This window comes from Maylandia zebra, linkage group LG2 (genome assembly GCF_041146795.1).
Source record: "Maylandia zebra isolate NMK-2024a linkage group LG2, Mzebra_GT3a, whole genome shotgun sequence".
Classification (NCBI taxonomy): domain Eukaryota; kingdom Metazoa; phylum Chordata; class Actinopteri; order Cichliformes; family Cichlidae; genus Maylandia; species Maylandia zebra.
This window is the reverse complement of record NC_135168.1, coordinates 2370142-2431089: the sequence shown is the minus strand read 5'-3', so window position 1 is coordinate 2431089 and position 60948 is coordinate 2370142. Positions and strand designations below refer to the sequence as shown.

Here is a 60948-nt window from a genome sequence, read left to right as displayed (position 1 = left end):
AACAGAATATGGGAGAAACCTGCTCTCTCGTTCTAGTCCCTGTCAGTACTCTCACATTTTTGTATCAACTGACTATCAAGGAGTTTTTCAGTCCAATGTTAGATCATTATAATAGTCCAGCCCAGAAGTATTAAATGCAAAAACCAGTTTTTCAGCATCAGTCTGAGACAGGAAGCTTTTCAGTTTTAATTAGAGATATTACACAAATCCAAGAAAGCAGTCCTACATAACTCTTCAACATGCACATTCAAGAAGCTCAAAAATGACTGAAAAGGTTCCTCACAGTGTTACTGGAAGCCAAAGTAATGCCATCCACATTAAGTATGTGGTTGGATACCATGTTTCTAAGGTTTTTAAGGCTAAGTACAATAACCTCAGTGTTATCTGAATTTAGAAGCAGGAAATTCAATGTCATCCACATGTTTATCTTTAAGACATCCCTGCAGCCTAACTAATATGGTGTGTGTCATCTGGCTTTAATAGTTAAAGCTGGGTAGCTGCATAGCAATGAATATGCTGTGCCTTCCAGTGATACTGCCTAAGGAAAGCATGCGTAATGGACAGAATTGGTACTAGCACAGAACTGAAGACCACTCCATTTACATGACCAAATTGGAGTAAATCTGTTTGCACCTACAGCATGCTCAACAGTGTTAAATATTGCACTGAGGTCTAGGAGGACAAGCAGAGATGAGCTCACTGTCAAAGGCCATACGATCATTTGTCACCTTCACTAAAGCCCACTAAACATCCATAATTAGCAAAGACAGCTGGGATCTACTTTCACGATGAGCCTCTTGAGGTTGTGGTGATCAAGTTTATCTTTCTGAAATACATAGAGCGTCACAATATTTTCGTATTTTGAGATGCACTGCTGCAGGATTAGCACACGAGTGCCCAGAGGAAACGCATCCCAAGTACTGAGCTGACCACGAGGTTCAAAACCATCAGTGTGCCCATTGCACAGCGTCAGGTGTCAATGCAGCTGCATAGCAATGAAATGCTGTGCCTTCTAATGATGCTGCTTAAGGACAACCCCAGCACATTATCAGCCGAGTAATTCTATTGGACTTTTTTAAGCCCTTTAAAAGACACATGTAAAGTTGGCAGCTTGGTGTTTGGTGGTGGGAGCATCGTCTTCATCCAAGAGGACCTTCACATTCTCACAGATGTGGAAACCAGAAGCTTTTCCCAGGTTTGAGCAAAATGTAAGCTTTTTATTTGAGACACTGGGCAGTACAGGATATTTTATACAGACAGGAGCATTCTTAGAACTTTAACTGCAGTAAATCATGACGTGATTCATGTAGAAAACAAATGTGTAACATTTTCTCAGTCTTGGTCTTAAACACTACAGCTATCCTCCTATGTATTTTTTTTAAATAGTGCACTGACTGTTTTGGTGTGATTTACATCTACCATCTCTTCACCAGAGACCCTACTGAACAATGTGAACAATGACAACGAGTGAGGCATCTTTTACACACCTGAAAGCACATTACAAGCAACATCATTCATTTAAACATGTTCCCTGTTAGCTTCCTGCTGTGCTCATGAGCACCACATGCTGTGTAACACCAGTCCACGTGGCTGCTGTGTCTTTGCTCTGTAGTGGACCAGGGAAGGAATTCTGTACACAGTTCTGAAGAGCCCATGAGATAACGTGGCTGGTTTATGGCTAAACAAGCAGGAAGCGGCTAAGCCTCAGTTCTCCTCTTGATCTCACTGATAAGATCTGCTCTGGATATATCGACCTGTGCACAAACAGCAGAGGGGGGGGGGCAGCAAGATAACGTGACGTGTGTGTGAGCATTTCTTTATGTGTGTAATTACAATGACTTGGTGTGCGTGCATCATACCTCCTCTCTGGTTGCCACTACACGCAGCTTCACCACTCCATCCTTCAGCTCCTGTTCTCCCAGTATAGCCACGAGGGGGATTCCTGCTTCCTCACAGTACTGCAGCTGACTCAGCAGTTTGGGGTTCTTTTTGTACATCACCTCAGCCTGCACACACACACACACACACACACACACACACACACACACACACACACACACGCTCTTTACTGTTCCGATGTCATCTCACCAGTACACATACAGTGGTGTGTTTGCCTCCTTCATGATTTTGATTTTTTCCTGTTTGTCACACTTAAATGTTTCAGATCATCAAACGAATTTAAATATTAGACAAAGATGATATAAGTAAACACAAAATGCAGTTTGTAATATTTTTGTCTAGGGCTGCTCAATTAATCGAATTTTAATCACGATTACGATCTGGGCTTTCAACGATCATTAAAAATGACTGAGCCGATTATTAGCACCTCCCTCATGCTTTACTCTCGCGCTGCTCCGTGTGGTAAGTCAAGCGCACCGCTCTCCATTTCGAACACGCGTCACAACAATTAAGAGGACCCGAGGGAAGCTCGGAAAGCTAAGCAGAAGTTATTTGGAGAGGAGTGGACTGCCGTTGGTTGAAAAGAGAGGTAAAAAAAACAAAACTTCAGTGGTGTGGAAACATTATGGGTTTGCGGAGTCAGACGTGGATCAAGTAGACACAGTGTGTAAACTTTGCTACGGTGTCGTAGCTGCACCACAGAGCAACACTGCAAAGTTCACTAAACATAGATGTTTACATTTTTCATTTATTTCTTATATTGCAAACATTTGCACTGTTATCAGTATTTGCACACTATTTTATATTATTTTTTAAAGTCATTATTCAACACATTGTTATTGTTAACCCTTTAAAGCCGGTCAGAGCAGCACGCTCCGTTTTGCCTAACCATTTTTAACTCCCTGTAGAACCTGAACCGTGTAAGCTAGCGCAATAATTTGTTTTGCATATGAAACCGGAGGAGTTGTACTTACATCTGATGCCATCAGCTTGTCCTCGGTCATGGTTTCCTTCCACATAAAGCTTTGCAAAAATTGCATAAAAAGCACTTGCAGCAACAAAAACATAATATTCCAGAAACAGGCTTTGCCGATCCATCAGCTGTTCTTAACACTTCCCACTTTGAAAAAGACGTCAACGTGAACTGTCGCATTTCCTGCCCGAAACCAGAAGTGACGTCATTTTCGCAGAAAATCTAGTTTTTTACTTGTAGGCCTTAAAAGCCTATACTGGTGTTTTTATAAGTCATGTTTGACTTTTCTGAATAGTTGCTGGGATGCTTGGAACTCATATTGCACTGCTGGAAATAGTTTATTTTGATGCACCTGCTGTTTTCTTTGCAAATTTGCATCATAGGATTGTTTTTTGTTTTTCCTGCAGTATATAAAAATTGCTGTATCTCCAAAATAAAACTATGAAGACACTCAAAATAAATTTTCTGTTGTTGTAAACTATTTTTTGCAACTTTTTTTGTATTTAAAGTTTTGAGGGATAAACCTCTTAAATTTCTCCAAGTAGAAATATATGTAAAAAACAAAAAACGATTTTCAATTTTTTTGTAGTTTATTGCACTTGTTTGCAATTAATGTAGTTACTATGGACTTAATGCATACATATTATTAAAATATGGGCTATAACAGTTGTATTGATGTATAGCAACTTGAAATGCTCCCACAAATGGCACTACAGCATGTAAAAAAAATAATATAAGCTCTGGCGGACTTGGTTCTATGGCAGGTCTTAAAGGGTTAAATAAATATCGTCAAATAATCGTGATCTCAATTTCAGTGAAAATAATCGTGATTATCATTTTTGCCATAATCGAGCAGCCCTATTTTTGTCTAACATTAAATTTGTTAGATGATCTGAAACATTCACGTGTGACAAACATACAGTAAATCAGGTAGGGGGCTAACACTTTTTCACACCACCGTAGTCGATCGCTGGTCAATAGACAACACGGACATGTGCTGTAATGCTAATGACCGGGCTGTCTTACCTGTCTGTGAAAGCTGCCCTTAAAATTGTTGATTTATGTGTTGTGTTTATTTATTCATTGTCACTCTTAAAAAGCTTCCACCAGTTGTTAATAATTTCTTGATTGCATAGTTTAAAAAATATTAGTCTGTGGGGATGGAGAGCAGCTGGCCTGCTCATTAAGACAGGCTTGAACATAATGACTCCATCATAATTATGACTGCAGTATCTGGTCTTTAAGTGATGACATATCAACCCTGCTTCAGTCTTTGTTAAGGCTGTGGTGTTTTTAACATGTTTTCATGTTTTGTATCTTTCAGTGGTTCCCAAACTTTTTTTGCTGGGCCCCCTTTGTTTTACAAGAAAAATGTTCGCGCCCCCCCTCCCCACGTGCACACACGCACTAACACATCCTCCAACCACACACGCCCATATTTTGCTCCATTGTGGTTTATTTCACACCTCAAACATTCAGTAAACAATTAAGCAAATACAAGTAATCTGCAGGTAGTAATAAAATAAACTACTAACTCTGTCACACTGCGTCCGCACCTACACGGGTATTTTTGAAAGCGCAGCTGTTTCGCCCACACTTAAACGCCGTTTCGAGTCACCGAAAACGGAGATTTTTTAAAACCCCTTTTTTGTGTTTACGTGTGGACGAGGAATACAGAGTTCGTCACGCAACGCCAAAGGTATGTGTTTTGTTCCACGTCACGCTGTGGCCACGTTATTGTTTACATGAGATGAACTGCAGAATGATAGAGACGAAATACTGTTAATCTGACTGTCTGCAGGTTTTACAGGCTTACATACAGTTACTGTCCCTCCATTTACAAAGGCAGAGGCGTCACCGTGTGATTATTTTACGTGTAGTTGTTTCCTGTGTAATAATATTCAACATCAATACATTTTTCAAAAAATGCCTCTCTGTGCAAAATGGGTTTAAAAACATAAACAGCTGTGGGATCCTGTTTGTTTGAACCGAGGGAACAAATCGTGGCAGGATCAGCCTGATGTTATTTGTATCCTGCTGTAACTTTACTGTATAAAGAGCAAACATCTCCAACATGTCAGGAGTAGTTAGTCATTACAACAAGTGTTTGTGAACTAAAGATCAAGAATGTGGGATCCTGTTTGTCCGTGATTTGAAGAGCCCAGCGCTGCTCCCGACGCAGGGAAAACCAATCCTGGTGAAGCCAAAGGGAAGATTTGCTTCACCATATTTTCTAGTCTTTGGTTTGGAAACATATTCAGCGATGCTTCATCTCCTGCTTTGCGTTTCTGTAGGCGCCCCATCAAACACTTGTCCATGATGCTAGCAGTGTCCAAGTGTTCTTTTTTTCTTTTCATACCGCGCCCCCCCTGCAATGGCTCTGCCCCCCCACACACACACACACTTTGGGAACCTGTGGTTTATGTTACGCTAACATAGCTGTGTAGCTAGCGATCACGTAGCACATCATTATATACCAGCTAGCCAAACTTCAGTAACCCTACAAACTGCTGTTTAGTTTTCTGTCTTCATTTATGTTGGAAGTGATAACAGAGCTGTACATTTTAATTGTTTCAGAAATCTCTCAGTAAGAACATGCTACGTCATGTCTAGGTGCAAACTAGTGAGCTAACTTCCTGCTAACTTTATTTTATTTTAACTTATTTTGTGTATCATTTCTGGCATGTCAAGTGTACACTACTTGGTGTTCAGCTGGGAGTTGTTCTGAAAGTGCTATATAAATAAATTGTTTGCTTGCTAACTTCTAACTCCGTTAAATGTAATAACTTCTGTGTTCATGGATGCCCGGATGTTAAACTTAATTGTTACACCTGGTAAAGCAGCAACACTGATGATTAAAGATGAATTTAAACAGTGTTTAACTCTCAGTGATGCCACAGTGTTCGTTTGACTTTGGGAGCTGAAGCAGAGTTTGGACACAGAAACAGCTGATGAAGTCAGACTTAAAGACCGGATAAAGCAGCCACACTGCTCCCCCTGGTGGATACACAAGGTACCCAAACTCTTAGGGTGGGGTTGTTGACAGTATCTCCCCCCTGATCTGTCCTGACACCCCCTGCCACACACCTACCTTGATGCCAGCATTCCAGAGCTCAGAGATGAGTTGCAGTCTCTCCTCCAGCAGGTTCTTCTGAGCAGATGCCACCATGATCTGAACTTCTGTGGTGCGCACCTTCTCCGGTGAGGCCTGAACAATAAAACCATGTCACTGTTGAACTTGTGCATCATTCACAGAACAGTAAAGCTGCTCCAGCTTAAATTTTATTTCACAGATATCAGGCGAGACATTACCTCAGCCTTCTGCTCCATGATGGAGAAGATCCTTTCGATACCTATGCTGACACCCACACAGGGGACTCTCCTCCCCTTGGGGTCGAACATGCCCACCAGGCCATCGTATCGGCCCCCTCCTGCCACGCTGCCCACGCTCACACTCTCTTCTGCATTGGCGCCGTTTTGAGCTTCATTAGTGGCTGAGACTGCGCTTGCCTGAGTCAGCACGGCTTCATAGATCACTCCAGTGTAATAGTCCAGACCCCGGGCCAGACTAAGGTCAAACACCACCTAGAGAAGGCAGAATTTCAAAGTCCGTATCCAGGCAGGGAAGAATGAAGAACGGAAAAACAAACAAAAACAACAGAGAGACGAAACAAAAGCCCCTTTTCCATTTACCTGCTCGGATTCACTTGCCAAGGTTCACTCAACTCGGATCGACTGGTTTTCACTTACAATCGAGTACCACCTAAAGTGCGTGATTGTTGCTATAGCAACATGGCCGAGCGTCCCGTGACATAATTAGTATGCTAATGGTACCAGGTACCATGACCTAATGGAAAACCCTGAAAACCAGTAAGGGTGTGCTAGTTTTTCACAGGGTTGCATGACCAGTATAAAACCTTTTTTGTCCACATGGAAACCAGATCATTGCTATAGAGCACTCATACTGGAATCCTATACCAGAGAAATCCAAGATCAGTTTCTCACCTTGTCTGTGACATGGAAGAGCTGTAGGTACTTGAAGAGCAGTTTGATGTCTGAGAGGCCAGCGCAGGCCTGCTTACTCTGAGACATTTTATGGTCCTGAAGGAGGCGCTCAGCCAGGTCCATTCCACCTGCATTACATCCAGCACAGTCAGTCTGTGTGTTGCACAAGCGATTCCCTTGGCATGCTCTATTTCATCATTGTGGTGGTACAAGATAAAATGTTTAATGTTGTGTTTCTGAGTCTGTGGGAGTGCAGCATAAGCTTGGACCACATTTTATTTGATGCTGAAGAAAAAGAGCTAAAAAATGCCTCCGCTGAACAGCTGACAGTTCAGGTCACGCTGATTGTTCTACAGACATCAGCTGTGTGGATGTTGGGCACAGTCTCACCCTGCATGCTGACGTACTCCCCAATCTGGTCGGCAGCCTCCTCTGACAGGCCCTTCTCATTCACCATCTCTTTCTTCACGTCCTCCCAGGACATCTAGAGGAGGACACGGGTAAGGATTTCAATTCAACTTTATTTATATAGCGCCAAACCACAACAACACGGTGCTTTATAGTGTAACATAAAGACCCAACAATAATGCAGAAAAAAACCAACATGAAGATGACCCTGTGTGAGCACTTGGTGACAGAAGAAGGAAAAACTCCCTTTTAACCAGGCTCAGGTAGTCCATCTCTCGGGTAGTCCATCTCTCGGGTAGTCCATCTCTCGGGTAGTCCACCTCTCGGGTAGTCCATCTCTCGGGTAGTCCACCTCTCGGGTAGTCCATCTCCTGTGACCGGTTGTGTGTTTGACTAATGACTAATGTCAGAGTGGTGCATAAACACACGGTGAGTAAAAAGAGGTGAGAGATGGAGAAACGCTCAGCAGCCTTGTAACGAATGACCGTGAGCAGCAGGGCTGCAATCATTGCAGGCATAGACGGGACTACAGCACAGTCCACGTTTGTTATATTTACCAACATAACATGGCAGCTCTGTGGAGCACTAGTTATACCCATCTGCTGATAAGCCACACCCTCATCATAACCTGCCAAGCACCGAAGCACTGAGCCTTGTATTTAAAGACGGTTCAACACAGAGCTCTTTGGTGACACCTGGTGCCAAAAATATGACGAGCAGCTTGAATCTACAACTTGAAGTGAAGTGCTGCATTACGATTGGCCACTCAGAGCTGAAATGACAGCTTCTGTTTAACATGATAATGTGACAGTTCAGTCTGACATCGGGCTGATGTGGTGCTTTTTACCTTCCTCATGTAACCATGCACCATGGTGTGTTCTCCCTCTGCTTGGGACTTCTTGATGTTTTGTATTAATATATAGTGTTTGTTTTTTTTAATTAAGTACAACACGATGTTACAATAGGTTGGGAGTATGCTTGTGCAGTGAAGTCCCTGCCTCCATGTGATACGTTTAGATATACTGCAGCTGTGTTTTCTTACAAATTATAACTCTCATTATGTCGCACACTAGTTCGCTATCTGTCGCAAAAAAAATCACCAATGATTCAATTCGTTATGTCTGTGAAGGTTCTCAGTCATCCAGGTCATCGTAGTCAAAGGAGCTTGCAAAGAAAAGCGTCTGGACTTCTTTAAGTTGCTTGAAGACGTTTCACCTCTCATCCGAGAAGCTTCTTCAGTTCTAAGGTCAAATGGTGGAGAGTCCCAGATATAAACCTAGTGGGAGTTTCCCCCCACAGAGGGACAAAAGGACCCCTGATGATCCTCTAATCGCCTGAGCCAAGGTGTAAACTGGGTGTGGGTCCCAATCAGCCAGAGTTTCGGGTGTGTTCATTGTGAAACCTGGCCCCACCTTATCATGCAAATTCCTGAGGTCAGATGACCCAGGATGTGAGTGGGCGTTAAGGCGTCTGGGAAGGGATCTCAAAACTGGATTATAGATGGCAGAGAGTTGGTGTCGTAAACCCCGCCTCTGTTCAAAGATGGTCGCTCACAGTGGACATAGATGCTTCTTTCACTCCTCTTTCAAACCATCTGTCCTCTCTGTCCAAAATGTGAACATTGGCATCCTCAAAGAGTGACCTTTATCCTTAAGATGCAGATGGACTACTGAGTCTTGTCCTGTGGAGGTGGCTCTTCTGTGTTGTGCCATGCGCTTGTGAAGTGGCTGTTTGGTCTCTCCAATGTAGAGGTCTGAGCATTCCTCGCTGCACTGTACAGTATACACCACATTGTTAAGTCTGTGTTTTGGCGTTTTGTCTTTCGGGTGAACCAGTTTCTGTCTGAGCGTGTTGCTGGGTCTGAAATGCACCGGGATGTCATGCTTGGAGAAAACTCTCCTGAGTGTCTCTGATACACCGGCTACATAGGGGATGACAATGTTGTTGCGTCTGTCCTTCTTATCCTCCCTTCAATTCGTCATTAACCACTGAATCGGGGGTTTGACAAATGAAGCTTCAGATGTCATCAATCACGTGACTCTTTTCAGACGACCCTCGCCTCGGAACAGGGCTTCTGAAGCAGTGTGTTCGTTTTTTGGGTACGCGCTGGAGCTTCAGCTTCAGACGGGACATCACTGCTACTTGTACTTAAAATCAGCACCCACAGTTCAAAATAATTGCACAAATGCAAACACACTTCTCTAAACCGTGATAATCAATGACATTTGTGTGAATGGGTGGATGACTGTAAAGCGCTATAGAAATACAGGCTATTTACCATTTGTGGCTAATATCTCTTCATCTTACAGCATCTATTTCATCATACACTGAGGAGCTGCTCAAGTGCATGGAAGACAGGATTATAAATCATTAAAATGCTCTAATCAGTAAATATTTGAGTTCTTGGTAAATAAATGGTAAATGGACCGGTTCTTATATAGCACTATTCTACTGACCGAGCACTCAAAGGGCTTTAAAGTGGCTGAAGAAGAATCTTTCTTGATGTGCAAATGTTTTCCTAAGTGAAGTTAGATGGTTGCAAAGACATCTGTCAAGAACATCCTAAGAATATAATCCACCCACTGTTATCATCTTCAGTGCCCTGTACCAACACATAGCAGAGCAGCTATCTGAACGCTGCTCCAGAGGTCGATCATCTTGTTAATAATTTCACCTCCTCACTACGTACGACTCTGGATACTGTAGCTCCTGTGAAAACTAAGGTCTCTAATCAGAAGTACCTGACTCCGTGGTATAATTCTCAAACACGTAGCCTAAAGCAGATGACTCGTAATCTGGAGAGGAAATGGCGTGTCACAAATTTAGAGGATCATTATTTAGCCTGGAGAAATAGTTTGCTGCTTTATAAGAAAGCCCTCCGCAAAGCCAGAACATCTTACTATTCATCACTGATTGAAGAAAATAAGAACAACCCCAGGTTTCTCTTCAGCACTGTAGCCAGGCTGACAAACAGTCAGAGCTCTGTTGAGCCAACCATCCCTTTAATGTTAACTAGTAATGACTTCATGAACTTCTTCACAAATAAAATTCTTATCATTAGAGAAAAAATTACCAATAATCATCCCACAGATGTAATATTATCTACAGTTACTCTTAGTACCATTGATGTTAAGTTAGACTCTTTTTCTCTAATTGATCTTTCTGAGTTAACTTCAATAATTACTTCCTCCAAACCATCAACGTGTCTTTTAGACCCCATTCCTACAAAACTGCTCAAAGAAGTCCTGCCATTAATTAATTCTTCGATCTTAAATATGATCAACCTATCTCTAATGATCAGCTATGTACCACAGGCCTTCAAGCTGGCTGTAGTTAAACCTTTACTCAAAAAGCATCTCTAGACCCAGCAGTCTTAGCTAATTATAGGCCAATCTCCAACCTTCCTTTCATATCAAACATCCTTGAAAGAGTAGCTGTCAAACAGCTAACAGATCATCTGCAGAGGTTTATTTGAAGAGTTTCAGTCAGGTTTCAGAGCTCATCACAGCACAGAAACAGCTTTAGTGAAGGTTACAAATGATCTTCTTATGGCCTCTGACAGTGGACTCATCTCTGTGCTTGTCCTGCTAGACCTCAGTGCAGCGTTCGATACTGTCGACCATAATATCCTATTAGAGCGATTAGAACATGCTGTAGGTATTACAGGTACTGCACTGCAGTGGTTTGTATCATATCTATCTAATAGACTCCAGTTTGTGCATGTAAATGGAGAGTCCTCTTCACACACTGAGGTTCATCCATCCTGATCCAGTCCAATCCTGTTTTGTAAGTGATTTCCGATCTGGACCTACTCTTCTGAGCCTGTGGTACATCTGAGGCGGATCTGATCCAGAGTCACATCTGATTAATCTCACTTCTTATTTCTTGTTGAGCAGCTGCACATAACATTTTCATGCAAATGGCATCAACATAGCAGCTCTCCAAGGAGACGCTTACAGTGCTGTTAGATTACATCAGAGGTGTCACAAATAAAAATGCCATTCCTTTTTACCTCCACAATACTGGTTTCTGAATATTGACAACTGACAACATTCTCATAAGTACGAGGGTCAGGAGAACTGAGTATAGTGATTAGAAGAGTTGGATGTTCACTGCAGTAAGCCTCAGTACCTTGTCCAGTTTATCCACCGTTGAACAGATGGTTCGGAACTTGTCATCTGGAACGCCACACACCGCAAACATTCCATCAAGGATGCGTCGGTCGTTCACCTGCATGTAGAAGATGTGGTTAGAGAGACTCACTCACCACGGCAGCACTCAGCTCAACTAAGTGACAAACCTTAATACGAAAGTCTCCGAGGTCCAGCTCGTTGAGGATCTCATGTACAATCTTTAGACACTCAGCATCTGGGATCATGGCGTCGTATTGCCCTGCTATGTCAAAATCCTGAAACGCAAACACAAACACACATGTTAACCTTGTCACTTCTAAGTCAGTCATCAGTGGTGACGAGCAGCAGATGTCAGTGTAAACTGAAATAGTCAATAGATAAAATACATAAAAATGTATTGTGCAAAGTGTTGCATCATCTACAAAGACTGTACGACAGCTTTGATGCTCTGGCGTCATATGTCAGCAGGGTGACCTGGAAGGTGAGATTTAATACAGAGATCTGGAAGGAGCCAGTGCTGAGGATGATGCAGGAGGAAGAGATGTTGTGGATTTTGCTGGTTAAGAAGTCCAGGACCAAATTGTAGAGGAGGAAGCTCAGGTTGAGACTTTTTGCACCCGAGTCTGAGCCAGGAACAATCTGCAAAAACGTTTTTTCCTGTAGCCCACAGTGACACTGATGGAATCCTTTATGTGGGCCTCGACGACCCTTCTGAAGCACTCCATGGCGATCAGGGAAAGGAGTGTGGACAGCATTTAACAGTCACATTTTTTTATTGCATCAGAGCAGTGACCGTTTACCAAAGTACACCAACCACCTGCTACTCCTCAACAATAGTTTTCCACATCTGTAGCCTCGGGTAGCTAGCTGTCACTACCCGATCCATACCGGAAACCCGATCGGTACCCCGCATGCACGAAAGGTGTCTACTTCCGGTTGAAGCGTTTTACGATAGTTACGGGTCAGAGTATCTGTTAAGATGTTAAGAATAATAAGTATCTCTTAAAATGTTTCCCATAATGAAACATTTCAATATAATGTAGACGAAAACGAAAAATAAAAAGATAGTTACGGATCAGGACTCTCCGATCCGTACCGCGCATGTGCAGGGGTTTTCGTCTTCTTCTCTTCGTTTAATGGCAGTTTACTCCCCAGTGTACGAGGATACTGCCACCTGCTGACTGAGCGAATAAACCCTATTGTAAACTGAATTAGCATCATTACAAACGTGTGTTAAATTTGATTTAGTGACAGTCGAGTGTGTTTATGCTCGTCTGTGTGGAGAGGATTGTTGGAATAATGATGATGATGTGCGCTATCACTGTCAGTTGTCAGTAAACACTTCATCTGGCTGCTGAATCTTCACGTGACACATTACAAAGTCTGTATTATTAACTCTGTAATTAGGCGCCATTCTTCTTATTTTACGGCGCTGTTGTTCAATCGGGGGACGCTCTCTGTTGAGGAGAAAAGCATGAATTTGTTTGCATACGGATTATCCATTGTTTAAATGTCCCGGTAGTCGAAAAGGAGGCAGAGCTGCTGAGAAATGCTAGGAGCTAACTGGGCGCTAACCGTGTCATTCAAATATATTGAATGTCGCAATGTTGGCAAAGAGAGGAAGTGACGTAAGATTTGCGCATGCGGGGTACGGATCGGGTTTCCGGTACGGATCGGGTAGTGACACTAGCTGTAGCCTCGGGTAGCTAGCTGTAGCTTCGGGTAGCTAGCTGTAGCCTCGGGTAGCTAGCTGTAGCTTCGGGTAGCTAGCTGTAGCTTCGGGTAGCTAGCTGTAGCCTCGGGTAGCTAGCTGTAGCTTCGGGTAGCTAGCTGTAGCCTCGGGTAGCTAGCTGTAGCCTCGGGTAGCTAGCTGTAGCTTCGGGTAGCTAGCTGTAGCCTCGGGTAGCTAGTGGACTTTGAATCCTAGCAGTGAAAGGTAGTGCTACTTTTCTGGAGGTTTTGCTGCATATTGGGCAGTTTCTACATTAAGCGCTGTTGCTAATGAGTGTTGAACGCGTGAATGCTTCCTGTTGGTGATGCTGGCAGTGCCTTATTAGTAAAGTGTTGCTACGATACTTTGGAGTAAAAGCATTGCTACCAAACACCCGGACTACCTACAGGACTGTATTGCTACTGCTTGTGAGCTACTATACACTGGCATGTAGGGAACAGAGCGTTCTGCACTAAAATTCATGGACAGTGTCAGTTTAGCACAAACAGCAGGGCTGTCAACGGCTTCTGCTTGAATCAAGATTATATAGGGGACCCCTCGCCCCTCCTCACACAGGCATCACTGAGCCAGCCTATAGGGAGCTGTGATATTTGACCTTCTGATGAGGTCAGAGTAGATATTCCCATAGTGAGACAAAATTAATGCTATGAAAAAGAACTCAGTCCATGCCATCTGCAGTTGACTTACACACTGATAAAACTCTCTGTAACGTCCCCGGGTCATGGCTGGGTTGTCACGACGATAGACCTTAGCAATGTGATAACGCTTGATGTTGGTTATCTTGTTCATGGCCAGGTAGCGGGCAAATGGTACCTGAAAGAGGGCGGGTCAAGAATAACAACACCACAGAGTAACAATGTATTGCTACTTTCATGACAATGTAACCTTTTCACAAGCTGCACTTGGTTAATAAGAAGCCCCGTTCATTTAACTGCGTATTCTGACTCTGTTGAATGCTCAGTCTAAAGTACCACCACTCTTTTAATCCTTTCTAACATTTTTGTGGAAATGCATGAATGAGAACAGTACAGTTGGCTGTGTCTATTTAAAGGATACAGTGAGGTCATATCTGAGGGACAGCAGCTCTCCTCCTTGGTCTTTGAGATCGTAGATGAGCTTGGAATCTTCTCCATATTTCCCCGTCAATGTTTCCTGTGCAAACAGACAAATAGGTCACTTCCGTGCAATGTGTTCCACATTCCTGCAAATCAATTGCGTGCTGTGTGGTCAAATGTTTGTGAATGTTGAAGGCATTTCACCTCCTTGTGATCAGTGTGTCAAAAATAATGTCTCACACAGAATATGTGATATATAATTCTCATAATTAACATTTAACAATATAAACCTACAGGCTACACACCAACACAAATCCTAGCTAACAACAGGTATAAACACAAAGTCAACAGCACAAAGCTTTAAAGCAATCGAGGAACTTGACTTCCGGTTGCGCCGTAAGATGGCGGCCGAGAGCTCCCAGTCATCTCAGCAAAAATGTTATTATTTATTTTGTACTGCTTTCTATTTCTGTGCGCACAGCGCGATCATATACGCGGTATGACGGACAAACGCTTTTGGAGCAATGTTCGTCAGCCAGTTCGGACTTTACAGCAGGTTTCGACACCGTGGATGCCTGGGATCCTTCGTTTACTTGCGCGACGCCGTGGGAAAACAAAGAGTGGGAAACGCGCCAGAGTTTTGAGCCGATCCCGACAGAGAAACGGCAAGCCAACTCTGCCCAGCATCCTGCTCGCAAATCTCCAGTCTCTGGACAACAAACTTGACGAGCTGCCTGCACGGATTAAACACCCAAAAGACATCAGGAACTGCTGCGTTCTGGCCTTCACGGAGACATGGCTGGAGCCCAGCGTCCCCGACCGCACCGTCACGCTGAATGGATTCACTGTTTACCGGGGAGACCGAACGAAGGACTCAAGCAAGAAAAGGGGAGGAGGGGTGTGCTTTATGGTTAACTCTATGTGGGATAGAGATGTGTGTATCTTAAAAACTTACTGCTCTCAGAGCCTCGAGCTGCTGAGCATTAAAGTCAGGCCTTTTTACCTCCCGAGGGAGATCAGCTCAGTTCTCCTCTCAGCTGTTTACATTCCCCCACACGCTGATAAAGCTTCGGCTGTGGACGAACTGTATGACATCATTATTGGACCTGAGAATTAAAATCCTGACGCTGCCTTTATTGAGCTGGGAGACCCAGCTTTTGGTAAGGCAGACCATTGTTCCTGCTGCTGCTGCCTGCATACAGACAAAGGCTGAAACAGGTAAAACCAGCGTCCAGGGTCATCTACAAACGGGACAGTGAGGCTGAGGAGGTCCTGCAGGACTGCTTTGAGACAACTGACTGGCAGATATTTGTGGATGCAGCTGATGGCAACATCAATGAACTCACAGGGCAGGGATAGCTCAGTAGGTAGAGTGGTGGCCCCATGATCGGAAGGTCGGGGGTTCGACTCCACTGAACGGCTACCCTGAGGTACCCCTGAGCAAAGTACCGTCCCTACACACTGCTCCCCGGGCGCTGCACTGGTGGCTGCCCACTGCTTCACTGGGTGAATGGGTTAAATGCAGAGGAACTATTTCCCTATGGGGACTAACACGCACACTTTACACTTTACACAGACTCTGTCATTGGATATATTGGAAAATGCATGGACGATACCATCACTAAAACCACCGTCCGCATATATCCAAATTCCGGGGAATTTGGACGAGAAGTTGTTAAGCTGCAGACGAGCTTAACAACTTCTATGCTCGTTTTGATGCAGACAACAGAGAGCAGATCCTCTACCCTCATGAGGACAGTGAGGCTGTAACTAACTCTCAAAACAGAAGCTGTAAGATGGTCTTTCAAAAGGGTCAATCCTCACAAAGCTCCGGGACCGGACGGCATCCCAGGCCGGCCTCTCAGAGTGTGCGCCGACCAGCTGGCAGAGGTGTTCACCAACATCTTCAACCTCTCCCTGAGGCACTCAGTGGTCCCCACGTCCCTCAAAACATCCACCATCATTCCCGTTCCTAAGAAATCTGTGGTCTCCTGTCTGAATGAGTACAGTCCTGTTGCACTGACATCCATCATCATGAAGTGGCTCGAGCGGCTGGTCAAAGGTCATATCTGCTCCTCCCTCCCTGACATACTGGGCCCTCTTCAGTTCTCCTATCGGACAAACAGAACCACAGAGGATGCCATCGCCCTGGCAATGCACACCTCCCTCACTCACCTGGAAAAAGGGAATACATATGCAAGAATGCTCTTCATCGACTACAGCTAGGTAGGGCTGCCACGATTAGTCGACTAGTCACGATTACGTCGACTATCAGAATCGTCGACGACCAATTTGATAGTCGTTTGAAGCTTTGTTAGATCCCAAAAGACGCAGGAATAAGTAGCAGGATTTAAGAGTGTAATAACGGACTGAAACAGAAGATGGCAGCACTGCATGTACAAGGATGTCAGCTACCGTTAAACCCCGAAGAAGAAGAAGTAGCTGTGTCCCAAAATTCATAGCACCGCCCTGCTTAGTTTCCAACAATGGCGGCAGCTAGTTAGTTTTAATATTACTCTTATTATTCTTTCTGGGTCACAAAATAAACGTTTAACATATTTTCAGGCGAGAATGTAGCTGTGTAAACCTCAAATATCTGCTCAGTTTATCAAGACACCACATATTTTCAAAAGCGCTCCGACGTTTTCGGCGACGTCTGTTACCCACTAGCTCGATAGCGAGCCGGGGGCAAGGCTAACTAGAGCCGTGAGAACACCGGACTCCCGGCAAATCGTTTTCAAACCCACCGCCGTCTTTCGCTACTCAGGTTAAATATATATGAGTCACTTAGATAACCTAAACATGTTATTGTTTGGCTTTTTTCAGTATTTTACTTGTTCCTGAGTAAATCAGTTTGGCTGAGATTAAAGTTTTTACACAGCTGAATAAACGTCAAGCAGACAGCTGATTATCAGAAGTGTGAGATGCTGGAGAATATACTCCGGTGTCCTGTTATATTTTAGATAGCAAGGAGTTTATTAAACTTCACCGAAACAATCTGCAAATTTCATTAAAATTTAATAAACTATCATCTTGTCTTTATTTTTAGTTAGCACCTTAAACACTTCAAGCTGTAAGCTAATGATAGTTATATAAGAGCAGATGCTGCTGGTGCAATAAGCTGTAGGTTTTACGCTCAATGGATGCATGCTCTGATTAGTCAACTAATCGCAAAAATAATCGGTGACTAGTCAACTATCAAAATAATCGTTTGTGGCAGCCATACAGCTCGGCATTTAACACCATCATCCCCTCAAAACTTGCCTCGTAGCTCGTCGACCTTGGGCTGGGAACACCGATCTGCAGATGGATTCTAAACTTCCTCACAAACACGCCCCAGGTGGTGAGAGTTGGTAAGCACACCTCCTCATCACTCATCCTAAACACAGGAACGCCACAGGGTTGTGTGCTTAGCCCCCTCCTTTATTCCCTGTTCACACACAACTGTGTTGCTAAACATGAGTCCAACACCATCATCAAGTTTGCAGATGACACAACGATCATAGGCCTCATCACAGACAACGATGAGACGGCCTATAGAGAGGAGGTGATGGCGCTGTACGAGTGGTGTCTGGAAAATAACCTGACTCTCAACATCAGCAAAACTAGAGAGATGATAGTGGACTACCGGAAACGACCAGTCAGGGAAGACCAGCCCATCCACATCAACGGTGTCAAGGTCAAAAGGGTCAGCAGCTTCAAATTCCTTGGAGTCAACATCACCGAGGATTTCTCCTGGACCCTTCACACAGACGCTGCTATCAGGAAAGCTCGCCAGCGACTCGACTTCCTGAGGAGGCTGAGGAAGTTTGACATGAACGCGAATATCACCTCAAATTTCTACAGGTGTGCAGTCGAGAGCTTACTGACGAGCTGCATCACAGTTTGGTACGGAAGCTGCTCTGCCAGCAGCCGGAAATCACTACAGAGGGTGGTGAAGGCAGCAGAGCACATCACTGGCACGAGGCTTCCTGCCATTCAGGACATTTATCTTCAACGGTGCCTCCGCAAAGCACACAGCATCATCAAGGACCACAGCCACCCAGCACATCAGCTCTTCTCCTTGTTACCATCTGGCAGACGTTACAGGAGTCTGTCTGCTCGGACTACAAGACTCAAAAACAGTTTTTACCACCGAGCCATACGACACCTCAACCACAACACTTAAACACACACAACACAGTCCACAGGACGCACTCAGAAGCTACCCTGCAGCTTCACAAGTACTCTGCACAATCTGCACTGGTCACTCCACTTTATTGGTATTTATATTAGGCAGAAAATGTGCAATACTGTACCAACTGTTCAGTCTGTACTGCTGCTCATTCCTGCCACTGTGCAATATCCCCCCCGTCACATTCCTATTTAAGATTTTTTTTATTTAATCACTAGTGTGTACATATATTTATATATTTATTAGGGGTGCAACAATACTCGTATCGATATTGAAGCGTTCGATACAGTGCTTTCGGTTCGGTACCCATATGTATCAAACAATACAAAATTTTTTATTTATTTTATCAACTTTCCTTCTGACGATGCTGTCTGTGTTGAGCGCTCAGTGGATCTGCGCTCGACAGTGCAGCCTAGGCGGAGTAGTCGAACGCAGATTCCCTGAGCGCAGGGCAAGCTAGCGAGACAGAAGTTAAGCTCTCCTTGCAACATGGCAAACTGAACCTCCCCCACCCTCATTCAGATCTGGCCTTTGGAACTATTTTGGTTTTCATGTGACGTATGAAGGTAAGCGCGTCATGGACTAAAGTAAAACAGTATGTCAGATGTGCCACGCAATGCTCAATTACATTGGTGGGAGCTAGTGTGTTAGCGCAGTTAGCTCGTTAACGTGTTGACGCCGTCCAGCCCCACGCACGGGTCTATCCGCAGTAGCTCGTTAACGGAGATTTGCCGTGTTGTGGCGTTAACGTCATTTCAAATTAACGCTGACAGCACTAGTGGGAACACAACGAATATGACTGCACATTTATTCCGACATCATCCTAGTGCAATGACAAGTGGAAGCAGACAAAAACAACAAGCACGCATGCTACAAACTTTACCCGAGTCATTTAGACAGCCATTAGCACATGATTCTCCTTATGGGGACTTGATATGTTTAATATGCTGCTGAGAATATAGCCCAGAAGAAGCGTATAGTAGAGCTTTTATTTTGAAAGAGCCATTTCTCTGTAATAAACTCTCTTTTCCAAAGATGAGTGATTCCTCCGTCAGATTTATTTTTTTATTTTTTTATTATTTTGTTGTTTCAGCAACATTAAATTTAAAAACTGTACTTTTGAGTTAAAATATATATTTATAATTTTAATAAATGACAAATTAAAAAAGCATGAACATTTTTTTTGTATCGAAAAAATATCGAACCGTGACACCAAAGTATCGAACCGAACCGTGAATTTTGTGTATCGTTGCACCCCAATATATACATATTTAGTCTGTTAACTGTTAATCTTTTTTCTTTTACTATATTTTATTAATATTTTGCTCTTAACCATTTTTTTTCTACTGTACCATTCTGCTGAGTGACTGTCTTCTGCTCGTCAAATACATGTCATTGCAATGTTGACCCTGTGCTAACTTGCATATGACAAATAAAACTGAAAACTGATTAGCACACTGTCTGTATCCGGCCTTTAAGCCTGACGTCATTAGCTGTGTCTGGGCCCAAAGTCAAACGAACACTGCGGCATCACTGAGAGTAAAACTCTTAATATCCAGTTTAACAATAGCCTTAAGTTTAACATCCAGGCATCCATGAAAACAGAATTTAATACATTTAACGGAGTTAGAAGTTAGCAGGAAGTTAGCTCGCTACTTACCACCTAAACATGATGTAGCATGTTCTGACTGAGGGATTTCTGACAAAATTCAAACGTACAGCTCTGCTATCACTTCCAACATAAATGAAACTAAACAGCAGTGACACTTGTAGGGTTACTGAAGTTGGGCTAGCTGGTATATAACGATGTCCTACGTGGTGGCTAGCGACACAGCTATGTTAGCGTAACATAAACAGTGAAGCTGGAGGATGAACGTTAACTTTTTTCCACTCGATAAAAGTTAACTTGAGGGTTCCCGATGGTTTTAAAAGCTGAGCTTTAAAATGAATAGCGGTAATAAAAACCGAGAGAGGCCGACAGTGATCACTGACTGTTTTTAGGGGCTTTTGAGATTAAATAGAACAAGATACAAAGCATTAAAACATGTTAAAAACACAAAAGCGTCATTAAACACAGGGTAGTTTGGGCCCGGAAGCAGGATTCATCACGTCATCACTTAAAGACCGGATAGGTGCTTGCAAAGAGCCGAAGTTGTGTTAGCGGCACAACTTCGTTATTTAGCAGTTAGCTGTTGTTTCGGTCCTGAATGCAGTTTGCACTTCACCATTGCGCTCTGGTTCTTTTGTGCAATAAAAATGAAAGTAGTCAGCTAATTGTAGCATAAGTACGAGTGGAACCGATAAGCGGGATTGAGAGTCTGGCAGACTAACAATTCCAAGGAATTGAACTACTGGGAACCGGTTTGCTAAAAGAACTAATACCCGATTCCCATTCCTATTTTTCAAGCAGCAAACTTGTTAAACTAAGTCAAACTCTACCTTTAGTTCAAAAACAGGTGTGTCGATGGTCTCGGCTCCATGTCGTTTAAAGCAGCGGATGATGGTGTTGAAGACTTTTTCTCTGATGGCCATCTGTTTGGGGTTGTAGTCTCTCGTTCCCTGACAAACACACATTGTCAATCAAATAATTCTATTGTGAGAATATGTATGCACTTGTTGTTTGTTGTCATTTTTTTGTTCAGCATCCTCTTTGTAACAGATTTCACCGTGCGGTAACCAGTAACCACTCAGCCTACCAGAGGTTGTAAATGGTCGCTGTCCTAGGCCTGGGTGACTGAATCCATGTAACTTTTTACATTAAAAAGAAATCTAACTTAGAGCCACTGGGGTTGTAACACACCATTGGAAAGCTTACCATACAGACATTTTCTGGTCCTCTAGAAGAGATGTGATTGATTAAAGGATAAGCAGATATCCACATAAAGCATCATGTACTTTGATGACACAATTTGGGGTAGTCTGATCCTTGCATTTTTGACTACCGACACTAAAGTTTGATTCGTTAAACCCACTCTTATGAAGGGGTTCTTTGATCTGATCTTTGGTAACAAGCTATCTAGAGCTATTATATTTTTTTAATTATAATGCAGCCACTTGGTGCCAATGATCTCACAGACAGGCTTCTCTGTAACCAAAGCTACGCCTGCTTCTACTTACAACAAGCTTTTAATCAAATGGTATGTGCCCGAATATAAAGGTAGCGGGTACTTTGCCATTGAGAGCTCCTTTTATTCCACCAAGTCCTGCTGAGATAGTAAGATAAGCTTTACACATGTGACATAAAGTTAAATGGTTGTGTTTGTCTTGTCCTAATACAGACGATACCAGGCCTGTGCCACAGAATATTCTGTAAATATAAACGTGTATTTCCTTAAATACAACAGTACTTTAATCTTACCTTTGGTGTTTTAAGGACAAATTGGGTTTTGCCATCATCTCCTAACTGAGCCTTTAGTGCCAGCAGTTTAGCTACCTCTTCATCAATCTGCATGAGAACACAGAACAAAATATAAAGTGTTCAGAGGTTTTATACTGTATTTAACAACTGTAGCGTGAAAAATTATGAATACATCTTGTCAAATAAACACATGGACAGCAGCCTACCTGAGCCACAGTGATCCCAGGGAAAGAGTGAAGAGATCGGACACATGTGGGAGCCCGAAAGCCCACCAGAGCGGAGCAGGCACGAACCCAGATCATGCCCAGCATGGTTATTCCACAGTGCAGGAAAATGGTATGGATTTCAAAAAAAAAAAAAAAAAAGTAAAGTAGGACCAAAAAAAGATCAGAGTGCATCAAGAGTGCAGCATAATCCAGTGGTGTTGTACAGAGCCAGCCGCAGCAGCCAGTCAGGAGGGTTGGGTTAACCAGACGGTGAAGTAGATGGTGGAGATGATGAATCGTGTGACAGGCCAAGGTCACCACAGGTCAGGCAGGAAGAACAGGAGAAAAGTGGTAAGCAACCCTATCACTAGGAGAGGGTGGGGCATGATGCATCATCACCACAGTGAGGAGAACAGAACACGAGATGCAGCAAGTCAATCACAGCAGCCCAACAGCCCCCCACCCACCCGGCAAACAAAGTCTTTCACTAATGTGATAAAAACTGATTTAGACAACAAGTGCACAGATGCACCTCTTGAACTGTTTAAAAAAATCTATGATTCCTTTTTTTTCCCTGTATTTGTATAGCGCTTTCCTTCACTTATTGTCCACAGCCACAAAAAGTTGGTTAACATGTCTACTGTTGCTGCTTTAACCTGTTATTGCATTTAGCAAACTCTACCTGTCAGCAAGCATTTGTAACTTAGTCTCAATAAATCTCTATGGTGTCATTTTCATAAAGCGAGTCAGAACTAACATCAAACAATTCAGATAAAAGACAGGAAATGGATGAGACTGCTGTCTGAACGACTCGGCTAAGGCATCTTCTCTGAGAAATAAGATTATGCTCTATGGTCCAGTCTAGAAGATTCCTGAATAACACAAAGGGCACGTTTTTAATTCATGTTGTTCTACGAGGATTTATGACGGGCTAAAACAAACACTGGCCCCTAGAAGATGTCTTGATCGTCTTAGTGTTTGCTAATAGTAAACGCTTCTGCACCGTCCCATACATTTGGCAAACACAATTTGTCTCAAACTTAGTATCAGTAAACGGTCATAGGCCTCAGGTACTTTTTAACATTCTTAATCGCTTTTTTAGTTTATGTGATAATCCTGGAGTTACTTCTTCACCAAGTATGTGCGATGATTTTTTAGCATTTTTCAATAACAAGATCTTATCGATTAGGGCCCTTGTTTCGTTGTCTGTTGTCTCAGTTCAAAGCCCTCCACCTGTGTGTTCAGCTGTCTTAGAGCAGTTTGATCCCGTCTCCCTTAAGGACCTGACCGCGATAGTTAGTGGCCTAAGATCATCACACTGCCCCTCTGATTCTCTTCCCCCGAGTCTGCTCAAAAACACTTTTAATATTGTTGGCCCTTTTATTCTGAAATTGATTAATACGTCCCTTACTACAGGCTGCGTCCCACTATGCTTCAAACAAGCTGTAGTTCAGCCTCTTCTTAAAAAACAAAACCTGGACCCAACTGTTCTGTCTAATTACAGGCCCATCTCAAAGCTTCCTTTTCTATCTAAAGTTTTGGAGAAAGTGGTCTATCTACAGTTGCAGGCACACCTCGATTCTAATATGATCTCAGAAAAATTTCAATCTGGTTTTAAATCATTACATAGCACTGAGACAGCACTTTTAAGGATTTTTAACGATATTCTCTTAACTATGGATTCTGGCAGCCCTGCTGCCCTTTTACTGTTGGACTTGTCAGCAGCTTTTGACACGGTTGACCACGACATCCTGTTATCACGGCTAGAATCGCATGCTGGCCTAAAAGGATCTGCCCTTCAGTGGTTTCGCTCCTACTTGACAGAAAGGTTCTTTTATGTCAATATGGGCCCCCACAACTCCAAATTAGCTCCTCTTAAATACGGCGTTCCTCAAGGCTCTATTTTGGGTCCCGCCCTCTTCGCACTCTATTTGCTGCCATTGGGCTCCATCTTCTCGCGGTACAGCATTTCATTTCATTGCTTTGCGGATGATCTACAGATTTATCTACCTTTAAAATCAGGATCAGATCAACCGCAGCTCTTATTACGCTGCCTTGACGACGTTAAACAGTGGTTATCATTAAATTTTTTACAGCTAAACGAAAACAAAACTGAGGTTGTCATTTTTGGCAATTTCAATCATATCGACAGCACGTTGGGTACCCTCTCCTCGTATTGTAAAACACATGTAAAAAACCTCGGAGTTTACATTGATGGTTCTTTTAAATTGAATAAGCAGGTGAGTGCAGTAGTTCAGTCCTGTTTTTTTCAGCTAAGACAGCTAGCCAGGATAAAGCCATACCTTCCGGCTGACGTCTTCGAGCGTATCATCCACCTTTTTCTTACTTGCAGATTGGACTACTGCAATTCATTGTATTATGGCCTAGATCATGCCACCATCCATCGCCTTCAGATGGTTCAAAATGCTGCTGCTCGCCTGCTAACCGGTACCAAACGGAGAGAGCATATAACCCCAATTTTAGCCTCTTTACACTGGCTCCCTGTCCCCTACAGGATCCAATTTAAACTCTTACTTTTTGTTTTTAAGTCACTCAACGCCCGAGCCCCCCCCTACTTGTCAGAGCTCCTCTCTGCCTATGCTCCAGGAAAACCCACGAGATCTAGTTCAAAACTATTGTTGTCCATTCCACGGACTAACCTCAAATCTCGTGGTGATAGATCCTTTTCTGTGGCAGGTCCCAGACTTTGGAATAGTCTCCCCTTTAATATTAGATCTGCTCAAACTCTTGAGCAATTTAAATCTTTACTAAAGACACACTTTTACGCTCTGGCTTTTAACACATTATGACCCAAGCATTTTGGATTTATCTGAATTAGTTAGTATTGTTTCAATTCTTCTATTTTATTGTTTCTATTGTTATTATTGTATTACACTGTAGTTTTTAATTTTATTGTTATTGTTAAGCACTTTGTGCAGCATCGGCTGTTGGAAATGTGCTATATAAATAAATCTGACCTTGACCTTGACCTTTATTGTGGTATCAGCTACATATTCTCAGTGGTCACAGGCTCTGATAATGCCCGTGTTAACGCATGCGTGTTATTGCATCAGCTCTCCTTACACATTTCCATAACGAGAATAAGAACGTTGAAAATCCACGTTTTAAAGCCGTGAAGAAAATAAAAAGCTATATCATTGTTATCTAATTCGTTAATTCATTACATAATAGGTGCCAACATGCATGTTAACATCCGCTAGCTAACTGGGCTGAATGAAGGAGGCCGGACCGATTAGAGCGCAGGACTTTTCCTGTAAGCTAACTCTATGGTGGAATAAAAAAAACTGGCTTTTGGGAAGTGTAGTCTCCTTCTCCCTGAAACCTGAATTTAGCGGATATTGTTTTCTAAATATAAGCGCCTTCCATTTTTTCGGAAAGCCAAGTTATTGAGCATCATCTATGTCGAAATGAGAACTGATTAATAATCATATTAGACAGTACTGAGTCAGATGCTAACAGCATGTATTCCAAGACCGAGAGCTAAACTGCGAGTATGAAAACCTTCTACATGTATTATATAGCTAATCTAGCTAGCAAACAACCAATCAGTTAAAATGCCGAAGCATGGCGCAGCATGCTGTAACTCACTTGTCTTAACATCATAATTAATATTAAGAGTAAATCTTAGTACGGACCTGCTCTTTGCTCGCCTTCTCTGATTTTAACTTCCGGACGACTTCCCCTTGACTTTTAATCGCTTCTTGTATCTGAGCCTTGTCTTCCATTGCTTTTTCTAAATGGTTTTATAGCGCTACCTACTTCACCGGCTACCTACAGCACATACGGACTTGTAACTGTCAACGGAGCATAAAACGGAAACGGAAATAAACGCAATTTCCGATTCATCATTCGTGATGTTCCCGTGTGTCTTTTTATGTGTAATTTCTTTACTTATATTGGTAAATAGACTTCAGTAAACAGGATTTACAAAGGGGTTATACATGAAATTCAAAGTTTCCTGCATTTCAAGTATCTTTATTACTCTGTGTTAGGGACATACATTATAACCGATCCGGTCACTTAAAATATGTTTACTGTAACTGTTGTTATATTTGTTGCCTTTTCTGCTTTCCTTTTGGTCAGATTACTCTTAAAAAATACATTTTTAATGTCAAAGAGATTTTTAACAGCATAAAGGATATATAAAAGTCACTGCCAAAAACTAATTGCAGCTTCTACCTTGTGACAGGAATCTTGTTGGTGGCTCAAGATGACTTGATATCATTCATGAGGGATATTTTTGAAATCTTTTTCACATATTATAGACCAACAAGTTATTTATAGCTTAGTTACAATCACTTTTTGGCAAATACCGGTAATCTGTTTTTGGCAGACAGGAATTCATTAGTTGGGGACACCAAGTTTATGACCTTGAAATTGATTCCATTACTTTAGGAGGAAGGGGGAGTGAAATACATTTTCTTTGTATAACCTTAATTGTCCCAATTTCAAATGATTTTAGAATAAGGTTTCTTTTAGCTGGATTAGAATAGATTTTGTTTATCAAAGTCGTTCTGATCACTTTGTTTGTGCACCTGCAGTCAGAAAAGTCCTGCGATGCACAGCTGTCACTCTAAGAGAAATTTAAGAATGCGCTCTCTCTTCTTCGGGTTATGACTGTCTGTCATACTGAGCATTTGCCTGGTGGACCCCGATGGGTCAATTGAGCTGCGCACCCGTTGTACAAGGACTAACAGCAGCCCATTAAACTCTAATTTCAGGGGTTTATTTTAAGTTTACAGAATATAACATCTGGTAAGACGATGAGTTTTACTTCTCACTGTCTGTGTTATGTGTATCCATTTATCGTGTATGCTACTTTGCTCTGTGGACTGTAAAATGTTTCAGTGTATTCATGAAATAAACCAGAATTTCAATGTCTGAATCTTTTACTGTTTTTCTGCTTTGTTCACTCCAAGTTTGACAAAACCCACAGCTCACAAACATCGCAGCGCAATCTCAGTGTATTTAGCTGCTTTTTCCCTAAACACAATCAGCTGACTGAGAGAAATGCCTGTAGTCATCCACTTTGGTCACTGTGAATGTTGAAGGAGCTTTGTTCCATAGACTGAGCAGCTCCTTCAGTGGGAGACTGCGGCACCCACGGTGTGGGACGGAGAGATTTCGCAGGTCTTTCCTCCCCACTGCTGTCAGACTCCACAACAAAGACTTTAACTGAACAAACACACACATCCACACATGTGCAATAACACTAAGTGCAATAATCCTTTCTGGCATCGTTGTATTTTTACTCAGTTGTATATAGCATTCGTATTCTATTTTTATCTTATTGTATATTTATTTTATTTTATTCTACTGTATATAGTATTTTATTTTATTCTATTCTGTACAGCTGTGTACTGTATTTATTCTTATTGTATTCTAATTTTTGCGTCATAACTTTTGCACTGTCCACTTCCTGCTGTGACAAAACAAATTTCCCACGTGTGGGACTAATAAAGGTTATCTTATCTTATCTTATCTTAGACACCTTATACTAGTGTTTCCTGCACTTAATCCAACACTGCTATGTTCTATTTAAACCCAGATTTCTTTTATAGTTTGCAGTGAAATTTGTTAAACCGTTGCTTAATGGGACAGAAGTACACGTCACTCTTTACTAACACATTGTAGATGAGTTTATTGCTGAACAGCACAGCTAACAGCCTCACACACTCTTTAGATTTCTGAAGCTTTGTGTGTAATGGTTTAGTCTCTCACACCTCACCCTTTTCTCCCAGTATCACAACAGTATGACTCCCAAAGTACGGCTCAGTAAACAAACAAGGACTCTGAAGTCAGAACAGAAAGATACAGCTGGAAGATTAGTGACTGTGTTTTATGATGCGTAGTAAACTACCCCCCTTTTCTTCTTCTCTGTGTTGTTGTTCTTGTGTGCGTGTGCGTGTGTGTGTGTGTGTGTGTGTGTGTGTGCGTGCGTGTGTGTGTGTGTGTGTGTGTGCCTTAGAAGTCAAATTATACATTAGCCACACTTACAAAAAACATTTTTTTAATTTCATTTATAACTGAGATTACAAGTTGTAAGCAGAAATCTTATGCTCAGCCAAAACCATGTTTCCCCACTTTCACAATGCTAAGGTGTCAAATCCACAACCCCCAACAGATGGTTTGTTACATGCGGGCGAGAAGGGCGAGCTTTACTTACACAGCCTCACACACAGTAGCAGCACCACAGGTCAGCTGACCACAGCCTGTAATATTGACTGGAGCTCACAACAGCAATGACTCATTTTCCTGTTTAGGTGTGGAGGCCCCGTCCGCAACGTAGCAACAGACAATAGATTTACATATGTGCTACATATGTGAGTAAAGTCAGTACATTCTTACTAGAAAATAAAGTTTGTTTTGAACATAATTACCTCATAGGATGGAATTCAAGACAGAAGGTGATTTATAGGAATTTAATATTTCTTTCATTTCTTAATAACTGCACAACAATTGTTGCCTTCTCACTGAGCTTCTTGTTGATGGTCTGGTCCGTGTGCACCTGGTAGAGCATCAATCACTGTGGACACTAGTGAGCGTAGCATGCTTCTTCATGTTGGGTAAACATATTTAAGTCTTATTTTATTCTTTTTTAAGTAAAATTGCAAACATTTTATAGGAGGAAGCTGAACACAAGGATTTAGCCTCCATTAGAAAAACAAAATGCTTCCAGCCTCTGAGGAGGGGGTCAGTTTTTTCTGAGCCCATTCAAGTTGAAGGAGCCAACCGTGCCATCCTACTCTGGATCACTGCAAACACAAAGCTTTAGTGAGTCTCCTTTGACTTTCTCTTCACCCTCCTGCCCTCTGGGAGGCTCCTGTGGCGCCTCCCAGAGGGCAGGAGGGTGAAGAGTCCATGTGATGGGTGACTGGGGTCTTTGATGATTTTCCCAGCCCTTTTCAGACACCGCTTCCTGTAGATGTCTTTTATGGCAGGAAGTGGTGCTCCGGCGATGCGCTGGGCAGTTTTCACGACCCTCTGCAACGCCTTCCGGTCCGAGGCAGAGCAGTTCCCGTACCAGACTGTTATACAGTTGGTCAGGATGCTCTCGATGGTGCAGCGATAGAAGTTCACCAGGATGTCTGAGGACAGGTGGTTCTTCCTCAGAGTCCTCAAGAAGAAGAGGCGCTGGTGAGCCTTCTTGACCAGCTTGGAGCAGTTGGTCGTCCAGGTGAGATCCTCGGAGATGTGGACTCCCAGGAACTTGAAGCTGCTCACACGCTCCACAGCCGTCCCCTTAATGTGGATGGGTGGATGTGGGTCAGCATTCCTCCTGTAGTCCACGATGAGCTCCTTGGTCTTCTCGGTGTTAAGCAGCAGGTTGTTTCTGTCGCACCACTCAGCCAGACGATCCACCTCCTCCCTGTAGGCGGCCTCATCGTTGTCACTGATGAGGCCAATCACCGTGGTGTCATCTGCAAACTTAATGATGGTGTTGGAACCATCAGCAGGTCTGCAGTCGTGGGTGAAGAGGGAGTAGAGGAAAGGGCTCATCACACAGCCTTGTGGTACACCGGTGTTCATTGTGATGGTAGATGAGCAGCGGTTATCCAGCCGGACATGTTGGGGGCGGTTGGTCGGGAAGTCCAGTAACCATTTGCAGATGAGGGAACTGATGCCCAGGTCTGTCAGTTTCCTGATGAGTTGTGAGGGGTGGATTGTATTGAACGCTGAACTGAAGTCTATAAACAGCATTCTGGCGTAGGTGTTGTTGTTGTCCAGGTGTGAGAGGACAGAGTGCATTGTGATGGAGACTGCATCCTCTGTGCTCCTGTTCTGGCGGTATGCGTATGGGTGGGGGTCCAGGGTGGGGGGGAGACAGGATTTGAAGTGTGCTAGGACCAGCTGCTCTAAGCACTTAGTGATGATGGGGGTGAGTGCTACTGGGCGGTAGTCATTGAGGCAAGATGGGTTGGAGTTTTTGGGTATCGGGACGATGGAGGTGGAGTTGAAGCAGGCCGGTACCACAGCGTGGGCCAAGGACAGGTTGAATATGTCTGTGAGCACTCCTGCAAGCTCCCCAGAACACGCTCTGAGAACACGCCCGGGGATGCCATCAGGGCCTGCAGCCTTGTGGACATTGATCCTGCTCAGCACCGCTCCTACATCGGTGGGGGAGAGAGTCAGAGGTTGGTGGTGTAACTAACAGTGAAGTGTTCCAATGTTTTTCTTGTGTTTATATTTGTAAGTTTCCTTTAATTGTGGAACTTTGTTTTGTAATTGGTGGTAGCGGAAGTAACGTGCAGCACGGACTGAGTTTGTGGTGACACTAGAGCAGAGAAGCATGGCGCTCTGTGAGTTCAGCTGCATCGTCCTACTGCTTTAAACTGGACTTAAGTTTTAAAGAACACATAAGTTAAGTTAAGTTAAATTAAACCCAATTGTGGACTCACCGTTGAGAGGAGTAGCGGCTCGCGCGAAGAACGGACTTTCTCCCGTTTGGCTACAGCAGGCAATGAGGTGTGTTCAGGGTGCCTCTGTTAATTTCAGTTTCAATGAAAGTGCCATAAAAGGGCATTTATGTGTCTATACCTTTATTGTTTGGATTTACTGTGATAAGAGTTATTGTAAACATGTTGCTTATTGCAATTGTTTTCTTTGGGTAGTTCTCACGATGATGATGATGATGACGATGCTGAGTGATCTTGTCGCCGAACATTGAATAAATCATCTGTAAACAAGAACTTGTCCGCGTGGTGGCTAACGGGAGCTACAGTGAGAACTCATCTGCTCCTTGTGAGTGGGCGAGAAAGAAAGGAACATAAGTCATCTCTAGCGTGTCTACAAGGGTCCCCAAGCTCCTGCCAGAAGCCAAGAACGGGTTTGCTCATCCTAACAATTCAAAGAAAGGACATATTGATCTTCTCAAGTGTGCTGCAGAAAATTAACCTGAAGACCATTTGCAAGTTTGGATGCTTTAAAGTGTTAATAAGGGTGTCCTGAAGTGGCTTCATTGTAGCTGCAAGCAAGAAGGTTCAAGTTTACAATTGATCATGAGTTTGAAAAATATGTGTCTTTAAGGGTTGTTAGTGATTTCAGACATGTGTTTAAGGGTTATAAGAATAAGCTACTAAAGCAGTCCTGGATTTTATGCAAGGTTTTATTCAAAGGAAGTAACCAAGTTTGTTACAAGCTATAAGCAGTGTTATTTTATGTTATCAGACTCCTTTACTTAGCCTAACATGTCAGTCACAAATCTCTCTAAACTGAGTGACAATCCTGAGGCAGAGACTGTGACCAGGCCTCAGCAAAACCCTCCACTGTGCAGTTCTCCTCTGCAAAATACAGATGGTCCACAAGAAGTTCGAGTAACATCAGATGTTCATCCATCAACAAGTAAGTGTGCGCAACAAAAAATTCAAAACCCACCTCGTAAAAGCCAGAGGTCAAGAACCTTAACTGAAAAGGGAAGAGGAATGTTAAACCAAAGGATTAAGGAGTTGGAGCAAAGTTTTAAGATCAAGTACGAAAAGTGGAAGGTTCTAGCAAAGGATGCTAACCATTCAATTTCTGACAATTGTTCAGATGAAGAGCTGCAAGCAATAATAAACAACATTAATACTGCTTCCAGCGAACTAAACACAGCATATGAAAACTGGCGTCAGGTGGACATTCCTGATAACAATGCACGCCGCAGAATTGATACTTGCGAGGAGGTAACAAGAACTGTTATTAAGACTGCACAAAGACGTTTGAGAGGAAAGGCACCAGTCAAACCACAGTTTAATGTAGATGAATCTTTTTTAATGTCTGAGAAATCATATGGCGTCAGTAAGCACTCACAGGTTTCCAGTCAATACAAACAGTCACACGTTGCATCAAGAGTCGCTTCTAAGTCCTCCAGTGCGTCATCCATGAGCAGACAAGAAGCTGCTGCTAAAATGGCTGCAGCCCAAGCAACACTGGAAATCCTTCATGAACAACAGTGTCAGCAAGCAGAGCTTCTGCAGCTGGAGGCTGAAGATAAAAGACAGATTGCAGAACAAACAGCTGAAGCCTGCAGACGACGTTTAAGAATGGAGGAAGAAGAAGCACAGTTACAAGCAAAACTTGAGGTTGAAAATGCTGCCAGGCGAAAGCTTTTGGAAGACAAACGCAAGGAACTGGAACGATTGGAAGCACTCAAACAGTTAAGGGTGGCTAAGGCAACCATGCAAGTGTATGAGCAAGAGCAAGATGAAGATTCAGAAGAAGAAATTAAGCAGTTACTGCATGGATGTAAAACTGAAAGTCAAAGGGAAGGGGACCGATTTCAGCACACAAGTCACATACATAACTCACCAGAGTTACACTTACCACAACAAGCTGTTATACATCAACAGCATGATGGTGGCATCGCAGCACTTGCCATGTTATTAGCAGATTCTATTAGTGCCAGTCGTCTTCCTATGCCAGAGCCGACAACATTCAGTGGTGACCCGCTAAAATATAAGAACTGGAAGGCTGCCTTTCAAACTTTAATCGAAAGAAAAAACATACCAGCCTCTGAGAAAATCTACTATTTGTGCAAGTACGTTAGTGGACCAGCTAAGAAGGCTGTTGAAAACTATTTCCTGTTAGGCACTGAGGCTGCTTATAAGGCAGCATGGGAAGTATTAGATGAGAGATTTGGAAACTCCTTCCTTATTGCCAAAGCCTTCAGAGACAAACTCAGTGCATGGCCCAGAATTGGCTCCAAGGACAGTCTGGAACTTCAGGAATTTGTGGACTTTCTACGGAGCTGTGAAGCTGCGGAAAGCCAGATTAAAGGTCTAGAGGTTCTTAATGATTGCAATGAGAATCAAAAAATCCTCTCCAAGCTCCCCGATTGGTTGACATCAAGGTGGAATAGGAAAGTGTTGACGATAGAGGAGGAGACTGGCAGATTTCCAAGCTTTAGCCAGTTTGTGCAGTTTCTCATAAGGGAAGCCAGGATCGCATGCAATCCTGTGACTTCACTCCATGCCTTGAAACAGTGCGATGGAGAAAAGGTCAAGCCACAACGAAACCAGACTCCTGCAGCTAAAGTTCTAACAACAAACACTGATGAGAAGATTGCTGCCAGCAGTTGTCTGTTTTGTGAAAGACCAGGCCACAGTCTGTACAAATGTAGAAAATTTTTGGAACGACCAATATTGGAACGACACAGGTTTGTTCAAGATAATAAGCTATGCTTTGGTTGCTTAAAGCCTGGACATCACTCGAGAGACTGTAAGTACAGAAGCACTTGCAGTACATGCCAGAAAAGGCATCCAACTTGCTTACACGATGATCAAAGAGAACAAAAGACACGAAAGACTGAAGGAATAAGGCAGGAAGCTAGACACAGAGAACAAAGCAATGAACAGCTAGAAGAAAGAGAAGCTATAGCAATAAGTGAAGCAACATCCAACAGAGTTCAGCATGACAACACCAACATTCAGACATCTACAATCATTCTTGTGTGGGTTTCAATGATGAAAGAGCCTGACAGAGAAACACTTGTGTATGCTCTCCTTGATACGCAAAGTGACACAACTTTCATTCTTGAGGAGGCAGCAGATTCTCTAAATGCAAAGGGGGAACAGGTCAAGCTAAAGTTATCTACTATGGCCTCTACAAACAAAGTTGTAGCTTGCCAAAGGATCTCTGGGTTGCAAGTTAGAGGATTCAACTCAGAGAAGAAAATAACTCTTCCTACAACCTACACAAGAAAGTTCATTCCGGCGAACAGAGACCACATACCCACACCAGAGACAGCAATGGCATGGCCCCATCTTGAGCAGATTGCAGATAGGATTGCTCCTCGTCAAGGGTGTGATGTTGGTCTACTAATTGGCTACAACTGTTCTCAGGCACTTCTTCCTAGAGAGGTGGTGTGCGGTGAAGAAAATCAACCATTTGCACAGAGAACAGACTTGGGATGGAGCATTATTGGACATGGCAGCCCATACGTAGACTGTGGAGACACTATTGGAGTGAGTCATCAAGTCATCACAAGGCAAGTGACACCGGAACTTCAGCTTCCATCAAGTCCCAAACAGGAAGTTCACTATGTATGCAGAACACAGATCAAGGAAGTCATCTCATCTGACATAATTAAAGCGCTTGAATGTGACTTTAATGAGAGAGTTGCTGAGGACAATCACTTCTCTCAAGATGACCTCCAGTTTTTGTCGAAATTGAAACAAGGAATCAAACACAAAGAAGATGGTCATATTGAGATGCCTCTTCCATTTAAACGAGAAAGGCCGAGCTTGCCAGACAATATGGTGTGTGCTATCCATCGCCTTAAGCACCTAGAAAGGAAATTAAGGGGAAACAGCAGATATTACCAGGACTACAAAACCTTCATGGAAGAGACCATAGCGCGTGGAGATGCTGAGAAGATCCCCAAGGCTGATCTCCACAAACACCCAGTGTGGTACATCCCACACCATGGTGTTTATCACCCGCAAAAGCCTGGGAAAATCCGCATTGTTTTTGACTGTTCAGCCCGGTTTCAGGGGACATCTTTAAATGATCATCTATTGACTGGTCCAGAGCTGACAAATTCCCTTGTTGGTGTCTTGTGTCGGTTTCGCAAGGAAAAGGTTGCAATCATGTGTGACATAGAACGTATGTTCCACCAATTTCACGTGAGGGCAGAAGACCAAGATTATCTCCGCTTTCTCTGGTGGGGGAATGGAGATTTAGAAGCACAGCCAGCAGTCTATCGCATGAGAGTCCATTTGTTTGGAGCTGCTTCGTCTCCAGGCTGTGCTAATTATGGCCTCAAACATCTTGCTGCAATGGCAAGGGGGAATTTCAGCGAAGCATCCGTCCGCTTCATAGAAAGAAACTTTTATGTTGATGACGGTTTGACTAGTGTATCCACCGAAGCAAAGGGAATCCAGCTAGTGAATGAAGCAAGGGAGCTTTGCAACACTGGCAACTTAAGGTTGCATAAGTTCATTTCCAACAGTAAGCAGGTGTTGTCATCAATCCCAAAGGAAGAGTGTGCTGGAGGAGCCAACAACTTGGATATGGCTCTTCATGAACCACACATGGAGAGAGCCCTTGGTGTACAATGGTGTGTCACATCAGATGATTTCCAGTTTAGAGTGGTGGTGAAAGAAAAACCCATGAGCAGAAGAGGGGTATTGTCCACCGTGGCCTCGGTGTTTGATCCGCTTGGCTTTGTCGCACCTTTCATCCTTTTAGGAAAGAAAATCCTCCAGCAAATGTGTCTCGAGAGAGTTAGTTGGGATGATCCTCTTCCAGACCATCTGCTGCCCCAGTGGGAATCCTGGTTGAGAGGACTGCAAGATCTAGCAACCATAAAGGTACAACGATGCTACCTACCAGGAAGCTTTGGCAAAGTTGTGAAATATGAGCTGCATCATTTTTCAGATGCCAGTGCCTCAGGTTATGGAGAGTGCTCATACCTGAGAGTAATAAGCGCATCGGGAGAAGTGCACGGTTCCCTCGTGATGGGGAAAGCAAGGGTAGCTCCTTCAAAGGTAACAACTATACCAAGACTTGATCTCTCTGCAGCAGTGGTGGCAGTGCGCACAAGTGACATGCTCCAGAGAGAGCTTGAAATGGAAGGCCTGCAGGAATACTTTTGGACTGATTCAAGGGTTGTCCTTGGCTACATCAACAATGATGCAAGGAGATTTCATGTTTTTGTAGCAAACCGTGTCCAACGTATCAAGCAGAGCACACATCCTGACCAATGGAACTACATTGCTTCAGAAGACAACCCCGCTGACCACTCTTCTAGGGGACAGACAGCAGAACAGCTCAAGGCATCTAACTGGTTTAGAGGTCCAAATTTTCTGTGGCAGCTAAACCTCCCAAGTAGTGTGTTCACAGTGGGAGAAATATCAGAAGATGACCCAGAGTTACGAAAGACTCATGTCCACAAAATTCACTCAAGGGAAGAGAGGTCACTGCTAGATCGTCTTGAAAGGTTTTCAGATTGGGCAAGAGCAGTACAAGCTGTAGCCATACTGAAACGCAGAGCAAGGGCAGCTAAAGGCCACAAACCAAGGTTTAGTGAACCCACCACTTTGCAGGAGCGTAAGGAGGCAGAAGTTTTTCTCATCAAACTGGTTCAAGCAACACACCTTGCTGAAACCATGAAGAGTCTCAAGCTTAATGGGCAAATCAAGGCAATTGACAAGGCAAATAAATTGCACAAATTAAACCCATTCCTTGATGAGCAGGGTGTACTCAGGGTTGGAGGGCGCTTAACAATGTCCAGTCTTCACCCCCATGTGAAACACCCAGCTATCCTTCCTAAAGGAAGCCATTTGGCAACACTGCTCATCAAGCATCATCATGAAAAGGTGCAGCACCAAGGTCGAGGTATGACTGTTAACGAGCTGCGAGCCAATGGTGTTTGGATTCTTGGATGCAGTAAGGCAGTCTCCTCTCATATTTACAACTGCACAAAATGCAGGAAGTTTAGACGGAACACTGAAGGACAAAGGATGGCGAACCTCCCACAAGAACGCACGGAGTTGTCTCCACCCTTCACATATTGTGGGATGGACTGCTTCGGGCCTATCTATGTCAAGGATGGCAGAAAGGAGCTTAAGCGTTATGGGCTTTTACTCACATGCATGTACTCAAGAGCCATACATATTGAGATGCTTGAGGACTTAACAACTGATGCATTCATCAATGCCTTGCGTTCGTTTATTGCATTGCGTGGAAGTGTCAGGCAAATTCGATGTGATCAAGGCAGCAATTTCATTGGTGCAAGGCACGAGTTCGCTGAAGCCATGAAGGAGATGGATGGAGAGAACCTCAAGAAAATTGGATGTGAGTTTGTTATGAACACACCATCTGCAAGTCATAAAGGTGGGGTTTGGGAACGCCAAATACGCACGGTGCGTAATGTTCTGGCATCCGTTCTCGACCAAGCAGTTAAAAGGCTCGACAGCAGTTCGTTAAGAACCTTCCTCTACGAAGTTATGGCAATTGTGAATAGCAGGCCATTAACATCAGAGCATTTGCACAATCCATCTGGTCCAGAACCCTTGACACCTAACCACATTCTGACAATGAAGTCAAGCATTATTCCCCCACCTCCTGGAAAGTTTATCAAGGAAGATGTGTACCTGCAAAAACGATGGCGCAGAGTACAGTTCTTAGCCAACAGCTTCTGGGAACGGTGGAAAAGGGAATATCTGTTGAATCTTCAGAGCAGACAAAAATGGAACAGAGCAAGACGAAATGCGAAAGTCAATGATATTGTGCTTCTCAAGGATGATTCTGCTCCACGTAGTCAATGGAAGATGGGAAGGATCATAGATGTCTATCTGGGACAGGATGGAAAGGTGAGAAGTGTGAGGTTGTTGATCAGTGACTCAACTCTAGATGCTAGAGGAAGGCGCACCACAAAACCAACCTATCTGGAGAGACCTATTCAAAAGACTGTAACTCTACTGGAGGCTAATTGAAGAGTCACTTTGCCAATCCACAAGTTCAATTAATGTTAAATGTGATTTCTTGTTATATCCATACATGTTACGTTTTATGGGAAAATCACAGGTGATTTGGTGGGAGTGTAACTAACAGTGAAGTGTTCCAATGTTTTTCTTGTGTTTATATTTGTAAGTTTCCTTTAATTGTGGAACTTTGTTTTGTAATTGGTGGTAGCGGAAGTAACGTGCAGCACGGACTGAGTTTGTGGTGACACTAGAGCAGAGAAGCATGGCGCTCTGTGAGTTCAGCTGCATCGTCCTACTGCTTTAAACTGGACTTAAGTTTTAAAGAACACATAAGTTAAGTTAAGTTAAATTAAACCCAATTGTGGACTCACCGTTGAGAGGAGTAGCGGCTCGCGCGAAGAACGGACTTTCTCCCGTTTGGCTACAGCAGGCAATGAGGTGTGTTCAGGGTGCCTCTGTTAATTTCAGTTTCAATGAAAGTGCCATAAAAGGGCATTTATGTGTCTATACCTTTATTGTTTGGATTTACTGTGATAAGAGTTATTGTAAACATGTTGCTTATTGCAATTGTTTTCTTTGGGTAGTTCTCACGATGATGATGATGATGATGACGACGCTGAGTGATCTTGTCGCCGAACATTGAATAAATCATCTGTAAACAAGAACTTGTCCGCGTGGTGGCTAACGGGAGCTACAGGTGGTCTGGCGTCACGTCTGCTTTGGTTGTGGTTGTGGGGTTCCCTCGCTCAAAACGAGCATAAAAGTTGTTGAGCTCGTTGAGGAAGGAGACATCAGAGGATGCGGGGGAGGGTTTGGTGGTCCTGTAGTCTGTGATGGTCTGGAGTCCTTGCCACATGCGTCGGGGGTTGGAGTTGGAGAAGTGTTCTTCTACCTTCTTTTTGTAATGGTGTTTGGCTTTTTTGATGCCCTTCTTTAGATTAGCCCTGGCTGTGCTGTAGGCGTGTGCATCTCCTGACCTAAAGGCGGTGTTGCGGGCCTTCAGGAGGAGACGAACATCCCGGTTCATCCAAGGCTTCTGGTTGGGGTACATGGTGATCCGTTTCTGGGTGGTGACACTATTAAGCCCTTATTTATAAATGTTTACACAATAATAGACACCGTGTGCTCTGTGACATTGTAGTCTTCTACTTCTGCTTCCATCGGTTTGCATTTTAAACTCCCAGCCTCTCAGGTTGTTATGAACGACTTATATTTCTAACATTTTGTGATGTAAAAGTGAACCACGCGACTTTTTTATTTTCTGTATGATGGGATGACTTAAGACACGAGTTATTTAAACAATTATAAATGACAGTGTGACGGCCATAGTACTTTATGAGGGTCAAATATGTTAAGGATAATGTTTCTCAATGTAAAACTGCAAAGAACCTTTGGATAGGATACAACATCTTGTAAACAGTTACCTCAGAACATGCTGAACCTGCCGAGATTCAAGCTGAAGAAAATTAAAAGGTTTGTTTTTGTTGCTCTACAGATTAAAGAACAATATGTTTAACACTTCAACAAGACCCGCACCTTCAACACATGTACATTCAAATTTTGGAACAGGCTCAACATTGCTGTTGTTCCTCAAAAGTCTTTGACGCCATCACCGAGGCATACGACAATCTAGTGGGGGAGGATGTGGTGAAAATCCGACAGCTGTGGATGGTCACAGAGTGTTACAAAGGAGGCGGCTGATGTTTCTCTGAAAGACTGATTCTTTCTAAATAATATAAGCCGTTTGTAACAACCTGAGAGACTGGGAGTTTAAAATGCAAACCAATGGAAGCAGAAGTAGAAGACTACAATGTCACAGAGCACACGGTGTCTATTATTGTGTAAACATTTATAAATAAGGGCTTAATAAAGACGCTTCATTTCTCAAGAAATATGCAGGTGGAGTGATCTTTATCAAAAGTGGAAGTTAGTTCTGTGGCTAAACCATTGTACACAACAACTTTAAAAATCTACTGTGTGTGAGGCTGTTAGCTGTGCTGTTCAGCAATAAACTCATCTACAATGTGTTAGTAAAGAGTGACGTGTACTTCTGTCCCATTAAGCAACGGTTTAACAAATTTCACTGCAAACTATAAAAGGAATCTGGGTTTAAATAGAACATAGCAGTGTTGGATTAAGTGCAGGAAACACTAGTATAAGGTGTCTATGGAACAAAGCTCCTTCAACATTCACAGTGACCAAAGTGGATGACTACAGGCATTTCTCTCAGTCAGCTGATTGTGTTTAGGGAAAAAGCAGCTAAATACACTGAGATTGCGCTGCGATGTTTGTGAGCTGTGGGTTTTGTCAAACTTGGAGTGAACAAAGCAGAAAAACAGTAAAAGATTCAGACAAAGCAGCCAAACGTGAGTACAGGGACAGGGTGGAGCAACAGTTTGACAACGCTCGGAGGATGTGGCAGGGACTAAACACAATCGCAGACTTTAGAGGGAAAACCAGCACACCGCAGACCACGGCCTCTCTGTGTGAGGATCTAAACGTATTCTACGCTAGATTCGACACAGCGAACACCATGAGACCGGACAGTGTGCGCACTGTGTCTGAGGAGGATGTGCGGAAGTGCTTCAGGAAGGTGAACGCGCGCAAAGCTACTGGTCTGGACGGGATTCCCGGCCGCGTCCTCAAGTCATGCGCGGCTCAGCTGGCTGGAGTGTTCACACACATCTTCAACCTTTCCCTCTCTCTGTCTGTAGTCCCAGCCTGCTGGGCAGCATCACCTGATCCCCCATCACACTGAACACTAGTGCTCCACAGGGGTGTGTACTGAGCCCTCTCCTGTACTCACTCTACACCTACGACTGCACAGCCACTAACAACTCCAACATCATTGTGAAGTTTGCGGACGACACTACAGTGGTGGGTTGTCAAGAGATATATTCTAAGACAGTTCTTCAGCTGAGAATCAGAGAGGAGAAAAGCAGTTTTCTTGCATGCAAGGGCAGTCACAGAGCACTCGCACGAGAGCGAGGGCTCCGGGACTCGCGCTCTGCCACTGACCTGGTCTTTACTTATATACAACAGTAGGTGCAGTCGTTTATTACATTGGAGTGTGTGTGTGTGTGTGTGTGTGTGTGTGTGTGTGTGTGTGTGTGTGTGTGTGTGTGCGTGTGTGTGTGTGTGTGTGTGTGTGTGTGTGTGTGTGTGTGTGTGTGTGTGTGTGCCAGGAGAGGCTTCTCTACCTGGCACGAAGTGAAACTGCTCTTTACTGGTCTTTACTTATATACAACAGTAGGTGCAGTCGTTTATTACATTGGAGTGTGTGTGTGTGTGTGTGTGTGTGTGTGTGTGTGTGTGTGTGTGTGTGTGTGTGTGTGTGTGTGTGTGTGTGTGTGTGTGTGTGTGCGCCAGGAGAGGCTTCTCTACCTGGCACGAAGTGAAACTGCTCGTTAAGCTCTTCTCTAGCAGGTACTCGTCCTTCCCGGGTCACAGTGAACTATAAACAACAGTCTGAGTCAATACAAGAGGTCATCATGCAGTATTCTATCATATGCAAACTTACATTATTAAAAGACTATACTGACTACTAGGTACAAGTTTCTATTGACATGGGTCTTATCACCAATGGTGATGAGACGGCTTACAGGGAGGAGGTCAGCGCCCTGACCCACTGGTGTCGAGACAACCATCCCACACTCAACGTCGCAAAGACAAAGGAGTTGATAGTGGACTTCCGGAGGTGCAGAGAAGTACACACCCCCATCACCATCAACGGCGCTGCTGTGGAGAGAGTGAGCAGCTTCCGCTTCCTTACCTAAATGTCAGTCTTAGTTTTATTGGATCTCAGTGCAGCATTTGATACAGTTGACCACAACATATTACATATTACATATTTCCTGTTTTATTCTGACAGTTCCAAGTGCCGTGTTTAGTGTTTTCTGTTTTACTTTCTCCCAGTCTCAGTATGTTAGATCGGTCCCAGCTGTGTTTCCACTTCCCTCGTTACACCTCTTTGTATTTAAGCCCTTTTCCTCTGCCCGTTGTTGCATCGTCTCATGTTGCTGTATGAGTCTCTGTGTTCCTAGTTTTCCAGTGTTTTTGTTACAGTAAACTAAAGATGCCTTCCTCAGTTAATTCTTTTTAGTTTGAGTTGGGCTAGCTCCCTCATCCTGCCTGCCACAGCATGTATCATGACACCTATATCGTAGTCTTACTACATGGGCAGGTTCATCCATCCTTTCTCTAATGCCTAATCTCTTTTTCACCAACAGAAGGATGTCTTTTCTTGCCATATTATTCTCAACTCCAACAGACTCACAGCTTCCTCCATCTTTGACTCAATATCAGGTGCATTTTTCCCAAGGATCTGGATGATCTGCATTCTGACATTTTCATCAGAGACCAGAGACACCAACTCATATCTCATCATATGATGAGCAGATCATATAAATCTAATCACATAAAACTATAACACTTATGAAGACTAAAGGCAGGTAGGTGTTCTTTAGCTTTAAACACGAGATCATTATAGTAGTAGTCAGTATTACAGCACATGTAAACAAGAACTTGTCCGCGTGGTGGCTAACGGGAGCTACAGTGAGAACTCATCTGCTCCTTGTGAGTGGGCGAGAAAGAAAGGAACATAAGTCATCTCTAGCGTGTCTACAAGGGTCCCCAAGCTCCTGCCAGAAGCCAAGAACGGGTTTGCTCATCCTAACAATTCAAAGAAAGGACATATTGATCTTCTCAAGTGTGCTGCAGAAAATTAACCTGAAGACCATTTGCAAGTTTGGATGCTTTAAAGTGTTAATAAGGGTGTCCTGAAGTGGCTTCATTGTAGCTGCAAGCAAGAAGGTTCAAGTTTACAATTGATCGTGAGTTTGAAAAATATGTGTCTTTAAGGGTTGTTAGTGATTTCAGACATGTGTTTAAGGGTTATAAGAATAAGCTACTAAAGCAGTCCTGGATTTTATGCAAGGTTTTATTCAAAGGAAGTAACCAAGTTTGTTACAAGCTATAAGCAGTGTTATTTTATGTTATCAGACTCCTTTACTTAGCCTAACATGTCAGTCACAAATCTCTCTAAACTGAGTGACAATCCTGAGGCAGAGACTGTGACCAGGCCTCAGCAAAACCCTCCACTGTGCAGTTCTCCTCTGCAAAATACAGATGGTCCACAAGAAGTTCGAGTAACATCAGATGTTCATCCATCAACAAGTAAGTGTGCGCAACAAAAAATTCAAAACCCACCTCGTAAAAGCCAGAGGTCAAGAACCTTAACTGAAAAGGGAAGAGGAATGTTAAACCAAAGGATTAAGGAGTTGGAGCAAAGTTTTAAGATCAAGTACGAAAAGTGGAAGGTTCTAGCAAAGGATGCTAACCATTCAATTTCTGACAATTGTTCAGATGAAGAGCTGCAAGCAATAATAAACAACATTAATACTGCTTCCAGCGAACTAAACACAGCATATGAAAACTGGCGTCAGGTGGACATTCCTGATAACAATGCACGCCGCAGAATTGATACTTGTGAGGAGGTAACAAGAACTGTTATTAAGACTGCACAAAGACGTTTGAGAGGAAAGGCACCAGTCAAACCACAGTTTAATGTAGATGAATCTTTTTTAATGTCTGAGAAATCATATGGCGTCAGTAAGCACTCACAGGTTTCCAGTCAATACAAACAGTCACACGTTGCATCAAGAGTCGCTTCTAAGTCCTCCAGTGCGTCATCCATGAGCAGACAAGAAGCTGCTGCTAAAATGGCTGCAGCCCAAGCAACACTGGAAATCCTTCATGAACAACAGTGTCAGCAAGCAGAGCTTCTGCAGCTGGAGGCTGAAGATAAAAGACAGATTGCAGAACAAACAGCTGAAGCCTGCAGACGACGTTTAAGAATGGAGGAAGAAGAAGCACAGTTACAAGCAAAACTTGAGGTTGAAAATGCTGCCAGGCGAAAGCTTTTGGAAGACAAACGCAAGGAACTGGAACGATTGGAAGCACTCAAACAGTTAAGGGTGGCTAAGGCAACCATGCAAGTGTATGAGCAAGAGCAAGATGAAGATTCAGAAGAAGAAATTAAGCAGTTACTGCATGGATGTAAAACTGAAAGCCAAAGGGAAGGGGACCGATTTCAGCACACAAGTCACATACATAACTCACCAGAGTTACACTTACCACAACAAGCTGTTATACATCAACAGCATGATGGTGGCATCGCAGCACTTGCCATGTTATTAGCAGATTCTATTAGTGCCAGTCGTCTTCCTATGCCAGAGCCGACAACATTCAGTGGTGACCCGCTAAAATATAAGAACTGGAAGGCTGCCTTTCAAACTTTAATCGAAAGAAAAAACATACCAGCCTCTGAGAAAATCTACTATTTGTGCAAGTACGTTAGTGGACCAGCTAAGAAGGCTGTTGAAAACTATTTCCTGTTAGGCACTGAGGCTGCTTATAAGGCAGCATGGGAAGTATTAGATGAGAGATTTGGAAACTCCTTCCTTATTGCCAAAGCCTTCAGAGACAAACTCAGTGCATGGCCCAGAATTGGCTCCAAGGACAGTCTGGAACTTCAGGAATTTGTGGACTTTCTACGGAGCTGTGAAGCTGCGGAAAGCCAGATTAAAGGTCTAGAGGTTCTTAATGATTGCAATGAGAATCAAAAAATCCTCTCCAAGCTCCCCGATTGGTTGACATCAAGGTGGAATAGGAAAGTGTTGACGATAGAGGAGGAGACTGGCAGATTTCCAAGCTTTAGCCAGTTTGTGCAGTTTCTCATAAGGGAAGCCAGGATCGCATGCAATCCTGTGACTTCACTCCATGCCTTGAAACAGTGCGATGGAGAAAAGGTCAAGCCACAACGAAACCAGACTCCTGCAGCTAAAGTTCTAACAACAAACACTGATGAGAAGATTGCTGCCAGCAGTTGTCTGTTTTGTGAAAGACCAGGCCACAGTCTGTACAAATGTAGAAAATTTTTGGAACGACCAATATTGGAACGACACAGGTTTGTTCAAGATAATAAGCTATGCTTTGGTTGCTTAAAGCCTGGACATCACTCGAGAGACTGTAAGTACAGAAGCACTTGCAGTACATGCCAGAAAAGGCATCCAACTTGCTTACACGATGATCAAAGAGAACAAAAGACACGAAAGACTGAAGGAATAAGGCAGGAAGCTAGACACAGAGAACAAAGCAATGAACAGCTAGAAGAAAGAGAAGCTATAGCAATAAGTGAAGCAACATCCAACAGAGTTCAGCATGACAACACCAACATTCAGACATCTACAATCATTCCTTTGTGGGTTTCAATGATGAAAGAGCCTGACAGAGAAACACTTGTGTATGCTCTCCTTGATACGCAAAGTGACACAACTTTCATTCTTGAGGAGGCAGCAGATTCTCTAAATGCAAAGGGGGAACAGGTCAAGCTAAAGTTATCTACTATGGCCTCTACAAACAAAGTTGTAGCTTGCCAAAGGATCTCTGGGTTGCAAGTTAGAGGATTCAACTCAGAGAAGAAAATAACTCTTCCTACAACCTACACAAGAAAGTTCATTCCGGCGAACAGAGACCACATACCCACACCAGAGACAGCAATGGCATGGCCCCATCTTGAGCAGATTGCAGATAGGATTGCTCCTCGTCAAGGGTGTGATGTTGGTCTACTAATTGGCTACAACTGTTCTCAGGCACTTCTTCCTAGAGAGGTGGTGTGCGGTGAAGAAAATCAACCATTTGCACAGAGAACAGACTTGGGATGGAGCATTATTGGACATGGCAGCCCATACGTAGACTGTGGAGACACTATTGGAGTGAGTCATCAAGTCATCACAAGGCAAGTGACACCGGAACTTCAGCTTCCATCAAGTCCCAAACAGGAAGTTCACTATGTATGCAGAACACAGATCAAGGAAGTCATCTCATCTGACATAATTAAAGCGCTTGAATGTGACTTTAATGAGAGAGTTGCTGAGGACAATCACTTCTCTCAAGATGACCTCCAGTTTTTGTCGAAATTGAAACAAGGAATCAAACACAAAGAAGATGGTCATATTGAGATGCCTCTTCCATTTAAACGAGAAAGGCCGAGCTTGCCAGACAATATGGTGTGTGCTATCCATCGCCTTAAGCACCTAGAAAGGAAATTAAGGGGAAACAGCAGATATTACCAGGACTACAAAACCTTCATGGAAGAGACCATAGCGCGTGGAGATGCTGAGAAGATCCCCAAGGCTGATCTCCACAAACACCCAGTGTGGTACATCCCACACCATGGTGTTTATCACCCGCAAAAGCCTGGGAAAATCCGCATTGTTTTTGACTGTTCAGCCCGGTTTCAGGGGACATCTTTAAATGATCATCTATTGACTGGTCCAGAGCTGACAAATTCCCTTGTTGGTGTCTTGTGTCGGTTTCGCAAGGAAAAGGTTGCAATCATGTGTGACATAGAACGTATGTTCCACCAATTTCACGTGAGGGCAGAAGACCAAGATTATCTCCGCTTTCTCTGGTGGGGGAATGGAGATTTAGAAGCACAGCCAGCAGTCTATCGCATGAGAGTCCATTTGTTTGGAGCTGCTTCGTCTCCAGGCTGTGCTAATTATGGCCTCAAACATCTTGCTGCAATGGCAAGGGGGAATTTCAGCGAAGCATCCGTCCGCTTCATAGAAAGAAACTTTTATGTTGATGACGGTTTGACTAGTGTATCCACCGAAGCAAAGGGAATCCAGCTAGTGAATGAAGCAAGGGAGCTTTGCAACACTGGCAACTTAAGGTTGCATAAGTTCATTTCCAACAGTAAGCAGGTGTTGTCATCAATCCCAAAGGAAGAGTGTGCTGGAGGAGCCAACAACTTGGATATGGCTCTTCATGAACCACACATGGAGAGAGCCCTTGGTGTACAATGGTGTGTCACATCAGATGATTTCCAGTTTAGAGTGGTGGTGAAAGAAAAACCCATGAGCAGAAGAGGGGTATTGTCCACCGTGGCCTCGGTGTTTGATCCGCTTGGCTTTGTCGCACCTTTCATCCTTTTAGGAAAGAAAATCCTCCAGCAAATGTGTCTCGAGAGAGTTAGTTGGGATGATCCTCTTCCAGACCATCTGCTGCCCCAGTGGGAATCCTGGTTGAGAGGACTGCAAGATCTAGCAACCATAAAGGTACAACGATGCTACCTACCAGGAAGCTTTGGCAAAGTTGTGAAATATGAGCTGCATCATTTTTCAGATGCCAGTGCCTCAGGTTATGGAGAGTGCTCATACCTGAGAGTAATAAGCGCATCGGGAGAAGTGCACGGTTCCCTCGTGATGGGGAAAGCAAGGGTAGCTCCTTCAAAGGTAACAACTATACCAAGACTTGATCTCTCTGCAGCAGTGGTGGCAGTGCGCACAAGTGACATGCTCCAGAGAGAGCTTGAAATGGAAGGCCTGCAGGAATACTTTTGGACTGATTCAAGGGTTGTCCTTGGCTACATCAACAATGATGCAAGGAGATTTCATGTTTTTGTAGCAAACCGTGTCCAACGTATCAAGCAGAGCACACATCCTGACCAATGGAACTACATTGCTTCAGAAGACAACCCCGCTGACCACTCTTCTAGGGGACAGACAGCAGAACAGCTCAAGGCATCTAACTGGTTTAGAGGTCCAAATTTTCTGTGGCAGCTAAACCTCCCAAGTAGTGTGTTCACAGTGGGAGAAATATCAGAAGATGACCCAGAGTTACGAAAGACTCATGTCCACAAAATTCACTCAAGGGAAGAGAGGTCACTGCTAGATCGTCTTGAAAGGTTTTCAGATTGGGCAAGAGCAGTACAAGCTGTAGCCATACTGAAACGCAGAGCAAGGGCAGCTAAAGGCCACAAACCAAGGTTTAGTGAACCCACCACTTTGCAGGAGCGTAAGGAGGCAGAAGTTTTTCTCATCAAACTGGTTCAAGCAACACACCTTGCTGAAACCATGAAGAGTCTCAAGCTTAATGGGCAAATCAAGGCAATTGACAAGGCAAATAAATTGCACAAATTAAACCCATTCCTTGATGAGCAGGGTGTACTCAGGGTTGGAGGGCGCTTAACAATGTCCAGTCTTCACCCCCATGTGAAACACCCAGCTATCCTTCCTAAAGGAAGCCATTTGGCAACACTGCTCATCAAGCATCATCATGAAAAGGTGCAGCACCAAGGTCGAGGTATGACTGTTAACGAGCTGCGAGCCAATGGTGTTTGGATTCTTGGATGCAGTAAGGCAGTCTCCTCTCATATTTACAACTGCACAAAATGCAGGAAGTTTAGACGGAACACTGAAGGACAAAGGATGGCGAACCTCCCACAAGAACGCACGGAGTTGTCTCCACCCTTCACATATTGTGGGATGGACTGCTTCGGGCCTATCTATGTCAAGGATGGCAGAAAGGAGCTTAAGCGTTATGGGCTTTTACTCACATGCATGTACTCAAGAGCCATACATATTGAGATGCTTGAGGACTTAACAACTGATGCATTCATCAATGCCTTGCGTTCGTTTATTGCATTGCGTGGAAGTGTCAGGCAAATTCGATGTGATCAAGGCAGCAATTTCATTGGTGCAAGGCACGAGTTCGCTGAAGCCATGAAGGAGATGGATGGAGAGAACCTCAAGAAAATTGGATGTGAGTTTGTTATGAACACACCATCTGCAAGTCATAAAGGTGGGGTTTGGGAACGCCAAATACGCACGGTGCGTAATGTTCTGGCATCCGTTCTCGACCAAGCAGTTAAAAGGCTCGACAGCAGTTCGTTAAGAACCTTCCTCTACGAAGTTATGGCAATTGTGAATAGCAGGCCATTAACATCAGAGCATTTGCACAATCCATCTGGTCCAGAACCCTTGACACCTAACCACATTCTGACAATGAAGTCAAGCATTATTCCCCCACCTCCTGGAAAGTTTATCAAGGAAGATGTGTACCTGCAAAAACGATGGCGCAGAGTACAGTTCTTAGCCAACAGCTTCTGGGAACGGTGGAAAAGGGAATATCTGTTGAATCTTCAGAGCAGACAAAAATGGAACAGAGCAAGACGAAATGCGAAAGTCAATGATATTGTGCTTCTCAAGGATGATTCTGCTCCACGTAGTCAATGGAAGATGGGAAGGATCATAGATGTCTATCTGGGACAGGATGGAAAGGTGAGAAGTGTGAGGTTGTTGATCAGTGACTCAACTCTAGATGCTAGAGGAAGGCGCACCACAAAACCAACCTATCTGGAGAGACCTATTCAAAAGACTGTAACTCTACTGGAGGCTAATTGAAGAGTCACTTTGCCAATCCACAAGTTCAATTAATGTTAAATGTGATTTCTTGTTATATCCATACATGTTACGTTTTATGGGAAAATCACAGGTGATTTGGTGGGAGTGTAACTAACAGTGAAGTGTTCCAATGTTTTTCTTGTGTTTATATTTGTAAGTTTCCTTTAATTGTGGAACTTTGTTTTGTAATTGGTGGTAGCGGAAGTAACGTGCAGCACGGACTGAGTTTGTGGTGACACTAGAGCAGAGAAGCATGGCGCTCTGTGAGTTCAGCTGCATCGTCCTACTGCTTTAAACTGGACTTAAGTTTTAAAGAACACATAAGTTAAGTTAAGTTAAATTAAACCCAATTGTGGACTCACCGTTGAGAGGAGTAGCGGCTCGCGCGAAGAACGGACTTTCTCCCGTTTGGCTACAGCAGGCAATGAGGTGTGTTCAGGGTGCCTCTGTTAATTTCAGTTTCAATGAAAGTGCCATAAAAGGGCATTTATGTGTCTATACCTTTATTGTTTGGATTTACTGTGATAAGAGTTATTGTAAACATGTTGCTTATTGCAATTGTTTTCTTTGGGTAGTTCTCACGATGATGATGATGATGACGACGCTGAGTGATCTTGTCGCCGAACATTGAATAAATCATCTGTAAACAAGAACTTGTCCGCGTGGTGGCTAACGGGAGCTACAGGTGGTCTGGCGTCACGTCTGCTTTGGTTGTGGTTGTGGGGTTCCCTCGCTCAAAACGAGCATAAAAGTTGTTGAGCTCGTTGAGGAAGGAGACATCAGAGGATGCGGGGGAGGGTTTGGTGGTCCTGTAGTCTGTGATGGTCTGGAGTCCTTGCCACATGCGTCGGGGGTTGGAGTTGGAGAAGTGTTCTTCTACCTTCTTTTTGTAATGGTGTTTGGCTTTTTTGATGCCCTTCTTTAGATTAGCCCTGGCTGTGCTGTAGGCGTGTGCATCTCCTGACCTAAAGGCGGTGTTGCGGGCCTTCAGGAGGAGACGAACATCCCGGTTCATCCAAGGCTTCTGGTTGGGGTACATGGTGATCCGTTTCTGGGTGGTGACACTATTAAGCCCTTATTTATAAATGTTTACACAATAATAGACACCGTGTGCTCTGTGACATTGTAGTCTTCTACTTCTGCTTCCATCGGTTTGCATTTTAAACTCCCAGCCTCTCAGGTTGTTATGAACGACTTATATTTCTAACATTTTGTGATGTAAAAGTGAACCACGCGACTTTTTTATTTTCTGTATGATGGGATGACTTAAGACACGAGTTATTTAAACAATTATAAATGACAGTGTGACGGCCATAGTACTTTATGAGGGTCAAATATGTTAAGGATAATGTTTCTCAATGTAAAACTGCAAAGAACCTTTGGATAGGATACAACATCTTGTAAACAGTTACCTCAGAACATGCTGAACCTGCCGAGATTCAAGCTGAAGAAAATTAAAAGGTTTGTTTTTGTTGCTCTACAGATTAAAGAACAATATGTTTAACACTTCAACAAGACCCGCACCTTCAACACATGTACATTCAAATTTTGGAACAGGCTCAACATTGCTGTTGTTCCTCAAAAGTCTTTGACGCCATCACCGAGGCATACGACAATCTAGTGGGGGAGGATGTGGTGAAAATCCGACAGCTGTGGATGGTCACAGAGTGTTACAAAGGAGGCGGCTGATGTTTCTCTGAAAGACTGATTCTTTCTAAATAATATAAGCCGTTTGTAACAACCCGAGAGACTGGGAGTTTAAAATGCAAACCAATGGAAGCAGAAATAGAAGACTACAATGTCACAGAGCACACGGTGTCTATTATTGTGTAAACATTTATAAATAAGGGCTTAATAAAGACGCTTCATTTCTCAAGAAATATGCAGGTGGAGTGATCTTTATCAAAAGTGGAAGTTAGTTCTGTGGCTAAACCATTGTACACAACAACTTTAAAAATCTACTGTGTGTGAGGCTGTTAGCTGTGCTGTTCAGCAATAAACTCATCTACAATGTGTTAGTAAAGAGTGACGTGTACTTCTGTCCCATTAAGCAACGGTTTAACAAATTTCACTGCAAACTATAAAAGGAATCTGGGTTTAAATAGAACATAGCAGTGTTGGATTAAGTGCAGGAAACACTAGTATAAGGTGTCTATGGAACAAAGCTCCTTCAACATTCACAGTGACCAAAGTGGATGACTACAGGCATTTCTCTCAGTCAGCTGATTGTGTTTAGGGAAAAAGCAGCTAAATACACTGAGATTGCGCTGCGATGTTTGTGAGCTGTGGGTTTTGTCAAACTTGGAGTGAACAAAGCAGAAAAACAGTAAAAGATTCAGACAAAGCAGCCAAACGTGAGTACAGGGACAGGGTGGAGCAACAGTTTGACAACGCTCGGAGGATGTGGCAGGGACTAAACACAATCGCAGACTTTAGAGGGAAACCCAGCACACCGCAGACCACGGCCTCTCTGTGTGAGGATCTAAACGTATTCTACGCTAGATTCGACACAGCGAACACCATGAGACCGGACAGTGTGCGCACTGTGTCTGAGGAGGATGTGCGGAAGTGCTTCAGGAAGGTGAACGCGCGCAAAGCTACTGGTCTGGACGGGATTCCCGGCCGCGTCCTCAAGTCATGCGCGGCTCAGCTGGCTGGAGTGTTCACACACATCTTCAACCTTTCCCTCTCTCTGTCTGTAGTCCCAGCCTGCTGGGCAGCATCACCTGATCCCCCATCACACTGAACACTGGTGCTCCACAGGGGTGTGTACTGAGCCCTCTCCTGTACTCACTCTACACCTACGACTGCACAGCCACTAACAACTCCAACATCATTGTGAAGTTTGCGGACGACACTACAGTGGTGGGTTGTCAAGAGATATATTCTAAGACAGTTCTTCAGCTGAGAATCAGAGAGGAGAAAAGCAGTTTTCTTGCATGCAAGGGCAGTCACAGAGCACTCGCACGAGAGCGAGGGCTCCGGGACTCGCGCTCTGCCACTGACCTGGTCTTTACTTATATACAACAGTAGGTGCAGTCGTTTATTACATTGGAGTGTGTGTGTGTGTGTGTGTGTGTGTGTGTGTGTGTGTGTGTGTGCGTGTGTGTGTGTGTGTGTGTGTGTGTGTGTGTGTGTGTGTGTGCCAGGAGAGGCTTCTCTACCTGGCACGAAGTGAAACTGCTCTTTACTGGTCTTTACTTATATACAACAGTAGGTGCAGTCGTTTATTACATTGGAGTGTGTGTGTGTGTGTGTGTGTGTGTGTGTGTGTGTGTGTGTGTGTGTGTGTGTGTGTGTGTGTGTGTGTGCGCCAGGAGAGGCTTCTCTACCTGGCACGAAGTGAAACTGCTCGTTAAGCTCTTCTCTAGCAGGTACTCGTCCTTCCCGGGTCACAGTGAACTATAAACAACAGTCTGAGTCAATACAAGAGGTCATCATGCAGTATTCTATCATATGCAAACTTACATTATTAAAAGACTATACTGACTACTAGGTACAAGTTTCTATTGACATGGGTCTTATCACCAATGGTGATGAGACGGCTTACAGGGAGGAGGTCAGCGCCCTGACCCACTGGTGTCGAGACAACCATCCCACACTCAACGTCGCAAAGACAAAGGAGTTGATAGTGGACTTCCGGAGGTGCAGAGAAGTACACACCCCCATCACCATCAACGGCGCTGCTGTGGAGAGAGTGAGCAGCTTCCGCTTCCTTACCTAAATGTCAGTCTTAGTTTTATTGGATCTCAGTGCAGCATTTGATACAGTTGACCACAACATATTACATATTACATATTTCCTGTTTTATTCTGACAGTTCCAAGTGCCGTGTTTAGTGTTTTCTGTTTTACTTTCTCCCAGTCTCAGTATGTTAGATCGGTCCCAGCTGTGTTTCCACTTCCCTCGTTACACCTCTTTGTATTTAAGCCCTTTTCCTCTGCCCGTTGTTGCATCGTCTCATGTTGCTGTATGAGTCTCTGTGTTCCTAGTTTTCCAGTGTTTTTGTTACAGTAAACTAAAGATGCCTTCCTCAGTTAATTCTTTTTAGTTTGAGTTGGGCTAGCTCCCTCATCCTGCCTGCCACAGCATGTATCATGACACCTATATCGTAGTCTTACTACATGGGCAGGTTCATCCATCCTTTCTCTAATGCCTAATCTCTTTTTCACCAACAGAAGGATGTCTTTTCTTGCCATATTATTCTCAACTCCAACAGACTCACAGCTTCCTCCATCTTTGACTCAATATCAGGTGCATTTTTCCCAAGGATCTGGATGATCTGCATTCTGACATTTTCATCAGAGACCAGAGACACCAACTCATATCTCATCATATGATGAGCAGATCATATAAATCTAATCACATAAAACTATAACACTTATGAAGACTAAAGGCAGGTAGGTGTTCTTTAGCTTTAAACACGAGATCATTATAGTAGTAGTCAGTATTACAGCACATGTATGCACACATTACTAAAATGTCACAACTCTGTTGGTTATTGAGTATTTATTTCAGGACAGTGGTGCACAGTTACCACCTTCTAAGATCGTTCCAGTTCAGGATTCCAGTAATGGATTTTTCAAGTTCATGTGGAACTCCTGAACAGCATGTGAGGGTTTTTATGTGCTCATTCTGTTCGAGTCAAATTGTTGAATGTTGTCATTGTGTTTCTTAAATTTGTAAAGTCTTAGTTCAAACTATACGAACAAAGATGTTCCACCTCTCCAGCTACTCTGTGCTGGAGGAGGTTTTATTGTAGATACATCCTATCTGAAAGATCTGTTTCTCGTGTTGTAAGCTTCCTGCTTTTATGATCCTTTTGGTGAGCAGGAGGACACACACACACACACACACACACACACACACACACACACACACACACACACACACACACACACACACACACACAGTGCCTTGTCTTAGAACCATTGGGGGGGTTTGCGGTGGGAGGTGCTTGTAAACTATTGTGTATTGTAACTGTCATGTCAATAAACAGCTGCGAGGAAGCTGCTCTTTGAAAGATTTGGGCTAGAGACAGGTGATGAGCATTGCTCCACTGCCTGGTTCTGACCAAGGCTTCCCTCGTTAGCGAGTTAAAGAGCGGTTGAAGATGTTCTGTCTTGGTTTCGTTCTTCATGAGGAATAAGTCTCTAAACTAGCGGGGCCTGTTCAATAAATCCAATCCATCCTCTTCCACTTATCTTTATCAGGGTCAGTGAGGGATTGTGATTTGCTGCTATATAAATATACGGTAGCAATATATAGGACAAAATCAACACAAGATAGAGGAAACAGAGCTGAACATGGAACACACAGGGCAGCACACTGTGAGACTAAAACAAGAAACACATTAAACACACACTAAGACTGTGGCTGACTACAGGGAACAGAGGGAGGAGAGGGAGGGCGACAGACTTCACAGGCGAGCACTGAGGGAAGGACACAGAGACGAGAGCTAATAACAAACAGCCTCAACTAGAAATACAGATCAACTCAACTAGATAACATAACAGTGACGATTAAACAAGACTCAAAAACCCATCAACACAAAACACTGGGTCAACGATCCAGGCACCCTAACAAAGGCTTTTAGGATCTGCTGATAATAACAAATTACAGTCAGTCCAAATGTGAACATTGACATCCAAGAATGTCCTTTATTGGTTAGATACAGAGTTGTACTGTCTGCATTTTAGACCAAGAACACAGATGGACTGAAGGAGGAATCCTCCTTTGTCCAGTCTGCCGGGGCAAACTGTGTGAAGTGTGAAGAGTGGACCCAGGTGAGGTCATACCACAACTCAACTTTAACTGAAGATGAGCTTTTTATTGAGGCAGGAAAAGGTACAAAAATAAAATGGTGAACACAATGCAAAACTAAACAATGTCCTAAACTGGGTAAACTAGAAAGGAAACATGAACCATGAAAAACCCCGCTGAATAGAAAAACAGACAAGAAAAGCTCTAAACATTGCAATGTGGTATGGAAGCATGAATGGCCTGGAAAAACTGCAGACGATCAGACAAGGAAAGCCTGAAAACACACGGACTAAATACACACAGGAAGATAATGAGGGAAGTGGGAACACATGGGGAAACAGCTACAGGAGAAACGTAAAACTAAACACATCGAACACAGGAACACAGGACCTCTTCAAAATAAAACAGGAAACATAATGAGACGCAGACACGACAACATGAACTTGACAACACAAGACATGCAGACATGAAACACATAAAGGACAAAGGAGACTTACCACAGGGGTTGAAAGCACAAGGGGAATCTAATAAACAAAAGAACTTAGATAACCTAATGAACAGCCATCTTTAAACAGAGGGGGGCTTATAACACCATGTGCCACCTACACTACAGCTCTGAGATCCCTTCCCAGGTGCCTCAACCCCCACTCACATCTTGCATCTGATGACCTCGATAGCTCATAATGGTTTGACCTGAAACATCTGGTAATAGTGGTTCAGTGACCCATTAAAGGACAGTCTCAAGTAGGGTTTAAATATCTGAGCTGTCAGATGTGTCTATCCCCCCCAGCACACACAGAGGTATATAGTGCCACAGCTTCACAGTTTCGATCGCCTCAGGTCTTTGTCCAGAGCTTGCATGGGTTCAGCGTTCTGGGAGCTGAGGAAGGTGTGGTCCTGGTTCAGGTAGGTAGTGATGAAGTCTGGAAAATGTCTCTTTGCGATCACCTCCTGGAACATGTTTGCTGCTGTGTGTAACCTCTGTCTGAAAAAGAAAGATAAAATCCTGAAAATAGCTTATTCAGACTGCCCTCTGGCAGAAATGTTGCAGCTATCTTGCAACGATAAATGGTAAATGGGTTGGTTTTTATATAGTGCTTTGCTGCTCTGAGCACACAACTTGCATCAAACACCCACTCACAGATTCAGACATTTTCAGTGCACTTGTATAAGTGTTTTCTGTCTATAATTGACACATCCATATTCTGGTGGATGCATCGGAGAGCAACTTGGTGTTAGCGTCTTGTGCGAGGATATTTGGCATGCAGATGGGGAACGAACCACCAACCTGCTAGGTGACCTGCTCTGCCGCCCTATTTTATCAGAGCGAGAAAAGAAAAAGAAAACATCATCTTACATATGCTATAACATGCACGTTTAGGAAAACCAAAACCTGCAGGTTTTCGAGCTCACCCTGGGTCAACACACCTGAATCGCATGATTAGTTCATTACCAGGCCTCTGGAGAACTTCAAGACATGTTGAGGAGGTCATTTAGCCATTTAAATCAGCTGTGTTGGATCAAGGACACATCTAAAACCTGCAGGACACCGGCCCTCGAGGCCTGGAGTTGCCCACCCCTGGTCTAGTGCATCCTATGCTAAGGGAGGCAATAAGCACTGAAGCTCCTTTCCTTAGTATTTGGAGAATTGGAACTTTAATCATGATCGCCACACAGATACTTTCAGGTCGTGTCTCTCAGTTAAGAACCTTCCTAAGCCAAATGGACTATTGGAACTGTTTCCATGAAAGGGTGTACGTGGTCTACAACAATGCTTAGGAAGGTGGTATGTGTCAAAGTAACTGCAAAAAAGCAAACAAAAACAAAACAAAAACAAAACAAAAACTAAAAGGTGAGTTTGCATCACAAGCAAATTAAGGATGTTCAGAAATTATAGGTGTCATGGATGTGGTGTTTCAGTGAAAACTCTAAAAGGTTATACATGCATCATGAATTTGAAAATTAACCAATGGGCTGCTGTCAGTGCTTATACAGCTGGTGCACAGCTCAACTGACCCATCGAGTTTTGTCGTGCAAAAGCTGTTGCACAATAAAATGTGCAATCAATACACTGAAAAATAGTTGCATGTTTAATCAACTGGGAATTTACCCAAATGTATTTATTTAGACAGAGATCTTGACAGATATATATATATATATATAGATATATATATACAGGAACATCTGTGCCGAGTATAATCTGGAAGTCCCGAGGTCAAAATGGGAGATGCCCCCAAGGGTGGTGGAGAATGACCGAGCTAAGATCCTGTGGGACTTCCAGATACAGACGGACAAAATGGTGGTGGCTAACCAACCGGACATAGTGGTGGTAGACAAACAGAAGCAGACGGCCGTAGTGATCGATGTAGCGGTTCAAATGACAGCAATATCAGGAAGAAGGAACACGAGAAGCTGGAGAAATACCAAGGGCTCAGAGAAGAGCTCGAGAGGATGTGGAGGGTGAAGGTAACGGTGGTCCCCGTGGTAATCGGAGCACTAGGTGCGGTGACTCCCAAGCTAGGCGAGTGGCTCCAGCAGATCCCGGGAATAACAGCGGAGATCTCTGTCCAGAAGAGCGCAGTCCTGGGAACAGCTAAGATACTGCGCAGGACCCTCAAGCTCCCAGGCCTCTGGTAGAGGACCCGAGCTTGAAGGATAAACCGCCCGCAGGGGCGTGCTGGGTGTTTATATATATATATATATATATAATTCCCCGCTCGCGGAACACACGCACACACATATACACTTACACTGATAAGCACTCACTCATCCCCCCTCCCCTTCCAATGCCTTCGATGCTTGTTGCCTCCTGGGAACACGAGGCGGGTCTGGGCCCGCGCTGGAGAGTCGGCGCAGGCAGGATGGCTGCTGTGTTGCCTGGGGTTACTCCTCATCCCCTACCCACCTCTGTTGCTGGTCACATGCTCTATAATGTTGTGCTGTGGACATTTATGTGCTTTCTGTGCAGAGGAGTTTTTTTGTTTCCTGTTCTCATGCTGTCCTCCTGTAGCCCAGCATGAGTAGAGGTCTCTTTTTTTCCTCTTGTGCTTTCCCATTGCAACTAATCTAAAATGCCACTGCATGTGGCGAATAAAATTTGAACTTGAACTTGAACATGTTGATGCCGTCCAGCCCCACGCACGGGGCGATCCGCGGTAGCTCGTTAACGGAGATTTGCCGTGTTGTGGCGTTAACGTCATTTCAAATTAACGCTGACAGCACTAGTGGGAACACAACGAATATGACTGCACATTTATTCCGACAGCATCCTCGTGCAAAGACAAGTGGAAGCAGACAAAAACAACAAGCACGCATGCTACAAACTTTACCCGAGTCGTTTAGACAGCCGTTAGCACAGGATTCTCCTTATGGGGACCTGATATGTTTAATATGCTGCTGAGAATATAGCCCAGAAGAAGAGTATAGTATAGCTTTTATTTTGAAAGAGCCATTTCTCTGTAATAAACTCTCTTTTCCAAAGATGAGTGATTTCTCCATCAGATTTATTTTTTATTACTTTGTTGTTTCAGCAACATTAAATTTAAAAACTGTACTTTTGAGTTAAAATATATATTTATAATTTTAATAAATGACAAATTAAAAAGGCATGAACATTTTTTTGTATCGAAAAAATATCAAAAAATATCATAAAATAAATCCGCTTGGCATCTTTCTTGGCCTTAAGACAACAATTCTGATGGCTAAAGATCCAAACGGGACACAAAAAAGGAAAAAAAAAAAACAAAAAGAAAAAGTATCGAACCGAACTGTGAATTTTGTGTATCGCTACACCCCTAATATATATATATATATATATATTGTCAGCTGAATGGTAAGAACAAGATCCGGGCCATCAACACGTACGCCCTGCCCGTGATCAGGTACCCTGCTGGGATAATAAGATGGCCAAAGGAGGAGATAGAAGCCACTGACATCAAGACCAGGAAGCTCCTGACCGTGCATGGAGGGTTTCACCCCAAGTCCAGCACCCTGAGGCTGTACGCTAAGCGGAAGGAAGGAGGCCATGGACTGGTGAGTGTCAGCACCACAGTCCAGGATGAGACAAGGAACATCCAAGAATACATTGGGAAGATGGCCCCAACTGACCGAGTGCTCAGTGAATACCTCAGGCAGCAGAAACCCAAGAAAGAGGAGGGAGACGAGGAACCATCATGGAAGGGCAGGCCCCTGCACGGTATGTACCACCGGCAGATAGAGGAGGTGGCTGATATCCAGAAATCCTACCAGTGGCTGGACAAAGCTGGACTGAAAGACAGCACAGAGGCACTAATCATGGCAGCACAAGAACAAGCTCTGAGCACAAGATCCATAGAGGCTGGGGTCTATCACACCAGGCAAGACCCCAGGTGCAGGCTGTGTAAAGATGCCCCAGAGACAATCCAGCACATAACAGCAGGGTGCAAGATGCTAGCAGGCAAGGCATACATGGAACGCCATAACCAAGTGGCCGGCATAGTGTACAGGAACATCTGTGCCGAGTATAACCTGGAAGTCCCGAGGTCAAAATGGGAGACGCCCCCAAGGGTGGTGGAGAATGACCGAGCTAAGATCCTGTGGGACTTCCAGATACAGACGGACAAAATGGTGGTGGCTAACCAACCGGACATAGTGGTGGTAGACAAACAGAAGAAGACGGCCGTAGTGATCGATGTAGCGGTTCAAATGACAGCAATATCAGGAAGAAGGAACACGAGAAGCTGGAGAAATACCAAGGGCTCAGAGAAGAGCTCGAGAGGATGTGGAGGGTGAAGGTAACGGTGGTCCCCGTGGTAATCGGAGCACTAGGTGCGGTGACTCCCAAGCTAGGCGAGTGGCTCCAGCAGATCCCGGGAACAACATCGGAGATCTCTGTCCAGAAGAGCGCAGTCCTGGGAACAGCTAAGATACTGCGCAGGACCCTCAAGCTCCCAGGCCTCTGGTAGAGGACCCGAGCTTGAAGGATAAACCGCCTGCAGGGGCGTGCTGGGTGTTGTTTTTTATATATATATATATATATAACAAATTTTAGCAAAAGAGGATCAAAAGAACATGGGTGCTCCATGTGCCTTTTTCTTCAAGCATTTTTCTTTTTTACTTTATTTCGGAGTGCACCTCAACAATAACATTTAACTAATTAATCACAGTTTAGCTAAATAAAAGGACCTGGCTTGCATCAGTCACATGATGACCTGATGACTATTAACCAATGCCCACTCTTGATGTCAGAGCACCAGGATGCAAACTTGTGGCCATAGTATATACAGTATTCTGGAGAATACTGTATGTGTTGTGTGTGTTCTATGTGCATGTATTTTTTGTTACATTCTTACCCTACTATGGCCACCTCTTTCCTTTGCCCTACTAATATTCCAGTTTCACTTTATTTCTCACAGTTTTTCAATCTGTTGCCTTATGGTTCAAAGTGCTGACACCAATCTTTACATTTTATTATTATTTTATAACACTTCCTTAATCAGCTACCATCTCTCCTGTGGACTTTTTAATGTCTACAGTCTCAGATCAACATAACCCTGCCCTGCAGCACTATCAGCCGCAGGAGCAGCAGCAACATTGCACCCCAGCAGGTAAACATGGGCTACGTTTGCTTTGCATTGCCCCCACCTGATGACTCTGTGATGCAGTTCCATATTAGAGTCCTGATGAATGTGGTTTGTTGTTATTCAGCCTGGTTCTATGTGCCCCTTTTAACTTTGAGCACCCCCCTTCAAACATCTCTGCACAGCCCTGACCAACACTCTTGAAACAAACTGCATATTTGTTGATTATGGCTCAACAAAAATTATTGGATGACAGAAAAAAGAAATCATGCGACTAAGACAAACTCGGGTTTCATTAAATCTTTCTGCAGTAAAAGAAGCAATAGAAAGGTATCCCAAAAAAATCTGTCACTTTTCCATTTTTTCCACATTTTCTGTGACATTTAAAAGCATTAGTAGCATAATTTGACAAATCTTCTCCATGCTGAGATTATGGTGAAAACTCTCATTTAATCAAAAAAGTTGGTGCAAATATCCTGGGACACAGGATTCATCAGTCAATTAAAAATTAATTATTATTTACATTAAGAAGGCATTAAACATATATATTGTATTCTTCAATGAAGGATGTCACTGGAACCACTCACCTACCATATCCTCTTCAAAGAGGGTGCATTTGCTTACCTAACAGAGCCACAGTGGGGACTGAGGTCCATGATGAGCTCCTTGATGAGGTCAGTCACCAGCTGCCTGCTCACCACCCTGCCATCGTCCTCCAGCCGGGTCTGATGACGGACCCACTGCCACACCTGACAAAGACACAAAGCAAAACATGGTCTTATGATCTATGATCACGGCTCATGTTAAGTTGGCTCCTCCCATTAAATGGTAAATGGCCTGCATTTGTATAGCGCTTTACTTAGTCCCTAAGGACCCCAAAGCGCTTTACACATCCACACATTCACACCCTGGTGATGGCAGCTACATTGTAGCCACAGCTGCCCTGGAGCGCACTGACAGAGTGTGTGGAGGTGCACGCAGTTTCCCCTCTTCCATGGTGTGAACGAG

General features: G+C 43.6%; 2 protein-coding genes across 3 annotated transcripts in view; both read right to left on the bottom strand.

Annotated features, from left to right (window-relative positions):
• Positions 1–1186: 1186 nt before the first annotated feature.
• Positions 1187–25785, bottom strand: hars (histidyl-tRNA synthetase). 2 transcript variants are annotated; one of them, XM_004566602.3, is made up of 14 exons: positions 25600–25754; positions 21944–22310; positions 21738–21824; positions 20819–20938; positions 14207–14302; positions 13838–13963; positions 11586–11693; positions 11417–11515; positions 7268–7361; positions 6878–7005; positions 6185–6457; positions 5964–6080; positions 1860–2006; positions 1187–1754 (listed from the first exon to the last, which is right to left on the bottom strand). In XM_004566602.3, the coding sequence occupies exons 2-14, from the start codon at positions 22133–22135 to the stop codon at positions 1698–1700; spliced, it is 1644 nt and encodes a 547-aa protein (XP_004566659.3). In that variant the 5' UTR covers positions 22136–22310; positions 25600–25754; the 3' UTR covers positions 1187–1697. The 2 variants fall into 2 exon arrangements, with proteins under 2 accessions (XP_004566659.3, XP_004566660.2); XM_004566603.3 differs by lacking the exon at positions 21944–22310 and having other exon boundaries at positions 25600–25785.
• Positions 25786–52571: 26786 nt separating this feature from the next.
• Positions 52572–60948, bottom strand: part of ugl (ureidoglycolate lyase) — a 26100-nt gene continuing 17723 nt past the window's right edge. The window contains exons 17-18 of the mRNA XM_004566605.5: positions 60565–60689; positions 52572–55367 (exon numbers count right to left, since the gene is read on the bottom strand). Coding sequence (XP_004566662.1) covers positions 55202–55367; positions 60565–60689 — 291 coding nt within the window. The 3' untranslated portion in view covers positions 52572–55201. The remainder of the gene's footprint in view (positions 55368–60564; positions 60690–60948) is intronic.

Coding starts and splice junctions, on each gene's coding strand:
- hars (XM_004566602.3), bottom strand. CDS start 22,135: ATGCACTCTGATCTTTTTTTGGTCCTACTTTACTTTTTTTTTTTTTTT. Junction 20,939..21,737: donor TTGTCCTTAAAACACCAAAG/GTAAGATTAAAG, acceptor TGTGTTTGTCAG/GGAACGAGAGACTACAACCC. Junction 1,755..1,859: donor TAGTGGCAACCAGAGAGGAG/GTATGATGCACG, acceptor GTTTGTGCACAG/GTCGATATATCCAGAGCAGA.